Source organism: Sciurus vulgaris, assembly GCF_902686455.1.
Source record: "Sciurus vulgaris genome assembly, chromosome: 15".
NCBI lineage: Eukaryota > Metazoa > Chordata > Mammalia > Rodentia > Sciuridae > Sciurus > Sciurus vulgaris.
Window position 1 is genome coordinate 68721802 of NC_136476.1, and position 72089 is coordinate 68793890.

Here is a 72089-nt window from a genome sequence, read left to right on the forward strand (position 1 = left end):
GCATAGGAAATGCATTTTATGCCTCGTTGAGGCAAGAGAGAGAACATGAGATTAATCGATAAATTCAAACCCAAATAAAAGATTTTGAGTCAAAATGAAATTGTTAAAGTACATTTAAACTGGGCACAGTGGCACATATCTGTAATCTCAGTGACTTGGGAAGCTGAGGCAAGAGAATCGCAAGTCCAAAGCCAGCCTCTGCAACTTATCCAGATCCTAAGCAACTTTATGAGACCCTATCTCAGAATAAAAAATAAAAAGGACTGGAGATGTGGCTTAATAGTTGAGTGTCCTTGGGTTTAATCCCTGGTACCAAAAAAAATTTTTTTAAATATATAATTTTATGACTTCTGGTTTTGTTTTGTTTAGTCTTTAAACACTCTAATGATAGTCTTTATTTCATTGGATACAATGTTTCTATTTTGAGTATATGTGTGTTGATACGATGAATTTGGAAATAAAGAGTGGTAGTGTGTGTGAATGTACACATCCACTCACATGCACACTAATTTAGTGAATTGTGGGTAGAATGATATTCCAATATAATTTACTTCCTTTGCAATTCCATATATTTCACATTTAATACCTATTTTTGAGAAGGGTCAACTTCCTCAAACTTCTGTCCCTCACTTTGTTCAGGTTTTGGCTCAAATGTCATTTCTTTAGAGAAACCCTACTTATCACTACAGACCCTAAATTTACTCTATCCCTTCTTCCACAATATCCTAGGTATTTATTTTTCATTGCTTACCTGCTCCATTGGAATATGAGTCTTTGAGAAGAGGAACTTAGTTTTGTTTACTGCTATTTCCTCATCACTCAAAACAGTACCTGTGACATAACAGATGCTCAATAAATATTTGTTGAAGTAATGAACAAATAAACGGGCTTAGTCTGTGGGGTGCTCCAACACTGGGAGCCAAAAGAGTATGTTCAGTGAAGTCTTGGGGGCTCCTTTGGCTCAGTGTAGAATAGGAGTTCATTAACATTAGTCATGTAGTAATTCAATTTGCAAATCAAAGAAAGGCCTAAAAACTTCACGTTTACCTTTCATTCACTTTTGCCTAGTGATTTAATAACAGACCATCTTGGAGCAATTGTGAATTGTCAAACATATGGCAATGACTTGCTTTTTGTTCCTTCTTTAGAATGTTAGGTTACTTCCTATCTCTTTCTTGCATATACATTTTATAGCCCTCTGGTAAGAATCTAGTTTCATTGTTAAATGTATGTACCAAGTAAAGACTAGTGCTACAAATCATGGAGTAAATCAAGGCTCATGAACCAGATGAGCAGATCAAGGTGATGAATGAAAAGAGATTAGGAAAGGTACTGTAATATAGGAGCTTATAAATGCTAGTGAAAGTTTTCCTTTCCTTGTCAGTCTTAAGTTAGGACATTGATCAACTCCCATATTCCACGTATGCTAAGTGGTCAATAAAATACCTCAAATTATGGGCTGGGTTTGTAGCTCAGTGGTAGAGTGCTTGCCTAGCTCGCGTGAGGCACTGGGTTTGATTCTTAGTACCACTTAAAAGTAAATAAATAAAATAAAGTTCCATCGACAACTAAAAAATATTTTTAAAAAAATCTCAAATTAATATAAAGTTTAAATTTTAGGGGCTAGGGATGTAACAGTGATAGAGTACCTGTTTAGCATGTGTGAGGACCTAGGTTCAATCCCCAGCATGGAAAAAAGAAAAAGAACTTCTTTTTTCAATGTAAGGTACCTTAAATACAAAGAGATTGGGGGATGAAGAATGGGAGGAGAAACAAAAGAATAGGAATGAGGGGACATTGCTGGTAACTTTAAGGAAGTAAAACAAATAAAACAAATAAAAACAAATAAACAAATATCCCAAATAAACAACAACAACAACAAAAAAAATTTTGCAAAATTCTCCTAACTACCTGGAAGGCAGACCATTTAGAAACATCTTACTGTTAATCCAGAGGTGAATAATACAGATGACCAGATCCTCAATTCTTAAAGTAGGATTTATAGGCCAGTTTGGGCATTGCTTGGGTGTCTATTAAAAATGTAGAATCTCAGGCTCCACTCCAGATCCATGGGGCTGGAATTTGCCAAGGTCTCCAGCTGATTCCCATGCGTATTAAAGTCTGAGAACCTCTGGCCTAGAGCAGCAGTAATGAGGATTGAAGAGCCAAAATGAATTTCAAAACTCTCACAGTGGAAGAAGGGTCAAGTTGTTGAAACACGACCCTCTTTGATACGAAGTTATCACTTCACAGATTTAAAAAAGGCAAGCCTCACATCTACTTACTATCTGTTTGAACTTAGGTAAATTATTTAACACCCCTATGTCTCATTACTTGTCACTAAGCCACCCAAAAGCCTCTAGTTGCCAACTCTGTGGATTATTTGTAATTCTCCTTCTCTTGCATTGCCCTGTCAAATGGTCATACCGTTCACTTTAATTTTATCTATTTGATCTACCTCATTATAAAGTTAAGAACTTACAGAGGAATGACTACAAGGACTAATGATGGGTCCGGTGGGGCTCTGCTTTTAGCTGTGGGGAATGAGATTTCCTCCCTATGGACCACAACTCTAGGGATAGGCAACCTAAATAGAAAATTGCTTAACAAATTTATTAATTATGCCTAATGTGCACATAGAATAAATTTGGTAAAAAAATAACTGATCTATGTGCCAGAGGACAAGCAGGAAATCATCATCATCATTATCATTATCATCATCCTTTTTAACCCTTAGGATAATTTTCTAGACTTATTTACCCTTAGAGTAAAGGTAGGCAGGCTAAAGGGCTGAGAAAAAGTAAGATAAACAGAGTATACTTTAAACTTAATTAATAATGACTTCCAAGGACTTTTTTAAAAAATATATTTTTTAGTTGCCAGTGGACCTTTATTTTATTTACACGTGGTGCTGAGGATGGAACCCATTGCCTCACACGTGCTTGGCAAGTGCTTGAGCTGCACCCCCAGCCCCAACGTCCAAGGACTTTTGAAAACTCTAGTGCCTCAACAGAAAAGTTTGTGCTCATTTCTTATCAATGGATGATTAATAATTTTAAATTATTTTTTTAGTTTGGTTTATTTTTTAAAATTTTTATTGGTGTATTATAGTTATACATAATAGTGGGATTTGTTTAAACTATTTTTATTTAAACGGTTTTGAACTGTTTTTATCCACAATTGTCCCCACCTGTGCCTAGTTAAACAGAATTTCCAGTAAACTCTAGCCCCAGTATAAAAATACTGTTATAACTTGGATATGAAATGACTCCAAAGGCTCATGTGCTGAGAGCTTGGTCTCCAATGCAGCAGTGTTCCGAGGTGGGGCTCTTGGGAGGTAAGTGGATCACAAAGGCTCTGACCTTATCAATGGACCAATTCATTGATGGATTTGTAGCTGATAACATTGGGGGGTGAGGGAAGAGTAGGAGGTGGGGCCTAGTTGGAGAAAGCAGGTTACTGGGGGCATGTCCTGGAAGGGTATTTCCTATCCCCAGCTCCTTCCTCTCCCTCTCTCTCTCTCTGGCTATCTCTCTCTCCCTCTCACTCTGCTTTCTGGAAGTCATGAGGTAAGAGACTGCTCCGCCATGGCCTTCCACCATGATGTACTGCTTCACCCACAGGCCCGGAAACAACTGAAAAGAGCTGACAATTCACTGAAACTTGTGAAACTGTGAGCCAAAACAACTCTTTCCTTCCCAAAGTTGATTCTGTCAGGTATTTTGTCAGTGATGGAAACTGACTAATGCAATGCCAAAACTGGAGATGAGTTTTTATAATCATGGGCCAGATTTAATATTGTTAAGATACAATACTACCCAAATCGATCTACAGATCCAATGCAACCACTATAAAAAAAAAAAACTCAGCATTTTTGCAGAAATTGACAAGCCGACCCTAAAATTCATGTTGAAATGCAAGAGACACTAAAGAATTAAAATGATCCTGAAAAACAAGAACAAAGTTGGAGTACTAATACTTCACAATTTCAACTTATTACAAGTTGATGAAAATCAAGATCATGTGGTACTGGCATAAAGATAGATATGTAAACCAAGGAGGTAGAATTTCAAGTCAAAAAATAAATCTTTAGATCTATACTCAACTGATTTTTTAAATTTTTTTTTCTTTTTTAGTTGTCAATGGACCTTTATTTCACTTATTTATATGTGATGCTGAGACTCGAACCCAGTGCCTCACACATGCTAGGCAAGCACTCTATAACTGAGCCACAATCCCAGCCCCTAGTCAACTGATTTTTGACAAGGGTGCCAAGATCATTCAGTAGGGAAAGAACAGCACTAGGGACAATTGGACATCCACATGCAAAAGAATGAAGTTGGATCCGTATGTAACATTGTATATAAAAACCAACTGAAGTTGAATCAAAGATTTAAATATAGCAGCTAGAAATATAAAGTTGGTAGATGAAAACACAGGCATGAAACTTGTGATCCTGAATTAGGCAATGATTTCTTTGACATGACACTAAAGCACAGGTGACAAAAGAGAAAATAGATAAATTGGACTATCAATGCAGAAAGCTTTGTGCTCCCAATGACATCACCAAGCAAGGGAAAAGTCACCCCCAATGTGAGACAGTATTGACAAATCATATATGTGATAAGGAACTTGTATCTAGAATACAGAGAACAATTGCAATTCAATAATGAAAAGATAAAAATGCATGTGAAAATTCAACAAGGGATTTTAATAGACATTTTGCCATAAAATACATACAAATGGCAAATCAACACATAAAAATATGATCCATACCATCAACTATGAGGGAAATGAAATCAAAACAACAATGAGACACCATGTCACACTTACAACAATGACTATAACAATCTTTGATGAGGATGGGGAGAAATGAGAACTGACATGTATCGCTGCTGGTATTGTAAAGTGATGGAGCCACCTTAGAACTAGACTCTGGCAGTTCCTTAAAAGGTTATAAAGTTAACATACAACCCAGAACTCCTAGGTTTATAACCAAGATAAATAAAAATACATGTCTACACAAAAACCTGAATTCATCACAGCATTATCTCCAATAGCCAAAGAATGGAAACAACCCAATTCATCTTAACTGATGGATGGATAGACAAAATGTGGTATATCCATACAACAGAGTATTATTTGACTATAAAAAGGAATGAAGTACTGATAACATGTTTCAGAATGGATGACCTTGAAAACATTATGCTGTAAAAGAATATCACAAAAGTCACAAATGGCTACCTATTATATAATTCCATTTTTTTATGAATTTTCCCAAATAGGCAAATCTCCATAAAAATAAATTAGTGGTTTCCAGGGGTTGGGTGTAGTGGGAAATGAGAAATGACTGCTTTGAGGTGTGGGTTTCTTTTTTGCAGGATTGAAAATGTTCTGAAATTAAGTGGTATTATGGTTTGGAACTAGAATGTTCCCAAAAGCTCTTTTAAGCAATGATTAGGACTCTGACTACATCAGTGGATTAATCTATTCGCTGGAATAATCCATTGATGCCTGAATGGACTACTAGGAGGTGGACCTAGTTGGAGGAAGCAAGGGCATGACCATCCAAGTGGCATGGCCTTGCATGGCCTTGGACTCTATCTCTGGCCCCTTCTTCTTTCCCTTTCTCTCCTTCCTGGCTGCCACGTGGTGAACAGCTTTCCTCTACCATGCCCTTCTTCCATGATGTTCTTTCTGCCTCTCTCTGGCCCAGAGCAAAGGAATCAACCAACCATGAACTGAGGTCTTTGATATTGTGAGCTCCAAGTAAACGTTCCCACTTAAGTTGTGCTTTCAGTTATTTTGGTCACAATGACAAAAAGCTGGGTAATGTAAGTGGTGATGGTTGCAGAACTCTGCAAATATACTATAAAAATCACTGAGTTATGGACTTTGAAAGAGTAAATTTTATGCTGTCTCCATAAAGCTATTGTTTTCTTTTTTTAATTAATTAATTAATGTTTTGGTACTGGGGATTGAACCCAGGGCTGTTTTACTATGGAGCTGCAGCTCCAGCTCTTTTTAACATTTTGAGACATGGTCTTGCTAAATTGCCTAGGGTTTCACTAAGTTGCTGAGGCTGGCCTCAAACTTACAGTCCTGTTGCAACCTCCCAAGTCACTGGGATTACAGACGCGTGCCATCACACCCGGCAAACTGTTGTTTTAAAAGCAAAGCCAAAAAACTGCAAAGGTCACAAGTGGTTACCTAAGAGCTTTGTATTTAAGATGCCCTAGAAATTAATTCTCTGTTGTTTTGGGAAAACTCTGTGTTGTGGGCATGGCTGTTCACTCTCTAATGCTATTTATTCCTCACTCTTTACATACAGCCATGCTTCAGTGGATCCCAACTTGACCATTCTAAACTTGCTTGTCATAACTAAGCCTATTAGCAAATGATATTCAAGGGTATGCCATTTGTGAAAAAGAAAGTTAAGATTTCTGTTAGGTACTCATGAAGTGAAAACTGTGGAGTACATGTAATTGTTGGCAGCCATTTTCAACCACGAGAGAAGTCAGGTAGAAGACGAAGCTAATATATAGAGAAGGAGGGAGGCCAGACTACCCAAGAAAATGGAGCAAGAGCCCGGTTTGAGCCATGCCTGATTCCTGTGTCCTTTAAATAGAGTGTGACTGTGTGACTAGCTTGCCTGGGACAGTCTCAGTTTACAACCGTTCTGCTAACCTGATTGTTAGTAGTGCCCCCATCTTTCTCAAAAGTGTCCTGGTTTAGACAAATAATTTATAGGGTCATGCTCCCTCTAACTGGATTTGTAGCTACATATCAATTAACTTAGTAGTTAACCAAGGTCAACTGTTTCTCACATTGTGTCCATTCAGGCTATTTTCTGGCTGGCTCTCAACATGCTCCCTGGATTCTTCAGTTGTTTAAGTTACTTAGATTCAAAAAGTAACCACAGAAGACATCTTGCTTTCACTCTTTCTCTCTGCCTGGAAATCTGTCTTTCTTCTGGGACACAGGTGAACCTCTCCATAAACTCTTTCCAGCCTTTTCAAAATAAACACAATCATTCCAAAATCCAAAACAATTCTCCTCATACCTCTATATCAACACTTATTGCATTACAATCATATGTTTTTATTTATCTTCCACAGCAGACTGTAAACTTCTGGGGGAAAAAAGGATCATATTATTTTTAACTTTGTATGCAAGTCATGAGAACACTGTGTGCCTAAAATGTAATATATTTTAATTTTTTTGTCAATGAATAAAGGAAAAGAAATAACTGGATGGGAAATCCATTCATTTATTTGCCTCATCATTTTAATAGAATGTTTAAATAATTTTAATCAATATTTTTTATTTAATTTTTTTTTAGTTGTCCATGGGCCTTTATTTATATATTTATTTATATGCAGTGCTGAGAATCGAACCCAGGGCCTCATGCATGCCAGGCAAGCGCTCTATCACTGAGCCATATCCCCAGCCCCAATATTTTTCATTGTATAGTGACTGGCCATTAAAGTAGGCTCCCAAGCCCAAATGATCCCAAACTGTTCAGTTGAGCAATTGAATATAATGAACTTACATGATCCCCAAGGCCCCAATAATTGTTTCTGTTTCTTTGAATTGCAAAATGAATTGTTGCATGCCTTTTCATGTTGGAGATGCTACTACAATGCAATAAAGGCTTAAAATAATCAGACATGATTTCCGAACCATATAATTATTAGTCTTGAGTGGGGGCTCTATTCTTCACAAATTCATTGTTTGGTACCATTCATATAAATATTATAAATTGTTTTTTGCTATTTTGAACTAGAAAAGATTTTATGTAAACTTGACTCTGAAAACTTTGCCTTGTGTTGACTCTGATGTATTTTATTTTTAGTATTTCCTAAGGCATTTCTTACCAAAAATCACTTTAACATCTATTTGGTATTGCTGTTTCTTATAGTCAAAAAGTCTCTGTATACCTTTCTAATCTTATACTTCACTTATGTAGTATATTTTATTTCAAGGCCTGAAATTAATTTTTCCAATGGAATAAAAAGTATATTTGTTCCTTACTGTTTAATTATATTTCTCCTGTCTCATAGAATTGTCATCTAATTGCTTTTGTTTCTGATTGACCAAATCAGTTACATTAGCAGAAGGAAGAGATCTATAGGATATTCTGTGTGTAATAAGTAAGAGTTAGAAGTACTAGATGAGATGAGATTAGACCAAATGAATGAATCATCTCTATTAAGGAAAAATAAAGAAATTCATAGAATATACTTGAGCCTGGACTATTATCTTTAACTCGTGTAGTCCTTACAACTCATTTTACAGACAAGAACACTGGGGTAAGAAAAGTTAAGGATTTGCTCTGTTGCATAGCTAGTAAGTGGTGGAACTGAGATTCAGTTTTTGTTTATTTGTGGATAACGTCTCACTATATGCCTATTCTGGCTTTGAACTCCTGAACTCAAGGGATTCTCTTGCCTATCTCTGAGCAGCTGAGATTATAGGTGAAGCCCACCACAGAGCTGGAATTCAAACCCAGCCAGTCTTCCCTTCAAGGCATATGTGCTTAACCAAGAGCCTGCATGGTATCCTAAAACAAAACGTTCTTAAAATAGAAGGTATTTTGTAGAAATCCTAAATTCAGGCAGTCTAGTTTATCTCAACAGCTCTGTTCATTAGTAAAAGTTAAATTCACATTTTAACCATATTGTTGGTGATTCTTTGAAGTAATGTAATGAAAAACAGACTTAATTGGCATTTTCCTAAATAATTTTATGAAAAGAAAGCATTTGTGAAAAAAATCCTTCTTTTAAATTTTTCTATGAGCTGCTTACTCTTAAATGAATTTTTTGAAATAATATATTTCATGAAATTCCTTTTAATTGAAATAAATGATGTGATAAAAGGAAATAGCAAGATGCTTAAATTACCAGTGTATCTTAGAAGAAAAAAAAATTTAAAAATATACTTTCCTGATTCTCAGATGGTGAAATTGACTTATATATGACATTGCTTACCAAACTAATTAATGCTAGACAGCATTACTTTGCAAATGGAACTTTGAGGATTGAAAGATTCGAGATTGATATACCTACTGCATATCATTTAAATTAACTCAATATTGTTATATGTTTATTTATATGGCATTAACTTTGAAGTCTAACAGAACTGGGTCCAAACTCCATCTCTCTCACTTATCAGATATTTCAACTGGGTACTTTACTTAATCTTTTGGGCTTCTAATTATACATTTCATGACTGCTGTAAAAATCAAGTTAATATATTTTTTAAGTTACCTGGCACATAATTTTTCTTATATTTAATAAATATTTCTCTCTCTCTCCCCTCTCTGTTTCTCTCTCCACAGTAAATTTACCACTGGTTTTCATATTAACCCCCACGCCACATACACACATAACCAAAGTGACAATACTAACATTCTGAACTTCACTAAATAAACTGGAATGAGCCATAACAATCCATCTATCTAAAAAGAAACAATTTTTTAAAATTTTTTTTATTTCTTTTTTTATTATTCTTCATAAATACACATTAATTTCATTTGGGAACAGGAAAAATGTGAACATTTCAGAGTAATCTTAGTAAAGTAATATGTGGTATTGAAAAATTTTCATTTTTTTTGACAGTGATAAATATTTCTAAAAATTTTTTTCATACATGTATATAGGGTAATAGGATCTGTCTCATTCTATGGTCCTTCCCATCCCCACTGCCCCACCCCTCCCCTCACTGCCCTCTATCAAAGTTCCTTTATTTAAAAAGAAAGAATTTTTAAAAAAAAAATTTTAGCAAGAAAGTAGTTGATATTTATGTGGGTCATATTTGGAAATCTTTTAAATTTAGTTTCTTTTAAGAATGAACATTAGGGCTTTAACCTAATAAACTGTGGGGTAAAATGAAATCAAATATGATTAAAAAAATTTTTTTTGGTGATGCTGGGGATTGAACCCAGGGCTAGACAAACACTATCAATGAACTATATCCCTAGCCCTCATTTTTAAAAGAAAAATGAGAATGTGGGAAACAGATTTCAATCGAGCATTTGGATAAGAGTTGGGAAAGCAGCTGAGGATGACATGAACTGCAGTGACCTGCACCGCTGCCCAGGACCGCGCCCGCAATGTAAACACAACAGGCCAAGTGTTCATCAACAGGATCAGGCCCTGAACTGACAACCTGCCTGGAACCTTGGTAGCATCTGAAGGGTATCCAAGGCAGTCACTTATCTTTGGATCTGAAGGTTTTTACAAAGATACCACATCATGGATAACAAACCAATGTAAATTAATCACCTGAGCTGATATGTAGATAAAGTACTTCTCTACTGATTCCAAACATGCCCAGAAAAGAATGCAAGACAAGACTCATTGTTCCTCTTTGCATTAGCACCACAAATTTTAGGTCCATTGATTCTCATTTTGTTTTTGAAACTTCACATTTACTCACTTTGGAGGGATCACCTTTTTTTTCACCTTGGTTTAAAATGTTTTTATAGGGCTGAAATTTTACAACGCACCCTTTTAAAAACAACAGATTAAATATAAGAAGTTGAACTGTGACTTTTAAAATGTTTAGATGAAAGTTTCTTATAATAATGCCAAAGGTGGAAAATGGGCCCAAAACTGAAATGAAAACTGTGCTATTGATTCTGTTAGATCGGGCATGAGCTTTGTTGCAGGTCTTCAGGCTGTGATTAAGCGAACCAATGCAGTTTCTTTCCCTCCCTCCCTTCCTCCCTTCCTTCCTTCCTTCCTTTCTCTCTCTCTCTTTTGCTGAGGATGAAACCTAGAGCCTCCCAGCCCCTATACAGTTACTTGTATTCTAACTCTGTGACTTAATTCTATAGATGAAGGACAAGATATAGTAGTTATTGGGTATTTTTTTTTAACAAAGAAAAACTTTTAAAATGTTTACAAAAGGAGAAAGGGGAAATTTTTTTTCCATTGATTTTTGTTAATGTAGATTAGTTTATTTATTCAAGCATTCACCAAATATTTTGAGTGTCTACCAGGTGCAAAGCCTTGGGATCTCATGGCAAACTAGTTTATCTTGTTTATTCGGACACAGCACACACACACACACACACACACACACACACACACAAATTATTTCAAGTTAAATATTTGAATATGATAAATATTATTTATATAATGTAAGTGGAGCACTAATTTTTTTAAAATACCCTCTTTTATTTTTGTACTGGGGATTGAACACAGGAGCCCTTTGCCACTGAACTATATCCCCAGCCCCTTTTATTTTTTATTTTGAGACAGGGTTTCACCAAGTTGTTTACAGCCTTGCTAAATGGCTAAAGCTGGCCTTGAATTTGCAATCCTCCTGCCTCAGCTTCCTGAGCCACTGGGATTACAGGCTGGGGCCACCATGCCTGGCTTTAAAATAATTTTTTTTTTTAAGAGTAGATTTAAGGTTCCCAGAAAAACTGAATAGAAACTACAGCATTCCCATGTATACCTCCTTTCCCCACAGCCTCCTCCTCTGTCAACATCACCTACAGAGTGTTATATTTGTTACAATTGATAAACTTACATTAACGCATCATTATCACATGAAGTTTAGCATTTATATTAGGATTCACTCTTGACGTACTTTCTATGGGATCTGGGGCAACTGTATGACATGTATCCACTATCATAGACTCACACAAAATAATTTCACTACCCCCAAATCCCCTGTGCTATGCTATTCTTCCTTTCCTTCTTCCCCTTGGCAACTGCTAATTTTTCACTCTTTCCATACTTTTGCTTTTCCCAAAGAGCCATATAGTTGAAATCAAATGGTTTGTAGACTTTTCTTGCTGGTTTCTTCTAGAAACCTTATCACAGATCATAGTTTTGTTAGACACAACCCAAATCAAGAATCCTAAGTATTCAAAATGGCATAACTTAAAAAATATAACATGATAAGGGTACTTTGGGCAAAATGTAACAAAGTATCAAATGGACCAGGATCAATGGTTTTGATTCTCTGAAATAACCTATGTACCTGTGTTCTCCCAGGCCACTGCTCTCTTCTGGGATATTAAATGAGTACAATTTTCAGCTCAGTTACAATTTAGAATTAGTTATAATTAAATTATTTTGGTTTGGATTTGGTTCAAGCCAAAAATATTTTTCAACCACTTGGTTTGAACCAGACATTTTGAATTATTTTCTCATTAAGGTTTGATAAACTATCTACAGTCATTAAGAGTTGAACTTGGGTTTTGTTTGCTCCATAAAATACATCAATTCTAATATATATCAAATATTACTGAATCACCACTGGACAAAGTCAGAAGTCCTGAACTTGATGGAATTGTTTTTCTGAAGGAGTAGAAGCCCCTTTAAGCAAACAAACATAAAAAGTTAACTGCCCCAAGGGAGATCAGCAATCTGGGTCTTTGCTGCCTTACTACATGGAGGAAATTTAGGCTTTGGAAAAATATTAGGATTATTATTCTAAAGCTGTTGTTTAAAAGCCAGATTTGGTCAGACTTAATTTAACTAGGGTCAAGTATGATATAGCTGATTTTTAACTGATTATACTCAATTACAGCAATTCTGGTAACTTAATGTCTACTTTTAAGTTTTTTTGGTCTCACTTTCTGTATGATTGATCAATTCTGTGGTAAGGTTGCATGAAACATTTTGGAAAAATGCAGAATATAACAAAATGTTTAAATGGAGCAATCAATGTATTTCACCAAATCTAAGATAATATTAATTAACTATGCAGCATTATTATATATATCACTAAGATGTACAGAAGGGGAAAAAATATCCTGCCTGTTTTTTGTAAGATGTGAATGCACCTCACAGAATTTCAGAAAAGTTAAAATGTTGTTTTTTTTTAATTGTCTTAGAACTACTGATTAACTACAATAGTGACATTTTAAAATTTCTTTTTTTTTTTTTTTTTTTTTTTTTTTGGTACCAGAGATTGAACTCAGAGGCACTTAACCACTGAGCCACATCCCCATCCCTTTTGGGGAGGGGGTGCCAGGGATTGAACTTGGGAGCACTTGGTCACTGAGCCACATAAGCAGCCCTATTTTGTATTTTATTTAGAGATAGGGTCTCACTGGGTTGCTTAGCACCTCGCTTTTCCTGAGGCTGGCTTTGAACTGTGATCCTCCTGCCTCAGCCTCCAGAACCGCTGGGATTACAAGGCCTGGGCCACTGCACCCAGCTCCCAGCCCTTTTTATATTTTATTTTAGAGACAGGGTCTCTCCCTAAATTGCTGAGGCTGGTTTTGAACTGGCAATCCTTCCTCAGACTTCCTGGCCGCTGGGATTGTAGGCATGCACCACCACGCTGGGTTAAAATTTCCATTTGTAATGTTATTTCAATGTTAGGAGCTATTCTGCTATAACTTTATCAACCAGTAGCTCTCAACAATGAAAATTTAGTTTGCAAGCACGGGTCTCTCCTAACTTTACACTAGTAGAACAAAGGGCATCGAGAACTCAGCATTGGTTCTCAACACAGACTTTAAACTATTTTAAAAACTGTACTTATCATTTAATCATAGATTGCGGTAGCTCTATCATTATTATTATACTATTATTACAATAAGTAGTAATAATAAAATAAACAACTACTTTTCGAAACTGAATTCAGTTCTAAAATCTCTCAAGGGAGGTCATGGATTATTTAAAAGGAAATCACTTGAAATAATAAACATTGTTTAAATATAAAACAATCGGAAAACAACGTAAACTCATCTAGGCTAAAGAAACAAACGGAAACATTTAGTACTAGCACCTCCCTGGATTTAGGATAAACACTAAGTTACCTTATTTTCTAAAGTAACTTCTTTCCATCCTAAAGCAGTGTAATCCACAAGTGTAATTAAAATTTTCCAGTAGCTAGTCACATTTAAACGTTTTTTAAAAAGTGAAACTAACAACGCAGTATATCCAAAACTTACCATTTCAACGTGTAATCAATACAAAGTTTATTAATGAGATGATCTACATGCACGGAATATTATCAACACTAACAGCACGTCCGCATTCGAACTAGCTGCATTTCAAGCGCTCACTTAACCTCCTGTGGCTACCGTATTCAACAGCAGTTTCGGGAGATTTCAATTCCAACCTAATTCTTTATCCTCTTGAGTTTGAGAATTTTATTACACACTTCCCCTAAGATGCTTACAGATCTGTGAGGCACACGGAGATTTAACTCTTGGGTTCATTTTGAACCAAAATTCCTAGGCATTAAGAGCAAAGGGGGACGGGGGCGTAGGCTATGGGAAACCCTCGCGCCCAGGAACGTGGCCTGGAGGAGGGCCTAGCACAAGGAGCAATGCCGGGTGGGGAGGCAGCAGACACGGCGTTGGAAAATGAATTTCGAGACAATGTCGGGAAGCTAGCCGTGTCTTTTTTCTGGGGGAGCCCCGGAACTGCAGAGCTGGAGAGAGGAGGAACAGCCTTCGAACCAGGCACTGGGTCCCGAGTCACCGCCGCCGCCGTCACGGAACGAGCCCAGCTTGGGCTGCAAGGCTGCTTCTCCCCGGCGCCTTGGCGGCGAGGTGGGCGGCATCTGAAAAGAGGAGCCCGGGGAAAGCCCGGCGCGCGTCCAGCGCAAGCCGCCCAGGGGCGCGCTCGCGCCGGCGACGCAGCGGGCGCGCGGGCGGTGAGATAGGCGGGGAGGAGCGGGTGCACCGCCCCTCCGAGGGGCGGGAGCCGCGGTTCCGGAGGGCGGGGGCGGGGCGGGCAGCGCCGAGGAGTCGGGGCGCGATCCGCTGGTTTCGATTAGTGCGCGGAGCTGCGGCGGCGGAGCAGGACGGCGGAGCTGTACCGCCCGGAGCCCAGCGGCGAGGAAACAGGGCGGCGGCGGTGCGCACAGTCCGGCCAGCGGCAGCAAAGGTCTGGAGACACGAAGCCGAGCGCCGGGCGGCGGCAGCTCAGACCACGGAGCCCGGCCACCGCAGCGCCCGCAGCCGAGAGCGAGCCGAGGACAGCGCGCGGGCGAGCGCGCGCGGGCGGGGGCGCGCAGGCCCTGCCCGCCCCTTCCGTCCCCACCCCCCTCCGCCCCTTCCTCTCCCCACCTTCCTCTCGGTTCCCGCGCCCCCGCACCGGGCGCCCACCCTGTCCTCCTCCGGAGGGAGCGCTGTCCGCGGCGGCGGCCGGAGCGGGCCGGGCCGGGCCGGCGGGCCGGGGGATGGCGCTGCTGGACCTGGCCCTGGAGGGAATGGCCGTGTTCGGGTTCATCCTCTTCTTGGTGCTGTGGCTGATGCATTTCATGGCCATCATCTACACGTGAGTGAGGGGCAGCTGGAGGTGCTCGTGGCGAGGGTCTGGGCCTCGGGGAAAGGCGGGAGTGGGAGGTATTTGCGCTTTGGAGGAGACTGAACTTGGGAGGGGGGAAGAAGGCTAATTCTCAGACGGTCCCCTACATCTCCCCTCTTCCCTTATACCGGCTGGGGTGAGGAGTGAGGGTCCTTCAGAAGGAAAGTATTTGACCAGTGAAGGGGTTGCTGGGTTGCAGGCGATCGGAAAGCAAGGGGAAAGGAGGCTGTTCCTACGTGTCAGGCGGAAGGTTGATTGCTTGGTCTGATTGTGTTGGGGATTCGTGTGATTTTTCATCTGGGCCAAGATGTATGGTGTATTGTTTTTTTCTGTCGGCATGGACCACATTTCTGTTACGGTGATGATCGATTCCACTCTTCTGGGAGCTGCTCACAGCTACCTGGAGACCTCCCTGTGGATTTTCTTCTTCCTGGAAGAGCTCTATGCGCTCTGATAGGTGTGAAGCACCTGTCCACCTTGAAAAATGTCCACTAAACCTCCCATCTGGCGATTATAGCTTTGAGTTATTCTCAGTGTGTACATTTCAGTATGGTTTTCTTTTGGTTCCTCATTTGTCTTGTTCAGATTTGAACCTTTCCTCCTTATCTTTTAAGTATTTAACAAATACTTCTTGAGGCCCACAAGAAACCATCTGTGTCTCTTCTTGGCTGGGACACAGTGGTGAGCAAGACATAATTCTTGTCCTCATAGAGCTTACGTTCTAGAAGGAAGAGACAGATGACAAAATCCAAATAAGTTTATTGCAGGTAGTGATAAAGCCTCTGAATAAAATAGAATAGGGTGAAAGGATGGAGACACGAGATTTGTGGCTAGTTTTGATATTTCATTCAGTGTCTTTTAAGTGAAGTTTGCCTGTGTAAATAAATGAAAGAATTGTGTAGAGCACATTACTGATGTGGGTGCACTTGGCTTTTTAGCCTGGAGGGAAAAAACAAAAAATAAAGAATACTTTTTACTCTATCCTGATAGATGGATGTTAGGAGAGAACTTGAAGAAATTAGTTACTTCCAGGTTTTTCATTTTTTCATTTTTACTCAGAAAAAAGTGTGTTTTTCTTTTTGCAAACATTGCTTTTTATTAATATAGTGTAGCATTTCCTGATACTATAGAAAAATACTTCTTGTACCAGATACACTGATTCTTTGAAAGAAAACATGCCACTTCCATATTGTTTATCTTTGTTTTTGGAGTTTTTGAGTTGTAGTTACTGAACACTTACTGGAGTTCATTTTAAATATATGTATGGGTTCTTTTTTTTTTTTTTTAAAGTGTTACTTTTCCCAGTTATAAAAATAAAAAAAATGCTCACTGTGTAACAAATTTAGGCAATATGGAGGGGAATGCAGGAGAGAGTTAAAAACACACATACCCAAACATTACCTTGTTAACCTTTCCTGACTATCCTTCCAGTTATATCTCTGTGTGAGAGAGAGTGGGAGCAAGAGAAGGAGGAAACCTTTTCAGACTCATCTCTTAATAGATGGTTATGAGAGGCAGTTTGGTACAAAGCACTGTTCAAGGTGCTAGAAATAAGATGTCTGAGGTCATTGCTTAAGTGGAGCTGACACGCAAAATATGACCATTTCTTTTTATGTCAAAACATAATATGATCTCTGCAGTTTTTAAATTATTAATTTTTTGGTATTGGGGATTGAACCCAGGGGCACTCTATCACTGAGTTCCTGCTCTAGTTCCTTTTATTTTTTATTTTGGAACTGGGGCTCACCAAGTTGCCCAGGCTGGCCTGAAACTTGGTGATCCTCCTATCTCAGCCTCCTGAGTAGTTGGGTTCACAGTGTGTTAACACTGCAACCAGCTCTGCATCACTTTTTTAATAGATTTATGAGATTCTAATATTTGTTGTTATTGATGGCATTTAGGTCATTTGCAGTTTATAAGACAACACTTTTTGTTTGTTTTTTGTTTTTGTTGGTGGGCAGTGAACCCAAGGCCTCATGCATGCTAGGCAGAGCTTCTACCAATGAGCTACATCCCCAGACTTTTTTCAGTTTTTATTTTGAGATAGTGTCTCACCACGTTGCTGAGGCTGGCTTGGAACTTGTGGTCCTCAGCTTCCTGAGTAGCTGGCATTACAGGGGTACACCATCACACCCAGGAGAAGTGGTGTCTTTTTAAACTTTGATACAAATTGTTCTGTAAAAATGTTTTATCTATTCCTAGGCTTGGTAACAGTGTATGATGGTGCCTATTTCTCTTACAAAGTATCAGACTTTTCACTGTTTTTTGTTTTTGTTGTTATTCCATTAGTTACCAGTTCTGTCAACTTTTCATGTATTTATATACTGGTTATATTTAATTGTGATTGCATATTTGTAATCTTTTATGAACAGAAGATCATTAATCTTTTACCTTCATCTTTTTGATACAAAGGTAATTATTAGTGTGTTAGCTGTCATGTATTGCAAGTTTCTTCCTAGTCTTTTTTTCTTTTTCTTTTTCCTTTTTTTAGTGGTGTTGGGCATAGAACCCAGGAGCCCAACACCACTGAGCCACAGCCCTTTTTATTTTTTTATTTTGAGACAGAGTCTGGCTGTCCAGGCTGGCCTTGAATTTGTGATTTCTCCTGTCTCAGCGTCCTGAGTTACTGGGATTACAGTCCTGTGCCACCACAACTGGCTCCTCCTAGTTTGTCTTTTTTTTTGGGGGGGGGGGGGCGGTAACAGGGACAGAACCACAGGCACCTAATCACTGAACCACATCCCCAGCCCCTTGTACTTTTTTGTTTTAGAGATAGGGTCTCACCAAGTTGCTTAGGGTCTTGCTAAGTTGCTGCGACTGGCTTTGAACTTGCAGTCCTCGTGCCTCAGCCTCCCAAGCCATTGGGATTATAGGTGTGTGCCACCACACTTGGCCTCTTTCTTAAATTTTTAATTTTACTCTTTAATGCATCTAATATTTTGCTTTGTTATGAGATCTCGAGCCCTCATTCTAGTTTCATTTAAATAGTCATTTGTCCCAAAATCATTTTTCGAATTATTGATAATTCCAGTTTTGAAAATACTGCCTTTATATTTTCTTCTTTCTACTTGGGTATTTTGTGGGGCTTCCAGTGGCAATTCACAGATTTATTAATCCTTGTACCAGTTTTCTTTTATTAAACTAACAAAGTTTTATTAGCTGGTGAGGCAAACTTCTCCTGTTCTCTTGCAAAACTTTTTGATTTTGTGCACGTTTTTACTTAAAGATGAACTATAAAGTCTTAAGTTTCCGAGTCTTAAGTAATCCTTTTCTTACTGCTTTGGTTGAAATTAAATTTACAGCTTCATTTGGATAAAGACTGAATTTCCACATGAGACCATGATATTCTGCCCCCCCCCATTATATCTACATAATGATAAATATCATACTTCTTTAATTAAAATTAACCCTATTGAAGTATCCAGATATTTCAGATAGCCATTTGGAAATATTTTCAGACTTGAGACCACTCAAGAATTGTTTTACATTCTTATATTTAATGGTAAAGAGCAAATGTTTTCTTAAAATACTTTTAAGTTTTTTACTCTTGGGCAAATGTTTAGCTTAGTTGAGATAATGTAAAGAGGCTTTGCATTTTCTATAGCCCCACAAAACTACCTTTTTTTTTTTTTTACTGATAGTAACAGGTTCCTGAAAAGTATGTGAAAATCAAAGAAAACAATTAGATTGTAACAAGTTGGAGTGCCTTGTTAATTGCAGTAAACCTGTGACTATTTTTATGAAGTGAATAACTGATGGAAGGCAGATAATCAACAGATTAATTTGTGTATAAATTAAGTCTCACCTTTTTTGATAAGGACCTTTCTTCTGGTCTGATTCCACCATCAAAATTTTTGATTTGATACCCTTTTTTATTGAATTAAAAGATAACTCCCAGTTTAATGAGTTGTTTTCAAGCAGAGAGCTAAGCACTTTTTCATCTCCCTCTCCCAGCTGTATTTAGTAAAATTGCAATTGAATCTGAATATTTAACAAAGAAGGTTAATGAACTTTGGCAACAATATGTTGCTTAAAAATACTGTGCTACATAGTTTATATTTTATTAAAGGATATGTTTTCTGAATACGTGTTCTATATCCCTTCAAATCCTTTTTTGAAATAAGGCAATAATATATCAATTAGCAGGTACTTCTGAAAACATGGGCTTGCCGCTGGTAGAAATGGAACCAGTTCTCAAAAACTTATGGCTGTATATCTAGGTGTCAGATGAAGGAGCATTGTCTGTGGCTTCTCCTTTTAAACATGTTTAATATAAATAGTGTAAAGAGATTGCCGAGAAAAATTAAAACATTTAAAGTACTGGTTATTTTAGAAATATTAAACTCTGTGTATCAGTGTATAATGGCATCTACTTAATTTTGTCTTCATGTTTTATTGTATCTTCTTACAAACAAAGAGCTAAGTATTGGCCTTTATTATTATTTTTTTAATATTTTTTCAGTTGTCAATGGACCTTTATTTTTATTTATTTATATGTGGTGCTGAGAATTGAACCCAGGGCCACGCACATGCTAGGCAAGCGCTCTACCACTGAGCCACAGCTCCCACCCCCTGGCCTTTATTTTTAAAAATGGAGTTGAAGTTGATTAGAACAATAAACAACTCTTTTTTAATGAGGTTATTTGTTCTGATTTTACAGATGTCTTACAGTTTATTTAAGTCTGCAATTTAAAAACATTTTTTTGGTATCAGGGATTGAACCCAGGGGCACTTAACCACTGAGCCACATCCCCAGCCCTTTTTTATATTTTTATTTTGAGATAGGGTCTTGCTTTGTAGCTTAGAGTCTCGATACAGTGCTAAGGCTATAACCCTGCAATTTTGAAAGTCGCGATAACTTACAAACTAGAAAACAAGTATTTCCAGTGTTCAGAACCATCTTTACTCACCATTATCTCCACCAGCGGCTTCACTCCTTCCAATCATAATTCTGAACCAAGGCTTAGTCATTTCCTAACATTTTAGATGACAAGACACTTGTTGGAAGGGTCTTATTCCTAAGATTTTTGATTTCCTAAAAATAGTTGATGATAGTAGCCTCAACTGGCAGAGTTAGTTGGTGGACTCTGTGCTGTTTTTCCCTCCTTTTTGTGAGAGTGAGCGGGGTTGGATAGTTGGGGACAGAGGTGAAAGCATACATAGGTCTGAAACTAAGTGTTTTCTTCCCTCTCAACCCTTCAGAGCCGTCTTGCTGGATGATAAGGGTATCTAAACAGGACACCTTGCCTTTTTCTACTCCCCTTCATTCTTTTTCTCCTTTCTTTTCCCCACCCAACTCTGTCCCTCTGATTATCACTTTTCCCCTCCGTGTATAATGTCCTAATATTTAGCATTAGACTCTCTTTCCTGTTAAACTTGTTGACTTAGAGGTGCCAGGCTAGTGTGGAAGTAACTTCTTGTATCCATAGATATTAACTGTCCTCTAGTAAAGCAGAGGCCCTTTTCCTGGAGGTTTTTTCCGAGTGAATTCTGCTTCCTACAAATATGTTTCTCACGTTTCCAGTTATAGCAACTTTTATACCTGTTGTATAACTTCTGAATAGAGGTTACATGATCATTGTGGTGATAGTTGCAACAAACTATCTGTCAGAAGCTAGTTGTGTTTTTAATCTAAATTTTACTATTTAGAATATTTAGGCGGTATGATTTTGGGCTTAAATTCATGAATGTATTGGTGTTCTAAACGTTGATGGAATAAAAATTGAGAGCTTCATTTCTGGTTTAGTCCTGAAGATGAACTTGGACTTTGGTCAAATGTTGATCAGGGCCTGTGTGGTGGCATTTGCCTGTAATCCCCAGCAATTTAGGAGGCTGAGGCAGGAGGTTTACAAGTTTGAGACCAGCCTTGGCAACTTAGTGAGATCCTATCTCAAAATAATACATAAAAAGGAGTAGGGGAATAGCTCAGTGGTAGAGCAGTCCTGGGTTAAGTCCCTAGTACCTGAAAAAAAGTACTGATCGGTCAAATTTATTGCAGTGGGACCAGTTGGCGATGAATGAATGAAATATTTCAGTAGTTGAGCCTTTTTAACCTGAGCCTGAAAACAAACAATTAGACTAGAGTATGTTACCTTTAAGGATTAGAATGAAAACTATAATTGAGGTTTAATATTCAATGATAACTCTATTGATTCATTTTCCCCCTTTTACTTTGTAATCAGTTCTGCACACTTTCCTATCTGCCCTAGGTTATGGAAATTATTTCTGCTCACTGGTATCTTGCTCCCTTTCTAGTTTATCCTTCTGGAACACTAAGTTGGTTTATGTGCTTGAACACTTTCCATGACTCCCCATTGCCTTTAGGTAAAAATTCAAACTCCTTAACAAGACATGCACAACTCCTTAGCATACATACCATCTCTGTGTATCTGTTTCTTCAGCCTTATTGAGTTCCTGGGGTTTGTCTGAATGTGTAGTATACTTTCTGTAGAATTCTCTGTTCTTTCTCTCTCTCTCTCTTTCTCTTTTTCTTTTTATTTCCTTTTTGCATAACTAACTCCTGATCATTCAAGTCATTTAATTTATCTATTTATTTGGTACTGGAAATTGGACCTAAAGTGCTTTTTACCACTGAGCCATACTCCAGCCTTTTATTTATTTGTTTGTTTATTATTTTGAGACAAGATCTCACTGGATTCGCTTCAGGCCTCACCAAGTTGCTGAAGTTAGCCTCCGACTTGTGATCCTCCTGCCTCAGTCTCCTGAGTTGCTGAGATTACAGGTGTGGGCCACCCTACCCAGCTTCCTGGCTCATTTTAGACTTTAGTTCTCTACTGGGTTAGGTGCCCTCTCTATGTCTTTCCATAGTACTTTGGATTTACTTGTCTAAATTATAAGTGATTGTCTCTTTTCTCATTAGATTTTAAGTTTTTGAAGGTAGAGAGGGTGTCTTCTTTACTACTGTGTCTTCAGGGTCTACTAAGCACCCCATTACTACCTGTTGAATGAGTGATCTTTGAGGTTCCTCCAGTAGTAATGCTGGATTTTTATTTATTCACTAATTCAGTCTCTGATGGCCATTGTGGTTTGAGGTACATTGTAAAATTTGGAATGCTTTCAGTGATCATAGTTTTAATGAAACTAATTAGACCAAATGAAATCTTTATTTCACTATTTCTAACCAGTTACAAGTTAAAATAGAAACAGGACTACATCAATAACTTGTTTACTTTCAGATTCATTGTTAAATCTGAATTTTCCTCCAGAAGTTTTCCAAACAGAATGGCTGTCTTTCCTATAAATAATCTTTATACTCAAATCTGTCTTTGGGGCAGTGCGTAGCCCAGGACTATCCTGATTTGGATCACAAATGCAGATCATTAAGAGCGTCTCTACTTTTTCTCCATCCATGGAATTTTATTTTATACACAAAATGGTTTAATTTAAAAATAATAAAATGTAAGTTTACTTTAATGGGTAATTTTAGGGGATTTTGTAGAAGAGGATAGGGACAGTCTCATTAGTTTACTTTTGATGCAAACGGTGGCTTTTGGGCGTATGATATGGTTGCGGGTGTTATGTTTTTAGTGCTGTGTAGTGAGTGCAGATCTGCTGGGCATCTTTCTTAGTTGCTGTCAGCAAGACGCTGTGCTCTACATACACTGGCGCTAATTCTGTTGTCACCAAATGTTAGGTGAGTTGGGTTTTATGTTGCTGTTTGAGAACTTAATAAGGATCTTCTCTTCGTTTTCTATGGTGGTGGACTCCTTTATGTTTCATAATAATTGGTGTCCGTTGTCCAGTGGAAATAGTTTGTGTTTTCCTGTACAGCTAACTCACTGTTGACTCTTTTTCTTTCTTCCTTTTTTTTTTGGTGGTGCTGGGGATTGAACCCAGGGCCTTGTGCATGTGAGGCAAGCACTCTACCAGTTGAGCTATATCCCCAGACTGGTTATTTTTCTTTCTCTGGGGAAATCTTGTCCACAGACTCAAGACTGCACTGGAAGTTATGCTTTGTGGTACTGCTGAAGCCCATTTTGATGCAATGTCATTTTAAAATAAGTACTGTGGCAATAATATTAGTCATGACACATACCGATCATAAACACACAACAATCACCTTCCATAACAAAATCATAACAACAACAACAAAGGCCTTTAATCTTTAATCACTGGGAATTGCTGGCATGGACTATGTGAAGTACGGGGCCTGCTAGTATCACAGTCAACCTAATTTTATGTGAAATATTAACAAACTTGGTGGCATGGAGCAGAGGAGATAAGTTCCTGGAGTTAGATAAATTGTTGTAACTGAATTACAGAGCAGAACTATAAAATAGCAGTCTGGAGCTGTTAAGCAAGCTGGCCTTTGTCCTTGTGGAATCCACATTCTTTCTTGGAATTGTTAAATCCAAGTCTTGTGCCCCACGTCTGGCGTCTGGCAGAGAAGAGCTGTAAAGGTTGCTGCAGAGGCTGCTGCCAGCCACCTGAAGGGGAAGGAGCCACCGCCCACCACCACCCTCACTCACCTTGTCTTTCTCCAGGGACTTCCCTTCCTATCAGGCTTCCCTCTTGCAAAAGCTAAATTAGAATACAAAACTGTAAAAGAAACCAGTTTAAAATGGTACAAAGCATTAACCCAAAAACCACTGAGGTTGATGAGACTAAACCATGAGAAGACAAAACAATCAGCTAAAATGATGAAAAAGTAACAGTTTTAGAGACTTGGATGCTAGGAAATAACCAAGCTGGGCACCTGCCTGTTCTCATGTTTGCAGGAATGGGTGGGGTGGGGTGGAGAGGTCTGAATTTGAGAGTCACACTCAGGGGACCTACAAGGAGCCTTCTGCTGCCAGCCCCTTTTCAGACTGCTCAGATGGCAGCAGAATAACCACACTTTGTCCTGTCACCAAGTCCAAGTGCAGGCAGCTCCTGGTACTGACATAACAAAGTCCCACTCCTGAGCCTACCTGTCCCCTCCCTGGTACCACAGGGAGCCAGCCCCATTGGCTTCCCCCAACTGTTCAGGTGTGGCCTTATCTCAGAATCCTGCTGAGTGCTCCTTTTCACAACCTCCATTGGTACCTTCTCTTGCAAGAATAAAATTTCCTTTCTCCATGAAAAAAAGGTGGTGGGGCGGTGGAGGGAGAGGGAGAATCAACTAAGCTAACATAAAGCCATCCCATCAATTCAGAGGCAGTTAGGATCACCGCGCTAAAGCAGCTATAAAGCCAGCAGAACCCCTGAATATTTCTTACTGTCACTTGAAGTTCTTTGAAGTGTTTCCTGAATAGATAGATGTCCTCCTAGCTCACAATGGAAAAAGTAGGACCCTGAAGGTCTCTCTCTCTCTTGCAGCTGATTCATCCCTCAAGATGCTGGGTTATAAGAACCCTCATCCCAAAAGCTCAACCTTTGAATTGTAGGCAGCTCTAAGTTGCTCTGAGGAAGCACTGCAGAGCCTCTACTCTGTCCCCAGTTTGGCAGTTCCAGCCCCAAGCACTTCTCTGTCCCAGGCCTTGGGTGTGTTGATGCTTTTAAAACACCTGAATGCCCCCCCCCCTTTTTTTTATGGTGACTCCCAGCTCCCAATCCCATTTTAAAATTTAATTTAAAAATAATTCCTTGGGAAAATGACACATGTATTGAAGTTTTACTATGCTTTCTACCTCCCCAGAATTGTTCACCTGTATCAGGATCACTTTACTCTTGAAAAAATGAAATCAAATCATTAACAAGCTATATAGGAAAGCCACTCCCTTTATACCCACTGCATTTCGGAAAAGGTAATAAAATCAAATTTCTGACAATTAAATGGATATATGTGTTAGGAGGGCAGATTATATTTCAAGAGAACTAAGGATGTTGTTAAAATCACAAATGATTGTAAGATTCGTGATCCTGATGCCCAAGAGCTTGCTGTGCCACAGAGAGCTTTCTAGGTGTGTTAGGGGCTATAGGAAGGGGCTTTCTCTCCCACCCTGAGCAGGGTGGGAAAGCTGGTGGGTAGCTTCTCTGGGGACTGTGCTAGACATTGCAATATAATGGTCAACAGAGCAAATACAGTCTGTACAGTCTATTCTGGAATCTTTTCAACATCTTCATAGGAGAAGGCAGTAGCTTGGAATTACATAATAACTAGCAGTTACTTGATGCATTGTATCTGCTGCAGAGTGGAAACAGTTCTGCCTTGCTGGTCTTAGCTCTGTGGGTGCCACCTGCTACCTCTACTAGCCACAGGGCCAAGGGTTCTTGTAACCAGCATCTTGAGTCAGCCTCTGAGGATAGGGGCATTAAGAGAAGCCAGGACTATGCCCAACTGAGAACCCATTTCATGGTTTAAGAGGAGAGCACAGCTAAAAACCAAATGAACAAAACAGTAATGGACCATTTTTGATGGAAAATAATTTGTGATACTGAATGTTCCTTACTCTTATATTTGCCTCATTTTTATGCTTTGGGATGTCTGTAGAACTTTAAATTTTCTAAATATTTGCTGTAATTTTAGCTTTAAGTACAAGGTTAACCTAAATATTGGGCATACCTTAAACCGTACATTTGGTGTGTTTTATGCCTGATTTTGTTTTAACCATGATTGGAGACTTTCAATCATTCCTTTCTCCCTTTTAATCTTAGTACATACAAGTTGATAAAAGTTGATTTTATTTATTTTTTTTGAATTGTAAGTGCCTGATATATATGAATCTTTATAAAATATGCGAATTTCTAGTCTTTCCATTTTGGTATATGTCTCATCAATATTTGATATCTCTAAATCCCTAATCATAACTATGATAATTCAGAGACATTATATTTTGGTGGAAAAAGTCTTTGAAATTATAGCAGAGGTCTTATTTTAAAGTTACGGATGGTAATAGGTATCCTTGAATGTTTATTTTGTGGCTTAATCTCATGTATTGCTCACAGTTTCCGCATAAGATAGGTACTATTATGCACACTTTTAAAAACACTTTAAGAAGTAACTTGCCCAAGGGCACAGCTAGTAAGCTGGGATAGAAACCTAGGCCGTCTGCCACTGGCCCAGGCTTTTAAATGACTGTGCTATACACTGCCAGGGGTGACCTAAAAATAACCCCGGAAGTAATCCATAGGGATAGGGTGTCTGAATGAGGATTTCTCCACTTGCCCTGAGTCTTAATTTGTGACATTGGAATGCTTAGATTATGATGGAGAAGGCCCTTGCTCATTTTCTCAGTTTATCCCAAAACTGATTTTTCTAAGAGTTTCCACCTTGACCCTCCTCCGTTTTTACCGTAGTAACCTAGTCCTAGACCTGTGGTTCTCCACCTGGGCTGCACTTTGGAGTGCCGTGAATGGCTTAAAAAAGTACTGCTACGTGGGACCCACACCTGGAGATTCTAATTGGTCTTGGCATAAGGATTTAAGCAAACACTTCCCCAGGTGATTTTGATGTGCAGCCTGGACTGAGAATGCCTGCCCTGGACTGTTGATCCGCAGTTGTATTCTGCACGTGCTGCCTCTTGGCTTTATCTGGTTGTCCGAGTAGCTGGGAACCCACAGTGCATCATCACTCCATTATCTCGCTCCTTGCCTCGCTTCACCTTGCCTGGCCTTCTCTATCAGTCTGCTCTGCTGTCCTGAATCCATCCAATAATTTATAGCTTCTCAACTTTCAAAATCCTGCAGAGGGTAATCACACGCCATGTGGATTAGTACTACTACACATTCATGGTCTCAGATCTCAGCCAAGCCTACAGTGCTATCTGGCAGTATTTTGTTTCTTTATTTAGCTCTGTCATCCATTACCTCTTCTAAATCTTCACCGTTCTACCACATTCTTGGCAGATTTATCTTAATTCCTACTTCACACTGTGGGCCCTCTCATGCCATTAATTATTTTTTTCTTTTTTTTCTCTTTAACTAGCTCTTTCCCCTTAAACCGTATACTGAAGCATTCTTGCAAAACCAAACAGAAATCCTGTGCTCCATGTAGCCACTCTTTGGCCCTGTCCCTAACTGTGAGGTTTCAGGGAACTAGTGTTTATTCTTTATCATCATATCCCACTTCCCATTCATTTCCCTTGTAACCTGTCTACCCTGGGCTCCATCAACTACCCCATCCCTGCCAAAAGGGCTCAGAGATCAAGTACACAGACTAGTGAACATTTCAGTTCTTGTCTTGACCTCTTGGCAGCATTTAATGTTGTTCTTTCTTGATCCCTTGAAGAAGAAAACAGCCACCCACATAAATCTTTCTGTTACTTTACTTTCATCCCGGCTGTGTTTATACTTCTGATCACCTCTTACCCTGGGTCCTCTTCCTATCTTGCTGGTTCATTAATGTAAGTTACATTCATTCTTTATTTTTCATGTAATTTTTCCACTTTTTAAAATTCTAATTAGTGGTACATGACAATAGAATGCACTTTGACACATCATACGTAAATGGAGTATAATTTCTCATTCTTCTGGATGGCTCCCATATCGTTATCTCTAGACTGAGCTTACCTTTTGAGCTCTGTATCTGTTTACCTACCTGTCATCTATTCAGCAATCTAAAAAAAAAATACTAAGAATGTACTTCGGTATCATTGTTTTGCTGGGCCCTGGAGAATTTATAGTTTAGTGTTTCTCCTGTTCATTGTCAGCCTGCATTAGAGTCACTTGGCGATGTTTAAGAAAATGCACACCTTAGGCTCAGCCTGGTCCATTAAATTGTGTTCACGTCCTGTGGGCATTGTCCATACTCAGTGGCAAACTACTAGCCCCCTGAGAGAGAGATCACCACTCGATGTCTGAAGAGTAACTTTATCGTGTTCAAAATAATGTTCGTTACTTTCTCCCCTCTGTCATTGGGGCCAGATTTTGTGAATGGCACCACTAGTTACTTAGGCCCAAACCTGAGTGTCATTTATGTACACGCTCACCACCTCCTCCACCCGCTCCTTGAACATTGGCCAAACCCCAGGAATTCTGAATTTTCGTTTGCCCTTGACTCTTCATTTCCTGCTCTTCCCTCTGCTTCCTTTTTTTCCTTCTGGACCTTTAGAATAGTTCCCCCTGCCTTCCATCTCCCATTCTCTGAACTTCTATAAGTACAAGAATAATCCCGCTATCTTCCTTTTAGTCTTTTATGGTTATTTCTTGCCAAGAGACCGGGCTCCTTTTCAGCATTGTCTGTGAGGTGGAGGCAGAGGGTATAGCACAAAGGAATCTTAAAGTATTTCTTCCCAAGCTTCAGCATGCCCACAAATCAGCTGGAGATCTTGGAAAAGTTCGTCTGTTTCAATAGTTCTGAGGGGCAGGGGAGCTGAGACTGAAAATTTCACAAGCTCCAGGTGACACCAGGGCTGCTGGTCAGTGCACGGTACTTGGTGTGTGAAAGTCTTAAAGGAACACACCACCTGTTGAATATTAGATGTTTCCCTCTCTCTCCTCCCAGAGTATCCAAACATAACTTTAATGATAGTGTGTATCATGCATTCACAAAGGCTTGGGCAGAAGTTACTTTTGTGACAGGTGGACTGTGCACAGGTGACAACCACCAATCCTATTCTAACACATGGAGATGATGTGATGGTTCTTTGTACGTTTGGCAATTTTTTTATTAGATGCCACACATTTTGAATTTCACTTTGAGTGCTAGATGTTTTTCTGGACTCAGTTCCATCCCCTCTGTGTGGGGGAGTCTGCTGGATTCTGCCTGGGTTCCCCTTTCCTGCACCATGGCCCGAAGCACTGAACTGGGGCAATTGTAAATTCCCCCCCGCCTTTTTTTTTTTTTTTTCAGTCTCAAGAATCACTGTCCTCTTCTATCTAATGTCCAGTATCTTAAAGCCATCCTTGCGTATATCTTGCCTGATTTTTTTGGTTGCTTCAGGTGGGAGAGTAAATCTAGTTTGTTATTCTTCATCTTGTCCAAATGTTGAAGTCTAGAGGAAGGGGGGGACTTGTTTTTAATATTTGCACAGTACTTGTGTAGCAACAAGTCTACCTACTGTTTTGAATAGCCCCAAACTGCATATAATTAACCAAAAAGTAGATAAAGTATGGCATATCAATACAAGGAATACTACAGTGTACTGAGAGTGAATACATTTTAACTGAATGTAACAATGGCTAAATCTCAGGCATACTTTTAGACAAAAGAAGCCAGATACAAAAGGGTATATCTAAAGAGATTCCATTTGTATAAAATTTGAAACAGGCAATATTAACCTGATGTCAGTCAGAATAGCAATTACCCTTGAGAGGAGGGAGTATGTAGAGGTGGACATGCAGCAACTTGGGGGATTTGGTGATACGTTTGTTTCATGATCACGGAGATCACAGGTCACGGAGAGTTTGATCTTGGGAAATTCTTTGAACTGTATATTTATGTGTGTGTTATAGTGTGTGTGTTATACTTCAATAAGAAAGTCCCTTATAACAAAAAGGTCAAGGCTGTAAGCCACATGTACTTTAGGATAGTAGAACAGAATTCCCAGTATAGAACCTGGAACTAAGAAAGCGTAGAAATGGGTAACCAGAGAAAACCCTGTCAAATAAGTGCCTTAGGCTCAAGTTCATACTGTACCTAATGTGGAAGTCCTGACCTGAGATAGTGAAATAAAAACTGGTTTGAAACCAGTAAACCTTGTAGTGCCCTGTCAGAAACCTCATAAAACTGACTCAGGCAAGCCTGGCACAGTGGTGCATGCCTGTAATCTAGGCAACTCAGGAGGCTGAGACAGGAGGATCATTTTATTTATTTATTTAGTAATGTGGTGCTGAGGTTCAAACTCAGTGCCCCACATGTGCTAGGCAAGGGTTCTACCACTGAGCCACAACCCCAGCCCCATCCATAAGAATTTTACAAGAATTTGTGTAACTCCCCTCATTAAACCACAACCCAATGACAGTAGGTGATCTGCCTGTTCTTCGTTGTATCTCTAGTACAATAGGATAATGTTAAATGGGCTCAAAATACATTGTTCAGTAAGTGAACTCTAAATAGCATGGAGCTTCACTGTAAGCTAAACACCATGCATGTTTTGTGATTTAATGGATATTCTTTCATTGTTTAGGTAAACTTTCATGTAATTTGTAGTAAGGGCTTTTGTCAGTTTATTTCATGAGTCAAAACAGTATTCTCCAAAGTAGAGTTTTATATCCTAGAGGATATATGACAAGCTGACCCCTTGGACTATGGAAAGAAAATCCTAAAGAGTGAGCAAGGCAAAGGGGGTTGCAGAGATGAGAATTTTTGAGGGTCCTGCCATATATGAGTAGAAATTTCAAATATGCTCACTTGTCTTTTTTTTTTTTTTTTTTTTTTTTTTTTTTGGAACTGGGGGTCAAACCCAGGGCTTTGGGAATGCAAGACAAACACTTTGCCACTAAGCTCTGTCCTAGCCCTATCAATTGTCTTTATCCATAAGCCTTCACTGCTATTTGGAGAGTCAGAATGAGTTCATGATAAAATACTGCATTCTCAATATGAAAAGCTCTTCAAAGGATAGCAGGTGTATCTGTGTTCATATTTGAAGTAAAATATTTTGAGAAGGGGAAAAAGAGAAAAGTAGGATTCACTCTCAACTTTTTCACAATTTGAAAGCTGTGAGACTGTTGAGTACAGTTTAAATGGTCCTTGTTGCTCTTCTGTTTTTAATCTAAGGTCTGCCAAGTGCAGGGGAATTATTAGTGGGCTGGTTTCCCTGTAAATTGGTCGGCACTTCATATAAGTGTTTTGAGACAGTTTCTTATTATTTAATGATCACTTAATGGGGAAAATGGATAAAAATTAATGGGATTTTAGAGTTCTGTTGTCCACTCCTAAACTCTTTAATGATTTCTGCATCTTTGCTTCTTATTCTCTCTGTGATGCATTTTGGATGATTACTACAAATTTAGCTTCCAGTTCTCTCTACATTGGATGTGTGCAAACTTCTGTCTTAACCTGTCCACTGAATTCTTGTCAATGAGACATCTTTCCCTTTTAGATATTGTGTGATTCTTTTCATAGATTCGTGGACATAGTTGACAGTTTCTCTTATTCCTTCTCTTGGGTTTTGTTCAGGCAACACAGACACTTTGCATTCTGGTCCCCACACCCACATGATTGAGTGTTTTCCACAAAGACTTTTTCATTTTATTCCATAACACTTAGGACCGAATCTAAGATAAGCAGCATCCCCAGCTTCCTGTTAGGGCCAGGCCTTTTCTTCTTTGCCTTTCGGGGATGCCAGATTTATACCAGGCTTTTAGAACAGATCGCCTATCATTCTTGTGTCAGGTTTGTCTCTGTCTTTCGGTCACCCAGGACCAGCAGATGGCCCTGAGGCAAGCATTGGCCTCAGCACACATCACTGAACAGTTCTTGTTTCTGATATAGGAGGCCTTTTAAATATTTTCCTAACAGTTCAATCATGTATTTTAAAACATGCTTTATTTTTAACATGTTTGAATTTAAAGGGAGGGAGAAAATTATATTTTATACACACATATATGCATACATACACACACAGTTCGTGTGTTTTGGCTTTTGTACACATTTTTTAAATCTCTGGAAGGATGAGTAAGAAACGAGTAATCCTGGGGGAAATAATGATTGGAATGGGGCAGACAGGGGTAAGGGTGACAGGGAGACTTCTTTTATGAGAACTTTTAATATTTTTAGTGATTTCAACTCTATGAATATGTTACTGATTTAATCAATTAAAATGTGTGATACAGATTTTTTTTTATCCCTCAGCAATCCAGATATCTGTACCGGGTAGGTTTCTTCAGACAACTTGTCTGCTGTTTTGTTGGAAATGGGAGAAGGATCATTTTTGTGGCATTTCAGATTGTAGATCCTAGTTTTGCCTCTGTGTAGCCCTCTTGGTGGACTCTGTAAATCAAGTTTCCACACTCTGTGGCAAAGGATTCATTCTTATATTTTCCAGTCTACCATGGACTGATATTTTGCCAAACTACAGTAAAAATAAATTGCTCATCACATGGTTGGGTGTCATGGCAATGTCAGATTGCTTTAAGTTTCTTAAAGCTTTCTCTCAGTTTCTTCTCATTGCAGACCAGCAAAAAGCAGCTCGTGGACCAGAGTACACTTTGAGTAGCACTGCTATACATGGTGTTCCATTGTTTTCTGGTGTTTGGTGTTGTGGATCAGAAATTAACACCATCCTGTTCTATACATTTCTTATCGATTAAAAATTATTGCATTGTAGATAACCTGTTTTCTTCCTATAAAGATGTTTCTGTGGCCATTTCTAAAACGAAGTGTTTGTTGTAGCATATCCTTGCCTTAGATAACTGGGAGTGAGCTTGTAGCTGGCTGGTCTGGAAGGTGGTGCTGGTGTGCTTCCAGGTCATTCATAGGGTCATAGTGTAATTCTTTGATTAAAACATGCATTGATACTAGGTGTGTGTATGTGGGGGGGTAGTTGTTTTGTTTTACTAATCTTCTCAAACGTCTTATTGGTTGTGTTTCACAATTCTGTCAGGACTGCCATCTGGCTGGCAGCAATTGTAAGAGGCCATTAATTTCAGAGATGTTAAAATGTGTCTTAGAACATCTTGCAGAGGGAGCCATGATTGCCTTAGCATCTAGGTACTGTTGAATACTTGGATACTTGCTTTTGAGAAGTACTTGGCAATGTACTTATGAGAAGCAGGGAGAAAGTCTTCAGTGATCTGCTTTAGAATCGTCACCACTGTCTCATATGGCGCTCTTGTTTTGACAGCCTGAGGTACCATAGAACACTGATTGGTAGGGATTTCTTCATTCAGAGCCCTGAGCTATAGCACCATCAGTGAGAACCTTGGCCACCTGATGCTGGTATATCTTCAAGTGTCATTAATAGACATTTTTCTCATTGAGAATTTTTCCCCTTATTTCAACTTCCCTCTATTCTACTCCTGCCATTCTGAACTTATTAATATCACATCCCATTTTCTTCTTCCATGCAAGATATTTGATATTCCTTTCAATTGTATATCATCTGGACTGTTAATTATAAATTTTTCTCCAAACTTTATTTTGTTTTATATTTCTCTGGCATAGATAATTGATTTTATTTTACCTATTAGAGTTTTTTGTCCACCTGTTTTGTTTTTTTTTTTCCCAAAACAAAATCAAATTTAATGGTCTTAAATGCAAAAGTAAAAACAAACAAACAAAAAACACAAAAAAGCAAAAGAAAATTAGAGCAGAACAACCCAAAGTGTCAAAGCGCTTATGAAGAGAATTTTGAGGGTTAATCTTTAAAACTACAAATCAGAGTTTTTTGTGAATAGATAACTGGCAGGAAGTAAGTACTTTTCTGCCGAGTGTCCATATGAAAGCAAAATACCAAAACAAAGTTCGACTAAGAGAACAAAATCTTAGCACTCACAAGGAGGGATATAAGAAATACAATGCTCAAATGTTTATGTGTTGTTAAAAAATAGAGCTGTCTTAGGTATTCAAGCTGTGTTAAGTACTCTTGGGAACTGCAGAAATTGTTGTGAACATAGTTGCTGATGTATGGGGCACCATGCGCACAGGGCATGGACAGAAATTCAGGACATCAGAGCAGCAGCACGTTTGCAGGCGTGCTTGGAGCTCAGGTCTGGCTCTAGAATATCCTGGAGTTTCCCTGAAACTCTGATCCATTCTCATTGGTGCCCAGGCTTATGAAACACCCCTTTTTTTTTTTTTTTTTTTTTTTGCGGTACTGGGGATTTGAACCCAGGGCCTTGTGCTTGCGAGGCAAGCACCCAACCAACTGAGCTATATCCCCAGCCCTATGAAACACCTTTGTCTTTCTCTGTAGTGCCCAGTCTGGCCTGACATGTGGGACCCTCCCCTCCCTGGTGGTGGCCCACATTGGACTGACCCACTGCCACTCCCAGGACCACTTAGCAGAACCCAAAACTGAGTGAGCAGGAGGTGACAGAAGGACCCGCTTGGGAAACAATTTTTTGTCAACCAAAGCATACATTACTTAAAATGTTGAAGTGGTTGAGAAAACGTACACTGAGCATCTGACTAATATCTTTAGATTAAAAACTAAAAGTAAAAGGTCATGTTTTTTAATCCAGTTTGTGGAGACATCAGATGAAACAAGTGTTAGCTTTGTCCACCTTGATGGCAGTTCAAGAGGAAAAGCAATAATATGTGGGCTACCACCGTCATTCATTTCTTCACCATGTCATTCCTCGATGCCCAGCCTAATTTTTGAGCACTGAGAGCACAACAATAAACAGAGTCATTTAAGTTCTTCATTGGAACATTTGTTCTGCTTAGTTCTAAACTTTGTCCTAAACCAAAAGCTTAATTGGTTCCCATTTCCTTTGTTTTCAGGTCTCCTTTTTAGAAAGATGTCCACTTTAAAAAAAAAAAATCTCGGTGTAGGATTTAGTAATTGATTGATAGTTTGTTATGTGCTTTATTTTGATTTGACACTAATACATTCCCTAGAAATAAATTCTGTGTCACTTGCTTTTTAGCCGATTACACCTCAACAAGAAGGCAACAGACAAACAGCCATATAGCAAGCTCCCAGGTGTCTCTCTTCTGAAACCACTGAAAGGGGTAGATCCTAACCTCATCAACAACTTGGAAACATTCTTTGAATTGGATTATCCCAAAGTAAGTATGACACTGTACTGACTAGAAGTGGGCTGGGCCACATGTTAATCCTCCATCATAAACACTTAGGAATGTCCACACTGCATAAAGTGAAAGATTTGAAAATTCACCGTGATGTTGGACTCACAACATTTAAGCTTCAGTGCTAGTCATCACAAGACAGCGGTGGGGCTGGCAAAGGGGCGTAAAGTCCTTGTCTGAGCACCTGTATATCCATCTGAAGTCACAAGCCCCTGGAACTCAAGACATGGTCTGGTGCTGGTGATATGAGTATAGAAATCTTGTTCTGTGAGAGTCATGTGGAAACAGAAGGAAGAGGAGATTGTGAGTGAGAAAGGGTTCTGTGGTCTGAAGAGGAATGCGAGATGCTAGGACCAACCAGGAATGCCCTTGAGACACTGGCTCTGGGCCTAGAGGGGTTCTGATTAGTGGCAAGCAGAGGCCTCATCTTACCTAATTTTTAATTTCTTTATTCTGATTTTTAATGCTTAGTTGTATTGCTCATGCCACTTACCTATACAGTCGGCATCTACAACTCAGTGTGTCCCTTCATTGTATAACTTCCAGATTTTTAAAGATAGATCTGTGTTATTTTTATAGCTTCCTTTTAGTATTCACTTTGAGTTTCTTGGGAGAACTTAATTCATGTTGATTTTTGTATTTAACTTTACTGCAGGTTTACTGCATTGCCTATTTGAGCTAAGAGAAATAAGCCAATCCCAAAAAACCAAAGGCAGAACGTTCTCTCTGATATGTGGATGCTAATACACAATAAGAAGGGAGAGAGTAGAAGTTCATTGGATTAGACAAAGGGGAATGAAGGGAAGGATGTGGGATGGGAATAGAAAAGATTAGAGTGAATCGGACATAACTCTCCTATGTTCATATATGAACGTATGACCAGACTAACTCCACGTCATGTACAACTACAAGAATGGGAAGTTATACTCCATGTATGTATAACATGTCAAAATATATTCTGCTGTCATGTATAACTAAAAAAAAAATAATAAAAAATAATAAATTGCCTATTTGAGACACTGCTTTTCAAAGGGCATCGATTACTTGTAAGAAGAACATGTCTTTGAATTTCTGCCTGCTTGATTTTCAGTATAGCTTTACTTTCCCTTTGTCTCTACTCGTCTCAGTTTTTACCCTGTTTCCTCAGTTTTTTTTTTAATAGCTATTTTTGCTACTTGGAGACTCTTTCCTCCTATTTCTTTAGTACTGTGTAACCTACATTGTCAGAAAGATCATGATAAACATACCACACTTCTCCTGGGGATCAGTGTTTGTTCTTTTTTTTAGCCCTTATTTTCCTTGGTAGCACCAATGAAAAGAATAGCAAAGACATAGCTGTGACAACCTTAATATAATTCTTATTAGGTATGGGGACGTGAGTATCATTCAGGTTTTTTTTAGTGTTATTTTTATATTATCACTCTGTGAGTGTGAGATTTAGATATTTAAAACTAAAACAAAATGTTTCTTCTGACCTGTATGTGTTTATATTTAAAAATTTTAGAGACCCGAATTATACATGTGTTATGTAATCAAATAAATATTTCAAAAAAATAAGGTAATTGTATATACTTGATCCCCCCCCCCCCATAAAAGATGCAAAACACAGCCTTTTACAATTTGGAAAGAATGATAAAAATAAGATTAATTGTAAAGTAAGTTCTGCAAGAAGAAAAATGGAAGTTTTCTAAGACCCATATTATGCAAGTAAATGCAAAGGAAAATTTATTTTTATGAATGAAATAATATTTTCATTCATTATGAACACATCTTAGGGCGTAACATAGACTTAGAATCATATACATTTATGGATGTGGAATGCAATCTCACATTTCACTTTCTTAACCACCCAGCTATCCTTTCCCCAATCACCCCACCCTCCTCCACATTCACTCACTTTTTTTTCATGCATTGCCATTTTTTAATTGGTGCATAATTATACATAAGAGTGGAATATGTTGTGATACAGCATTTTCATTCTTTTCTCACTTTACTTCCTAGAAATTGTTGGTTTTTGAAAAAGGTCTTGACCAAATATAGTACTACCTTGCCTTCACATGGCATTACACTTTTCAAATCTCTTTTCCAACCATTATTACGTATGATACAAACCTGTGAACAAATGACAATATTATTTGACGGATTAGCAAACCAAGGCACAAAGAGGATAAGTGGTTTGCTCCAATTCACCCAGTCATAAAGTGCCCAGAATAAATACTAAGTTTGTTAAATTACTGTAGTTCTCTCCCTACAGGTTACTTAATAACTAAGACAATGCTCAAGTGTAAATAAATGAGTTTGAACCCTAGAATTCTAGCAACCTTTCAATTCCAGGTTTAAAAGCAAGATTTATCTTTTGTGCAAAATCACCTCTGATCTATACATGAAATGTTACCTCAACCAACATTGACTTGTCTCCTTTGCTTCAATCACTTTTAAGCCTTGGTTATTTAATTTATATGTTGCAGCCTTTCTGAGCTGATAAGTCATGGGATTTAAATAGTTGAGGAAGTTTGTGCAGCCTTTAGTTATAGAAAGAGTTCTTAAAAATAACCCTGGGAACATATGTTCCATTAATTATGAACATTTGGGGTGAATCTGTAATTGATTTCTTCTTCTGAATGAAGTTTTTTAAAAAGATTATAATTCAAGATTATTGCAAGCTCCAGTTTCAATTAGGTCTTTTACCATTTGTGAAGAGAAATCTATTTTGGTGCTCCTTATGAAAAGAGAACAGCATATGCAGGAGACTATTCTTTTAAGACAAACAATTTTATTTTATAATTATAATAGCTGTTTATATAGAAAATTTGGAAACCAGACAAAAAGTACAAAGTATCTGCGAATTAGGGAAAAATTTTTTATCACATGACATTTTATTTGTTCTTTTAAAAACCAAATGCAGTAGCAAGGGTTTCACTAGAGACTGAAGTTAGACCATCGAAATCACAAATCTGAGTGTGAACTGATGCAATGTTTGTGTCACCACGGAGGCAAGTTGTCACAAAATCAACAGTAACATGACTGCCAGGCCCAGCACACTTTAGTGTTTGCTTTTTGTTGAGTGTGAAGGTCATTTTACAAAAGTATGGAAATATCTCCATTCTGGACATAAGTTTTTCCTCTGCTATTTGATTTGGACATCATGGGCCATTTTGGGGAAAAGGGTAGAACATATGTTGAAGTTTTAATTTTTTATTTAATTTTGGGGATGTGCGAGAATACTTATTAGTGACACTTGTTCAGAATTTCTAGGTTTCATTTTGGTAAGATTACACTAATAGCCCTGAAAGATGTCTGTGCTTTAAATGTCTTATAAATCCACCTTTATGTTGATGCATATTCTTTAGGAGAAGATACAAGAGTGAAAAAAATGATGCAATTCATTTTCTACAAAATTGAGTGCTCATTTGGCATCAGCATAGGACAGATTTGGGGGAGATCCAGCAGTAGCAGAAGGATTCAGCATTCTGCATATAAAGTGTCTTGCTAGCTTCACTTCAGCCATATGAACACTTTAAATTAATGGTCAGTTTTTAACAGTACAGCTATGGTAATTGGAATTTTTTTTTTCTCTCCTGCAACATAGAATTGGTTTAAAATGTTATAAGTTCAGAGCCATATTTTGAATTCCTCATTGTCAGTGGTGTAGCTATCCTTATGATATTTTTCTAACCAAGTAGTCATCTAACAAAGAAAGGCTGAAAAATAGGATCCAATTAAAAGATCAAGTACAAGTGTTGTTAATACAGGTAGTAAAATGAAGTCTGAAAGATTCGGAATTTATCGAATTAGTTTGAAAAACTGTATCAACAATCTGGTTCTTGAGAATAGATAACAAATATTCAGCCTTACCTGTCAAAACTTAGAATTCGGAGTAGTTTTCTCATAAAACATCTTCTTCCTGGCATCTTTCTTTCACTCAGAAGTTACACAGGACGAATGTTTTAACAAACATATTCACTACTGGCTCTGTGCCAGCAAATGTTCTAGGCATTCGGGGGTCAAAGTACCTTCTGTGATAGGTTTTGTATTCTGTTGTAATTCAAATATTATTAAATTATCTATAAATATGTGAAAAGTAGTTATCTATAAATAATAACTCAAGCTATTTCAAGGTATTCTTACCTGATAATGCAATATAATTGATCCAAGCATGAAAACATTTTTCAGGAGGAGGTGGAGCTTGGTGGTAGAGCATGTGCTGTACAGGTTAACCTGTACTAGGTCCTGGGTTTAATCCCCAGCACCAAAAAAAAAAAAAAAAAAAAACCCCAAAACGTCTATTTTAAAGAGAAATTTTATTGTTTATTATAATAAAAAGTTTACTTTCCTAATGCCTACGAGATTGAATCAATGGGATTTTAAAAAATGTTTGTGCATTTAAATCTGTTACTTATGCAGCTTATCTTATTCATAAGTGCAAAAAGTAATAGTCATCATTATTGCAATTTCAGATATTCAGTTCCTAAATATTAAAGGACTGAATGTTCTTGCTTGTGGATTTTTTTAAATACCTATCTTGTTCCTTTTAGTCATGTCATTGTTTTAAAAGAAAAAGGAGAAAGTTACTTTGTTTGGCTATTTGCATTGCAATCTTGCTTAAGATTTAATGGAAGCTAATCTTACGCCTAGTTTAGAGGTTATGTCTAGAGTTCATGTATTCAAACAGTATCTATTTAGAGTAGAATTTACTTTCTCTTATATCCCTTGCAGATTTATAAAGTAAATGTTTTCTTGAAATATCTTAAAAGTGTTTTTTAATAGATAGTTTTTAACATACATATTTATACCTAATCCTAAAGAGTATAAAAATACCTGAAAAGTTACTTTTGTATGAACTAAAAGCCTCTCACCAGTTTAGTGTCTTGTGTCAGTTACAGTGTAGTTGGAATGCTTTAACTATTTTAATACAGAGATTTCTAGCAAATAAAATGAGCAAACTGTGAAGACAAAGAGGTGATTATGATAGCTGAAAAGCAGAGTCCTCATTAAAATTTGATACCTTAGGAAACACTTGGAATGCTTCCTCCAATTGGGTGTGATTTTTAATATCAGAAACATTTTTATAAAGGTTACGTGTTTTAAGAGCCTACATTTCTTTTAAGGGTAATGTGAGCTGAGTTTCATTTGCACTCTGGCTAATCCGAAGGTATTTGTTTATATTCTGTAATTAAGTTTAAGAAGCGTAATCAATAAAAATTAAAATTTTAAACCTTGCATCTGAATACAGGTCAGCTGTACCTCCCTTACTTATAACCTCCCAAATTATCACCATAGAACTCTTAAAATATTTGTGCTATACTCCAGTTTTTCAGGTTAGCTCTTTGTTTCCCATTGAGTACATTTTCAGTACTATGTTTTACAAAATTTTCTTTTGCCGTTGTGGAATTACATTGCTTAGAAACATTTTCTTTTAATGTATTTACTCATCATACCTACAGAATAGCATGAATTATAAAAACATTAAGGAAACTAAGCTATGTCTGGGAAAACAAGGAATTCTTTAACGCAAGCCTGGCTGAACAGTTTACTAGAGTAGAAAAACTGTTACTTTTACCCTTTAGAAAGTCAAACGCTTAACCTTTCCAATCTTCATGATGAAGGCCACTGCCTTTTGGTGGATGGACTGAGCATTTTGAGAGTCAGGACAGGAGGATGACTGACACTTTATAGAACTGAGACTCAACTCCGGGAAACTTCAGGGGTGTGGAGAAATGGTGTCCTTGCCATTGGCAGATTTTTATCTGGCCTCTGAAGAGCACGTAGCTGTAGAGTTGGTTTTAATCCTTCTTGAATGACAGTGTTAGTCATCATTAAAGGTAGATATCAGGATGTATAACAGTAGGCAGAAAGTGTGAAGAAAGAATAAATCGTTTTCACCATTGATTTAATTATTGAGAAAGCTTCTTTTTAATTTTTATTTTTACAGACTGCATTTTGATTCATTGTACACAAATGGGGTACAGCTTTTCATTTCTGTGATTGTACACAGTGTAGATTCACACCATTCAGGTAATCATACATATACATAGGGTAATACTGTCTGTCTCCATCTACTCTTTCCTTCCCCACCCTCTCCTCCCGCCCCATGAGAAAGTTTTTTTTTTTTTTTTTTTTTTTTTTAAAAGCTAAAAGCTTCACTGACCTTGGTCCTGGTGTTTCTGGACTTAAGCCCCACAGTGCTGGGAATTAAACCCAAAGTGCTGTGCTTACTAGGGAAGCACTACTCTGAGCCACATCCCCAGCCCTACAAATTTCTTTATTGCTAACCCTTGGTGAAATAAGTTGTATTTGGCAAGTGGTGATTAATTATTATGCTCAACAATACTATAAACATTTCATTTCTACTTTTTACTTGTGCATGCTTACCAATAGACATAAATAAAACAGCCCTTCCTATTACCCAAGTTAGTTCCTGTGTGTTAGACACATAAAATGTCATGTCCATAGCTCTTTTTATTTTTTAGAACACATAGCTTTGTTATTTTTTCATGGACATAATTAACTTCCTTTCTGTGCTTAAATGCTCAACCAGTTTTAGAAAGGGGATTTGGTAGGAAATTTGTCGTTGAGTCAGCGTGAATTCATCACCACTTCTGGAAAAATTACTACTTACAATATATAACCCACAAAATAATACATCTTCGTATGTGAGAGCAAGCACTTTTTAACATTTAGTAATGGTAACTGAGAATTTCAGCTCAAGATTTTATGAACCTGGCTGTGTATCAGAATCACCCTCAGAGCTTCTGATTCAGAAGTCTAAGAATAGGACCCAATTCTCTTTTTAAAATAAATGTCCTAGGGTAATTTTGACACAGCCATTCAAGTGTTAAGAAATGAGTTTCTGACTAAACGTAGCCCTGAGCAAAATGAAATCCTGAGTATTTTCATAGTTATAAAGCTAGCAAAGCATGCTTTTCAAGATAGTGAATGTTAAATCAAATAAAAGTTTATTTTATTTTAAAAATTATATAAAAAGATCTGATCTCATTTTGTCCTTTAAGTATATCATAATGGGATTTTATTTGTAATTTATAGCACCTTCATGAAATAATACTGAGTTTCAAGACAAAGCTCCTAGAAGATAGAGGATGTATTTATATTGCTTCCTTTCATTGTTGCTTTTTATTCTGCTGGGTGCCCTGTGAGCATTTAGTCTTCAATGACGAAGGCCCTGGGCAAGCTCCAGATCTAGTTTACTCACTAGAGCCTGCTTGTCTGGGAATGGGCGAGACCTCAAGCTTGGGCGCTCCCAGCCTCTGCCCTATTCCTCCAGCTTGCAAACAGGTCCCTGTCTTGGAGGATCTTCCCTCCATTTAAGCAACACTTGTTACCATCAGTGTTTGCACCCATTATGAATACTCTCTTAACTTGTAAACTTTATACATATGATTGCTTGTTTTTCTTATGCTTTTGATTAGTTGTAAATGCTATCAATAACTGCTTATTTTTGAAGAGGCTAATTTACATAAAACATCTTCTTTGACTAGTATGAAGTACTCCTTTGTGTGCAAGATCACGATGATCCAGCCATTGACGTATGTAAGAAGCTACTTGGAAAATATCCAAATGTCGATGCTAGATTATTTATAGGTAAGCAACAAATTAATTCTTCACCAACCATTTTGTTTTGTTACTATTAATTCTCAGTCTTTTCTGCTTTGAACCATAGATTAGGTGTTTGCCACCCATTGACATTATTAGCATGTTTGCTCTAAATGTAGTGTTTAGAGAAGTGAAAGATGTTTACATTCCTTTGAGAAAAGTTATCAAAACAAAGGTTTTTGGCTTTTCCCCCCCAAATCTGTGATTTGCAAAATACACCAAAAAAGTATTTTACTCACCAATCAGACCCAAGCATGTTCTTTTGGTAATATTTTCATTGTGTAAGCGGGTATACCATTTTCTGGGTATCATTGACTATAATTGGAAGTAAGCAATAGAAATCACTTTTATTATATTGCAAAATGAGTATTTTTCCAAAAGCCTATAGACTAAGGCTTATAGAAGTATATTTACCATTAAATGTTAGGGGTTTTTTTGTTTGTTTGTTTGTTTTTTAACTGTTAAACATAGGTCTGATTCCATCTGATTCCACCGTTTCACCCTAATGGTCAATTTCTGTGTGCTGTTTTAATAGCTTCAAAATGAGCCCTATAGCTTTTGTTTCTTACTATCACTTTTTAAATGACAGGATTTATGTGTATTTGTAGTGTCTAACATGATGTTTTGAAGTATGTACGCTTTGGGGAATGGCTAGATCAAACTAATCAGCCTGTGCACGACCTCACATTCTTGTTTATTTGTGGTGAGAAATCTACTCCCAGTAACTTTGCAGTATTCAGCACTTTGTTGTTGTAACCGTAGTCATCATGTTGTACAGTTGTTACTAAATATTGATTCCTACTACTAAGGTAAGAATTTAAGAATTAAACTAAACCAGTGGGTTTTCAAAGCTAAATGCTATAATTTTCCTTTTGAAAATGAAACATTTCTTCTCAATATTATAAGTAATAGAAAATGTAAAAATTGTAGATGTATGTTTACATTTTTAAATATAAAAATACTCTAACTTCTCTCTACCATCTTTCTTTATAAGAAAAGTATTTTCATTATTATAATTCTTTTTTTACTGTTGTATCTTTACATTCTTAGGTGGCAAAAAGGTTGGCATTAATCCTAAAATTAATAATTTAATGCCAGGATATGAAGTTGCAAAGTATGATCTTATATGGATTTGTGATAGTGGAATAAGAGGTGAGGTTTTTCTTACTTATTTTATAAAACTATTTAATGATAAAACACAATCCAAAACTAAATTTATCAGTCCTTTTTGTTTGCCTAATAATTTATTTCATCATTATCTCATGGTAGTATGTTCTATTATACTTACTAATATTTTGATTTTTTTTCTTTTCCTAACCCAGAATATTATACATATTAAAATGTTTTCATTTTGAAGAGAAAATTCTAACCATTAAAAAAAGTAGTCACAGTCCATTATACAATTAAGGAGTTTTCTCATGTGTGTAATTTTCCCTTGTTTGTGTGATGCGTATCTTCTGCTTGAATCTGCCGTGACTTACATAATACACTATCTCAAAGGGACAGAAATCACTAAGTGCATGTTGTACTAGAATACATACAGTTATTAGGGTATATCTGTGTGTTCTTAGATGGTTTTAGCAAGAAGCCTTTTATATACTGAAATTATAATTTGCACTTTTAAACACTCATTCTTACGTTAGATACTGTAATATCTTGCTGTGCTCTGATGACCTTACATTTCTTTTTTTTTTTTTTTAATTTTTTTAGTTGTTGATGGACCTTTATTTTATTGATTGATTGATGTATATATGGTGCTGAGAATAGAACCCAGCACCTCACACATGCTAGGCAAGTGCTCTACCACTGAGCCACAACCCCAGCCCTACCTTACATTTCTCAACCTCAACATTAGTGACATTTTGGGCCTCATAATTTTTTGTTATGGGGTCTGTCCATGAGATGTTTTATCAGCATACCTGGCCTCTACCCACTAGATGCCACTCTGAGCCCCCTGCTCAGTTGGAAAAACCTAAGTTGTCTACAGACATTGGCAAGTGTCCCCTGTGGAGAAGAATTGCTCTTGGTAGAGAACCACTGACCTAGAATACGAGTGTTTAAGGGCCAAACACAACTTTGTTTCATACAGCAGGTTTAGTTCTTGAACACTAGAAGGAAATACATAAGGTCATGAAAAATTAGATGTTTGCTATTTGAAAATAGGGCAAAGAGTTACATTTCTTTATTAACTTAAATGCAAATTTGAAAATTTACACGAGTGGTACTCCTACAAATGAATCAGGACCATTACAAATCCATCAGCTCCTGGTCAAGTCCTTATGTTCATTCTGTCAACTTCCACTCATTCTTCACATTTGCTATCTGTTATAAATTCATTTTTGTTATGCCTTTCAGGGTACAAATCTTGGTTAAATATGGTTTTACTCCATTTCTCATTAGCAGTTCTAAGGGATCAGGTACAAATAACACTGAGAAAGCAGGGTCAGGTTGGAGAGTAGAGACAAGAACTAAGGTCCTTTGACCTGCTCCAGAATCTTTGTCATAGAACATGTTGCCCTTATTCCATTTGGGCCAGGGAATATTTGCAAAGTATTCCTAGTGTGTGATATGTATTAGATGTATACTAGACTGAATATGTGTAGAGTAAAATTATCATAAAGTATGCCTTTATGAAATTTTGTGTCCTACTCAGAAAAGTGTTTGATTCATCTTAAGTCCAAATGTTTAAAATAAGTTTTATTTTAATTTAATAACAATTCATAAGATATTTTACATTAGCATTTTACTAAAAAGTAACCTTTTTTCTCCCTTCTCCTCATCTTTATTTATTTTATTTTTTTTAATTTTAGTAATTCCAGACACACTAACTGACATGGTTAATCAAATGACAGAAAAAGTAGGCTTGGTTCATGGGCTGCCTTATGTAGCTGACAGACAGGGCTTTGCCGCCACATTAGAACAGGTAAGTATGGTGGTTATAAATAATATTGGTTATCAGATCACTAATCTTCTAGAAGCTTGAGATTGTTCTGAGAGTTGGTATTGACTACTTGAGGTTATATCTACATGGGAACCTGTTGGGAACTAAAATCCTCAAGGTGAGAGTAGCTGTTTCCTTAGTGAGGACATACTCTGGCCCCTGGGGTGACCTACTGCTGAACTGACCATACACTGGCACCAGGAGCTGCACCTGGGAAATGCCTAGACTGTTGACTTACATAAAAGAGCATAGCAGTGTTCTTTCTAAAATTCAAACTGAAAAAAACCTTTGTTAATATATCATGAAGTATTTCATATTTACAAGAAAGGTGTTTGTATGAGTTCTCATACAGTCCATTTGATTTCCTGTTTCACTTCAACTTTGTGTTTGCCTGCGGTGCTGAGCATCGCACCCAGGACTCTGCACTATGCAAGTGCTCTACCAGTGAGCCAAATTCCCAGCCCTTTTAACATTTTGGTACTTTGGATTCTAATTTTTTTTCCATGTGCCTTTTAAACAACATAGTTGAGGTAGTATTCTAAAAGTAATTTTCATTTTGTCATTTAAACTTTTTCCATGTTAATAACTTAATTACCTTTCATAAAGGTACTTTTATTGCCTATATCATAGTCTATCATGTAAATTCCTATACCATTAAACATTTAGGAAAACTTACCTTCATGTTATAAGGGAAGGATTCATGGTTTCAATTTTTAAATATATCTGCATTTATATTCTTTTGAATTACAGTGTTATGATAGCTGCAGATATGAAGGGGTAAAGATACATTATGAGAACTTGCATTTGACCTTTGACAATTTGAGCCATGGTCTCTTTCTTAATATTGCCTATGAATATGTGTCTCCTACTACAAGAGCTTATTAGTCCTAAATTACTGAGCTTTTTTGGTTAGTAAGAGAAACTCTGGGTAGCTGTGTTAAGTTAAAATACTATATATTCTTTTATGCCATATTGTCCTTTTGTTTAAGAAATATCCAAGTTGATGTATATGTCAGTGATAAACATTTCCCAGAATACATCCACTTCCTAGGTAGGTTTAATCCACGAAAGTCACTCTGTCATAGAGTGAGTGGAGATCAGTCAGAGAAGTCTTTATAGGCTGTAAAAGAAATCTTCAACACAATCCCCAGTCCCCTTAGTCCTAAAACCTCACTGCTTAAGGGATTAAGATATGTGCTTGTGATCTCAGAAGTTAGGTTTGATTCAGTCTCACACCATGACTTCAGTGTGCTCTGAGTGTGTAGCAAGAAAGCCTATCTAGAGAAGGGGCAGTAAGATGGAAGACAGAATGTTAGTATCCACCAATGTAAAAAGTACATTGAAAAACAAAATTGTAGAAATTAGGAAGAATCTCATTGATCCAGGACAGAGAGCACCTAGCAATGAAAGGTTGCAAGAAAAGGAATTAAGAAATAGTACTGGGTTCAATCCCCAGCACCACAAAAAGAAAAAAAAAAAAAGAAATAGTACTATGCTGAAGGTTTATACTGCTATGGATGACGTGTGTATACGTGCAAGTCTGCATGTATATGTAAACATATACCTGTACATATGTGCATGCAACTATATGTGTATATAGATACACTGATCAAATAAAACAAGTAGATGTGTAAGTTTTTTTACATGTGCATCCTAAAAACATGATACCTTGAATAATTGTTAATACTTTATATGCCAGTTAATAACATTTTATCTGTCTGATTTAATATCCAGGTTTTTACTTGGGTAAATCTTTGAGTTTACAGTTTTAGAAGATAGTATTTGAGATATGCTTTTCCTTCTAGAAGTAAAGATTTATTTGTAATGGTGGTTACAAAAGTAATGAACCAAATAAAATACTTATCATCTACTAAATGTAAGTACTCGTGTCCTGCTTTTTATTCAGGTAGTTTAAGAATAATAGGATATTCACTCAATCAGAGAAACTCATAAGGAAAAACTTATAAACATCATATTTTAAACATCAAGTTCTAATTGTATACATTTGTGTTTTTCTGGGCAGGTATATTTTGGTACTTCACATCCAAGGTCCTATATCTCTGCCAATGTAACTGGTTTCAAGTGCGTGACAGGAATGTCTTGTTTAATGAGAAAGGATGTGTTAGATCAAGCAGGAGGACTCATAGCTTTTGCTCAGTACATTGCTGAAGATTACTTTATGGCCAAAGCAATAGCTGACCGGTAAGAAAACTAAATTAAACTGTAGTACTTTTGGTACCTAACTTCTATTGGTTTACTCTTTCTGTTCAAATCATGGATTAGGGCTATTTTATTTTTTGCTATTGAGTACAAAGTAGATTAATAATTTTGGAAAAGCAGTTCATATTGGTTATAGGTATGTACTAATGAAGCCAAGTACATGTTCTAATTTCCCTATTTTCTTCAAATTATTGTGGTTTGAAGTGGTGAAAAGGAAGCTTCTCTGTGATTGTGCATTTTCACTAGTATAGATAGGAATTTCAATTAAATTTCTTTTAAAAGAATTTAAGCTATCAGTGCAATCATAAGCCATTAGGCTTAAAGTATCAGTTCAGCATTTGAAATTTCTTTTTTTTTTTTAATTAGGTTTTATTTATTGCAAACAATTCAACCCAGGTTTTGTTTAATATATATACATATATATATATATAATATATGTTTTGTTTTATATTTTATTTAGAGACAGGGTCTCCGTGAGCTTTAAAATATTTATTTATTTATTTATTTATTTATTTATTTATTTATTTATTTATTTATTTATTGTTCTGGGGATTGAACCTAGGACCTAGCACTCTGTGAATGGAGCTATATCCCCAGCCCCCTTTATTTTATTTTTATCTGGTGCAGAGGATTGAACCCAGGGCCTCACATGTGCTAGGGAAGTGCTCTGCCACTGAGCCACAACCTCAGCCCCCATTTGAAATTTCTTGGCAGATTATTTGATGATTTCCTAAGAAGCCCTCTATTGGTTCATATGATTGACAGCATTTCTCTGTCACAAAAGACTTGTTTGTTTAAAGGACATCACTGCCTTGCTTGATAGTTTATTTAAAATATGGTTTTAAAAATTGAAGTGTTATTTTAAAAATTCTCTCTCAATGGTGTTCATGTGGTTCATAGTCTCCTAATGTCTCCCATGAGACACATAACACCACTTTTTGTTTATATTTTTTCTTGAATTACAGACATGCCTTTTTGGGGAAGGCAGGAAGTAGTGATCAGAGACTCAACTATTCAATACAGCACCTTCTCCATTAAGTACTTTCAGAGTGACTGCCTTTTATATTACCTTATACTGTGAAATAAGAGGGCTGTAGTTCCTTCTAGTTTGTAGATGGTGCTCTCTTGGGCCAACATAATTGCTCAAACATCCGTGAGTAGTGTGTTAATCCTGAGGGCTGGGCTCACCCTGAATGCCAGCAGTTGCTCACTCTTACAGTGATTAAGCATAACCAGTCAAGCTTGCGTGTGCTCATCATCCTGGTTCATCTTATAATCATCTTCATTTTCAGAGGTTGGAGGTTTGCAATGTCCACTCAAGTTGCAATGCAAAACTCTGGTTCATATTCAATTTCTCAGTTTCAATCCAGAATGATAAGGTAAATCAAGTGTTTCTTCTCATACTTTGTTAAAAGAATGGCAGGGATGGATGATTTTCACATGGACTAAAATGTATTTTAAAAATATCTAAAAGTGAGAGATTTTTGTTTGCTTCCAGAAAATAGGCTTAGGTGTTCTGTATTAATTTTGTTTTTTGTTTGTTTGATTTGAATTTGGTACAGGGGATCACACATCCCCAGCTCTTTTTTATATTTTATTTAGAGACAGGGTCTCCATGAGCTCTATGAGTTGCCTAGTGCATTGCTAAACTGATGAGGCTGGCTTTGAACTCAAGATCTCCTGCCTCAGCCTCCTGAGCTGCTAGGATTACAGGCGTGCACTACCGTACCCAGTATAGCACTGAAATATTTTTGAGACTTTGAATTTTTTTATATGCTGATTTCTGTTGTCTACCTTTTCTGCACTTCAATTAAACTTTATAATCTGTAGTCATCAGAGTTTAGGCCATGCAAATAGATTTATACTTTCCTTTTGATATACTAAACACAAAACAATTAAAAAAAATCCCACAAAACTTTTTAAAGAGGTAAAAAGTTGATTATTTTGAGAAATAAATTTTTTGGGGAAATAGACCAGCCTGTTGTCTTAGAGAAAATTCCTTTTATTTTTTTAGGTGGACCAAATTGCGAATTAACATGCTTCCTGCTACAATCATTTGTGAGCCAATTTCAGAATGCTTTGTTGCCAGTTTAATTATTGGATGGGCCGCCCACCATGTATTCAGATGGGACATTATGGTATTTTTCATGTGTCATTGCCTGGCATGGTTTATATTTGACTACATTCAACTCAGGGGTGTCCAGGTATGTGGATAGGCATGAAAAAGTTAGGACTCATTTGGTGGAACTAAAACTATTTCAATCTAGGGAAGGTTGAAGAAAATCTATGTAAGCCATTCTTCAGTTTCCCAGTGAAGGTTAATAACAGGTTTAAACATTTTCCCTAGTGGAATGTTTTGACGCAAAATTTAACTTGATTTGCAACTTTCCGTTGGTTATGCAGTTACTTTTATTAAGGCTCCAGAAAAAAAATCATGTTATAGAAATCAGCAAATATTGAGCTAAGCATATGGTAGTATAGCAATTATTTAAATGCTGCTTTTACTAATAATCAGCATTTTCTTAAATGGTATTGCATGGCAGTTAAATTACCTAAGGAAGCAGACTTGATTTTATGTAATATACTTAGAAATTTCCTCTTTTAAAACTGGGTCTTTAGTCTGACAATGAGGAAATTAGTTTGTTTTGATTTTTCTTTTTTTCTAATCCCTAGGGTGGCACACTGTGTTTTTCAAAACTTGATTATGCAGTTGCTTGGTTCATCCGAGAATCCATGACGATATACATTTTTTTGTCGGCATTATGGGACCCTACTATAAGCTGGAGAACTGGTCGCTATAGGTTGCGCTGTGGAGGTACAGCAGAGGAAATCCTAGATGTATAACTATGACTTCGTGACTGTATATAAAAGAAAAAAAAAGAAGTATTATAAATTATGTTTATATAAATGCTTTTAAAGATCTACCTTCAGTAGTTTTATCACATGTATGTTTTGGTATCTGTTCTTTAATTTATTTTGCATGGCACTTGCATCTGTGAAAAAAAAAAAAAAAAAAACACATCTGTAGTCTTGGCCAAATGGTACTCTTTATTTTGTGGAAGTAGAGAATCAAGAGAATTGGTTCTAGGAACCTTGGTTTGTTTTTTGTTGTTTGTTTATTTTTTTAAACAAATAAATATATATATACACATATATATATATGAATGCTCTGCAACAGACACTATGACAGTATCCTTCAGTAGAGAAAGTTTCTTATTTGAGTCCTCTCTCTCAGATCATGGATGAGTGGGATGGTAACATCATTGAGGGTTTAGAAAAGACCAGAAGGCCATGAGCTTTCACGTCTAAAGTGAGTGGTAATCACACAGTGGACAAGCCACAGTGAGGTCCTAACTGAGAAACTTTTTCATGCTTTACGCCTACCTCTTGTAGTTGTTGCAGAGCAAATATAAATTGTAATAAGGTAGCTAGGCCTTACAGAAACAAACGGGAAAACTTTTAAAAATAATTATAATAAAAGAGCTGGAGTCTAGTATTTATATGAATCTGTGAGAGATTTTTTCTTCTTTTTTTCTTGGTCTCACTGCAATGAACCAAAAGGGGCTGAGTTTGGTTTTTAATTGTAGCCATGTATTGAAGGCATCTTTTTGACCAACTCTTGTTGGTTCTGTCTTGAACCATTGTTAATCACTGTGCTGTAATTACTATAGCTGAATCTTTCCTTCCCTGCTCCTTGCTGGGCCCACCCCATCTTTCCTTAACTTTTTTTTGGGGGGCGGGGGTTGGGTGATATCATTTTAGTGTGAGTGGATCTTTTGATAGTTGTAAGGAAAAATGCATTTCAGACACATTTCACACATGAGCTATTTTCTTACACAGTATGTCTTATTGTTAATAAGAATGTAATTTCATGATACAGGTATTTAATATCTTTTTTAAGTAAGTAAATATTCTAGCCATCAATAAATAAATTGCAGTAGAGTATTAAGAGGGGACAGGATGAGTTTTACTCTTAAAATCAATCAGTATCAAACTAAGTCTACTGTGTGTGTTTTTTTTTTTTTTTACTATGGTAGTCTAGTCTTATTTAAATTGGATTTTTGTATTCCAGTTTGTATGACAAAATAGACTAGATCAGCGCTTGTTGTAAATGCATGCCGTACTTCACTCTTCTCTCCCAATCATGCAGCTAAACTTGCTTGTCAGGTTGTTCTTAACTTGTGGTGAACTGGACTTGTTTTTGTTTAAAAATATAAGCAAAAATGTAAGGGACAGTGCATAAGCCTTTTTTTCTTTTTTTCTTTTTTTCTTGGTAGTAGTGTTCCGCTTTTCTTCAGGATTGGGTGGCATGTTGTCCATATGATGCCTACTGCAGGGCTAACACTGGCAATGTGGCAGCTTCGAATTCTAAGTTACTACAGTTTCCACGTCAAAGCTAATGAGTAGCATATTAGCAATAACTACATATTTATAGAAACTTCACTCTACTGAGCCAACTCATTCAATTGTCTAATAACTATATACATGGTTTAAATTGCAATATATCTATAAATGTGTATATTCTATATACACGTTTTATTTAAGTTTTTCTCTGGGCCAAACTGCTTTTTTTTTTTTTTTTTTTTGCCTTATGATGAGTTTGTTTGAAGGGCATTTTCTTTGTGAACAAAGGCTTGGATGCATTTTCCTTTCTTTATGTGAAATGGGTAATTTTGTCCCCTAAGGAAAGTTGCACAGTAAAAACCAGTCTAGTTGTGACCCACTACTTTATTATTATTTTTTTCAATCACTCTTAGATGAGTTTTGCCTGACCATGTTTGTAATTCGTTGGTGTGTTTTATGAAGTTTGGTTGATGCCATCCTTTGCACTGCTGAAGTGAAATCTTGCTTATTACATAGCTTTTTTGCTGATCTCAGTATGGGCAAAGTAATAACAAAACCAAAATGGCTGGACAGACTTCTTGTGTCTTGTAAATATAAAAATGACTGTTCTGTCAATGCATCGTGTGGCAGTTACTTAAAGTGAGGCTTCACAAAAGCAGTGTGATTCTTTGTTTAGCAATTTTGGAGTGCAGATGAAATGGCAAGAAATAATATAAATGTTGAAGAAAGCATCACAACAGAACTGTAGGAGTCCAAATTTAATAAACTGTCTTTAAAAAAAATCCAGTGTCTAGAATATACATGTTTTATTATTTAAAATCATTGTCTTAAGTTTTTTGTTCAAAAAATAAAAATTTGAATACAATCAAAACATTTGGAAGTGTGTTTTTTTGCTTATTCTTTCCTTTTACATTTTTATAAATAATCTAACATGGTCCACCATTCACAGCAGAATTACTAGAAGAATTCTGTCAAGTATTGATTTTGAAATCTTCCTTTTACTTATACCGTAGGCTTACTGTGACTTAAAGTAGGACTTTTCTACATTGATTGCATGTTCGAATCACCTTGAGAACATCTTTAAAAATACAGATGCCTGGGCCCTGCCCATAGAGTCATTCTGGGTGGGGCCTGAACTTCTGGGTCTACTGTAAAAATCACGAGCACTTAAGAAAAACCCAGTGGTCCCTTTGGCCCCTCTCCCCTGGGCTTATAACTTCAACTCAGCCTTTTAGATCATACCACTCCTGGGGCTAGGAAAGATAAATCCAAGAGGACTGGGATGGTGTTGCTGTTTGAGACCTAACTGGAAGACCAACTAAGCTGTACCCCACACATTGTCAGGGGCAGGCTTCTCCAGAGCTGGTGGCATTCCCAGGCCTGTTTTACCACTAGCAGGTGAGAAACAATACTCTTCACTGGAAAGCAAATCCCAGGGGAGGAAGATTATGCTACAGACTAAATGCTATACCTCCCTCCCAAATTCTCTTCAAACCTAATCCCCAGTGGGTGCAGCTTTTGGGAAGTAGTCAAGTCATGAGGGATGTACCCTTATGGTGGGTTTGTGCCCTTGTCAAAGACCCCAGATAGCTCCTTTGCCATTTCTACCATATGAGGACACAGCAAGGCAGGATATGGGCCCTTACCAAATACCAACTCCACCAGCACCCTGACTGGCAGAGCAGTCAAATTGGTTTATAGCCAAACTGCTGGAGGCTACACTCTAGCACCTGGACCCAGAAAACAAGCTCATTCCTCCCAGTTTGTGTACCTCTAAAGTTTAATGATGGAAAGTTGAATATAGCTAGACAAATCTTGAAGTTGCCGCACCCTTACTCTAGAGTGACGAAGCCCAGGTATCCATTGAGAGTTGTGGTCATGAGGGCTCAGTAACCATGAGCTTGGCAGAACTGAGAACAGCCCTGTATTTAACATCAGGCCTCAGTAGTGTACATTCCTCCACCGGATCATTTAAAGTTCTGCCTCAAGTGGGTTTAAAAATTATCTAAACCTTAAAATTTAAAATAATCCATAATTTTAGTAACCATAATTTTAGTAACCATCTGTTTCTAACTCTTCTTTTTTGTTTGTTTGTTATAGGGATTTAACCCAGGGGTGCTTTACCACTGAGCCACATCCTCAGCCCTTTTTTATTTTGAGAAAGGGCTTCACTAAATTGCTGAGGCTGGCCTTGAACTTGCGCCCCTCCTGCCTCAGTCTCCTCAGCTGCTGGGATTACAGGCGTGAGCCACTGTGCCCAGCTTGTATTCTCACTCTTAAAAACTTGCAGAGCAAGAATGTAAATTACTATAAAGCTGTTTAAGGTAAACACTTTATGTACATTATCAATAGAGAAGGTAAGTGCATACTACAAGAGTAAGTTGATGTGAATGAAATAGTTCAGGCCTTTCCTTCTGAAGTTTATCAGGCGCTGGTGCTTGATTGATTATTCACTTCAAGTTATGGTTGCCCATGCCAACTTCATTTTGGTGGCAAGAGAACAAACATTACAAAAGGGTGAGCAACTACGCCTCAGAACTGTAGGGACATGTATTTAACTGAAGAATTTGCTTTACAAATTATTGGTGTCTGCAGGAGAGTTTAAAATCACTTTCAGCACTTCCAAAAAACAGAAATGTCTTTTATAGAACCAAAATGTGCTAAACCTTCACACAGTCACTTCCCAGTTCTGGGAGAGATTGGCAGAGACTGGTGTCTGGGGTGGTTTCACATGGTGGTCCTATTTAGACAGTTAATCCTGGGGACACCCATGCTCATAGATGAACTGTATCTAATATCCGATTGAATCGATGTGGGGATATCATTTGTTTTTCTACAGGATTGAGCGTCTCCACCCTCCCCTGCTGCCTACACTCCTCCTGTTGCAATTATGTTATCTTTGTCCTTTGTCCCCAGCCCTTTGAGTTCTATCATGGCTGACATCAGGCAGAGAAACACAGGAGGATATTGGAGAAGCCCAGCAAGCTGGTGCTTCTGCAGCATGGGAGAGGATTAGGGTTGAAACTGGGGACTCGGGAACCATTTCCACAGAGCTGATGCCCGGAAACAGAGAGCATGATCATCAAAGTGTCAACTGATGAGAGCGAAGGACAGAGTCTTGGGGACTTATGCAGATGTGCAGTGGGAGAAATACTGGCTGCCAGACCTTGGGTTAGACTGGAATTTTGGTGGCTGTGGAACTTTGGGCAGCTTGCTTAATTTCACTGAGCCTGAGTTTATTGCATCTAGAATGGTGGGTATTAAAGTACCTACTGATTAAATGAAATAGAGCATAGAGCCAGTCAGTTGCATTCTACCTCCAAGAAAGAAAGAAATGTTCAAAGGAGTGCCAAAGGGGTGCCTTGGAAAGAGATTTCAAGTAGGAAATGCTCAAGAGAAGGCTCATGGAGGAGTAGGACAAGCCGGTGAGTTCTGGAGCAGGCTTACTCCCTGCCGCATCCCCAGCACAGCTGGATCTCAAGTGCATTGTGAGTTGTCTCACGACAGGTGAAATCTTCACATGGGAATAATGCAGCTTCTTTACAAATGCTTTTTAACAATAATACATTTTATTCTGTGAGTGAGAAAGGAGTGGAACTTTCAGAGCTAGAAATTGTTCCTGCCCATCTCCCCCTTGTGCCAAAGAAACCTTTCAAAAATGGCTGCTCCTCTTCAGTAGGGTAGGGATTGATTGTTGGGTTTGGGATCCTGGGAAGAAGAAACAAGGCTGTGGGCACGTGTTTCTGGGAACTCTGACAGTGATGCATTTCCCACCCAAGGTCCCAGGAATACTAAGCTAAAAAAAGAATTCTGATTTGAACTTTTTTAAAAAGAGAATTTCTCAAGGGCTCCCGTGCCCTGGGCACAGGGCACATTCTCACTTCGTTTTTAGTCTCAGTTTTTGCTTATGTTGCTTGTTTTATTTCCTGCTTTGTTTCTATGTTGACCTACAGCTTAACCTCAGACTGGCTTCTTTTTTCTGAACTCACTGTTTACATATATGAATTTCTTTTTTCTTTTTCTTTTCTCTCTCTCTTTTTCTCCCCCCAGTACTGGTTATTAAACCCAGTACCTACTACCGAGCTAGCTACATTCCTAGCCCTTTTTATTTTGAGACAGTATTTTCCTAAATTACCAAGCCTGGCCTTGAACTTACAATCCTCCTGCCTCAGCCTCTCGAGTAACTTGGATTTTAGGTGTGCGCCCTGAATTTTTTTTTTTTTTTTTTTTGGATAAGGGTAAGATGTAATATTTTTGTATGCATAATCATTAGCCATTAGAATTTCTTCCATTGCTTAATCTTATTTAAGCCAGAATCTAATTTATTATTATTTATTCCATATCTCTTTTCATTTTAACCATATTAAAAAATTCATGTAGCTGGGTGTTGTGGCGCATGCCTGTAACCCCAGCAGCTTGGGAGCCTATTGCAGAAAAATTTCAAGTTCATAGCCAGCCTCAGCAAAAGTGAGGTGCTAAGCAACTCAGTGAGACCCTGTCTCTAAATAAAATACAAAGTAGGGTTGGGGATGTGACTCATTGTCAAGTGCTCCTGCGTTCAATCCCCAGCACCCGTCCCCAACAAAAAAATTTATGTGATCAAACAGAACCCTTCACTCATGGAAACACTTTGTATTTAGGGGAATCCTCAAGGCAAGATGGGGTAGGTACGGAAATAATTAATCAGCATTTGTGCAATTCAACAGTCCACAGAAGTTTTCCATATCAAAGATCAGTTCTCCCAAATGTGATTTCCCTTCCTCTTTTCCAAAGATAAATATTTTCAGTTTTTAAGTAACAGTATTTTCAGAGCTATGTATTTGCTGTTCTGAAATAAAGCATATTTAGTCTTTGGTACTTTTTTTTTTCCCCCCCCAATACATTTCTGAATTCTGTTATCTGTTTTTCTAACTTAACTATGAAGTTAAAAAAAAAAAAAAAAAAAAAAACCTTTTCCCTATGCTCTAAAAATCTTTATATTTAGGAAATCTCTGTTCCTTGAAAGTTTGAAAGACTTTATCTGTAAAACATTTTGGGCCTGGCACATAACACTTCCAGTTTATTTGATGGGTGATAATTGGTTCATATTTTCAAAAGTCAGTTTTAGCCACTCGACCCTAACGGTGCACATGGCATTCTCATAATTCTTTCCAAACTGGTCACATGTGCTGTCTGGCGGAGGTCTGCAGCCCCTGTGCAGATGGAACCTTGGCCTCCATCTGCACAGAGTTGAAGGCGAGGCCTTCTGTCCCTTACCTGTCTTGGAACTATCAAGAAATCCAGGCCCCCTTGCTCCTCCTCTTAAAACCCCTTCCTGCCCTCAGGATAAAGCCCAAGCCTTTCTTTCTCAGGGCATCAGGCTATTTTAGGTTAAGTCCCAGCCAACCTCCAGCTGACTCTCCTGCCACTTCATCTGAGCCACTCATATAAACTCTCCTTGTAATGAACTTCCTGCAGTTTCTGACATCTGGCCTTTCCTGCTCTGGACTTTGGTGTGGGTTGCTTCTTCAACAGGACCCTCCTGTTCCTCGGACTAACCCCCACTCGTCCCTCGGTGCTCCACTCAGATGCCAGCTCCTCCGAGAGGGTTTTCCTGACTTAGGCAGGGGAAGCCAGAATGAACGACAGGCAGTTAGGATGGACAGGTGATCAGGGTCAAATGGAGAAAATGGAGGCCTGTCAGGATCCAGGAAGTTGGAAACCGCCCCTGGGAGGTTGGAACGTTCCTGTCTCCAGAGCCCTTGGACACCACCCCTCCCAATAAGGTTGCTAATGAAGCAACTCCTGAGCAGACAGGGAGCTACTAATCATCACCCCCTGGGCTGCTACCTGCCTGGATCACTCCATTTGGCCCTTCCCCCTGCCCATCTGCTTCCCACCTTTTGGCCATTCCACCAGCATCTCCTGGGCCTAGTCACCAAGGCAGGAAGGAGAGAGAGAAGTGGGGAAGGAGCAGGAGAACAAAGGGAACCTTAGCCTATAAAAGGGGCAGGGCGCTCTTGCTTCTGGGGATACCAGAATACCAGCCATGGCCCCCTTCTCCCTCCTGGGAGAAGTCTGTGTTACTACCTTTAAATAAAACCTGTTTCATATGCTTGCCTCGGCGTGCTTCTCTAATGTTCAGACTTCAACATGAGGAAGAATTCACCACCGATAACAGGTGGTATCATGGGTATAGCCCAGTGTCCATGCCTCCACTGCCCTGCCCTTAGCTTCTGCTTAACACATGAATTATTTTAATTGTGTTCATCTTAGATTGGAAACGTCAAGGGCAGGGAGGGTCAGCAACTCACTTGACTTTGCACATACCAAACACCCAACTTAGGAGCTGACACAAAGTCCTTTTGATTGAACAAATTAATGAACAAATAGAGATAAGCACATCGCTATCACCAATATGCCTCCAACTAATCACGTAGTATGGAGGAGTACAGACTGTGCAGTCGTCTTGTGTTCCTTTTCCAACATCACCTTCTGCGTCCTGTACAAACTCTGTGCCTCAGTGGGTACCAATGTTATCAGTTTCTCAGGGTTGATATGAAGATTAGGAGCTAATGCACATGAAAAGTCACATTTTCTAGAAAAGTTTTGTGTTGCTCTCATATGGATGGCAAGTACTAGGTCCTGGTCGCTAAGTGAGAACAAAAGCCCGATTGCCCAGCAGACACAGTAGCTCTCCTTCCTCTAGGACTTGAGGGAAAGAACCGTTCATGATCTGAAGCAGAGGGTTACATGAGCTTTTCTAAAGGGACAGGCTCTAAGCCCTTGATAATTCAGAGGAAATACTCTAACATTCAAAGAGAAAATCAGAGTTCTTGGAAGGATTACAAATAGCATAAAAATATTCTACTCTAGCCAACATAATATGTCCTGAATGTTTGAACTAATGGATGAAGCTGCAAGACCTGACAAGAAACTGCAAGACCTGTATTTTTACAAAAATAGTCCACAAAATCTGAAAGCTACCTTGTTCCCAGCAAAGCATTGCATGTACAACCTTGAATAAGATGCATGCAGAACTTTTAAGGATTTTACCTGGCTAAGGTATTTCCAGTTGTTACTCTTTTATTTTTTTAATTAACATTTTTGGTTTTAGTACCAGTGATTGAACCCAGGGGTGCTTAACCACTGTGCCACATCCCCAGCCCTTTTTAGTTTTTATTTTGAGACAGGGTCTCACTAAGTTGCTGAGGCTGCCCTTGAACTTTTGATCCTCCTCCCTCAGGCTCCTGAGTAGCTGGAATTACAGGTGTGTGCCACCATACCCTGTTCTTGTTACTCTTTTAAAGGACAACTGGGTTCTAGAAAATTCAAAGACAATTTTCAGGTGTTCTTCAACTCTGAGCACTGAGAGTAATAAGCCCTGGGGTGCTGAGTCTTTTCTAGAACTGGCCATCAAAAGGTCACTTGGCTTTGTAGCTTTGATGGTTGTCAGTTTGTAGTATAGGAGTCATTTTACATTCCAAGAGCAGTGCCTATTCCCATGTGATGAAACCAAGGACTCTGCACCTTTACAAGCTTCCCTGAGATTCAGATGCAGGCGCCTCCAGCAGCTCTTTGAGGAACATGTCAATAGAGGTAGATCAACAGGATGATGTATTTTATGTAAGTCAAGAACAGGGAGGTGAGGGTGGGGTGGAGTTTAGTGTCTGGAGGGCTAAGGCTCAGATCCTAGCGCATCATTTTGTCGATCGCTAGGTACAGTGACCCAGGAGGAATGTAATCACCAGAGATTCCCACAACACACAGGAATCTGCAAGCCAGGCCATATGGAATAGCAGATGTTGATTGGCCAACAAGCAGTCTGGTACCAGACAGGGAAAGTAGAGGCAGAGGAAAATTCATTGAAAAGATAACAGAAGATTTTCTTTTCAAAAAACATTTTTTTTTTTTTCCTTAGAGACTGCAATTTTGAACTTGGTCACTGGGGTAATGGGAACTTAAAATTTTGGCTTTGTTTTCATGTATTGTCCCAAGACAACCATTGTTCTGTTTAATAAGAATGAACCAAAGCTGCCAAATGAAGATAGGAAGCACTTTCTATCCTTCAGAGTTCCTCCAACTCAGGCCAGTAGTGCTGCACTTGCCCAGCCTTGGGGAATTCTGGTTCCATATAGTCACTAGGACTACAGAGGTAGAGTCAGTTACAGGAGTACAGCTACAACAACCCAAGCACCAAATGAAGAGTTCAGACATAGCTAGGAGCCCATTAGCATCTAGGGATAAGGATCTAAATCTCTCTGCCTTGCCCCTTGCTGTGACCATCTCTGGGAGACTTTGATCAATTCCACTGATGTCAATGGCACCAGAAAAAGGGTTTAGCTTTCTTGCATTTGAAAAGAAAGACCCCACCTCCAAAATCTCAACAGAAAAGTCCCAGCTTCCTGTCCCAGCTATTGATGGTCCATATTTCAGTGTCAGGCAGTCTCACTGCTTGAGGGATTCCAACAGCTGGCTTGACTAATTATGAGGCAAAATAAAGATTACAAACAAAGGGAGCATGTAATTTTCTGAAAAGAGACTAAATCGCATGACCAAAAAGTTGTGGCTAACCTAGAGGCAGAATTAATGGGAGAAACAAGTGAATTTCAATTTGGACATAATGAGGGGGAAAAACATAATGAGGACTTTTAAGGAGATACAATTGGAGCATAAAAAATGAAATTATGGAATGAAAAAGTATGGTTTCTAAATTTAGAATTCAATGTAGAAATTAAAGAAAATGATCAATGCTTCTGAGAACCAGATGAGTGTTTGGTGGGATTCCGATAACCTCTAGCAGAACCAAACCAAATGGTAGTAAACATACTGAGTACTAACAGAAACCATCCTCACAAGACATGGAGGAGACTCAGTAGTCTAATAATAGGATTTCCAGAAACAGAAAGCACAAGATAGAAAAAAAAAAAACTAAAGAAAGACTTGCTGCTTTAGATTTAAATGACTGCCCCACTTCCACGTGAGCTTAATTAAAAGATACACTCTTAAGTGTCCTGTGAAATTTCTTAGCTCCAGAGATAAACTTACCATCCATCAGGTAGAAAGAACAACTTGTTGACAAAGGAACAAGAGTTGGACCAGTGATGCTGTTATGATGTAACTATGAGGCATCCCTCACAGCACATCGATGTTTACAGCAGCTTAACTCACAACAGCTAAGCTATGGAACTCACATAGGTGCTCTGCAGCAAATGAATAGACACAAAACATGTGGTCTATATACACAACGGAATAGTACTCAGTCATAAAAAATGAAATTATGGCATTTGCCAGTAAATGGATGAAACTGGAGACTGTCTTGCTAGGTGAAATAAGCCAATTCCCCAAAACCAAAGCCTGAATGTGCTCTCTGATATGAGGCTGCTGACTCACATTAGGCCGGGGATTGGGCAGGATGGAGTGCGGTGAAGGGCAGGAAGATGGGAATGGCAAAGACAGTAGAATGCATCAGAATAGCTTTCCTATGTTCATATCTGAATACATGACCAGTAACTCCACATCCACAACAACATGTACAACCACAACAAATGGGAAGTTATACTCCATGTATATTTGATATGTCAAAATACATTCTACTGTCATGTATAACTAAAAAGAACAAATTTTAAAAATTGCAATGAAAAAAAATGAGTTGTCCCCAAAAGTTCACGTGATTCAATGCGAGAAAGCTTAGAGGTGAATTGATTGGGTTATGAGAACCTTAACCCAATCAGTGAATTAATCCTCTGATAGGGATTAACTGAGTGGTAACTGTAGGCAGATTGGATGTGGCTGGAGGAAGTGGGTCATTGGGGGGTGCCTTTGGGGTTTTGTCTGTGGTGAGAATTCTCTCTCTCCCTCTCTCTCTCTCTCTCTCTCTCTCTCTCTCTCTCTCTCTCTCTCTCTCTCTCTCTCTCTCTCTCTGCTTCCTGGTGTGATGTCCTGAGCCACTTTCCTCCACACACAATTCCTCCATGATGTTCAGCCTCATCTAGAGAACCAAGGAATGGAATCAGCTGTCTATGGACTGAGACCTCTGAAACCTTGAGTCCCAAACTTTTCCTCCTTAAAATCTTCCTTGTCAGGTCTTTTAGTCATAGCAGTAAAAAAGCTGACTAAAACAGATGAACTATCAGCAAAAATGAAGGCTCCTGGGAAAGAAGGAAACGAGAGTTGCAGATCTGTGCATCAGGGGAATGAGTTGTGATCTGAAAATTCTATATCTAGACAAATTGTATTATATTAGGGCAAAAAGAAGGTATTTGGGGGCAGGTAGGACCTCAGAAAGTACACTACCCATGTACACAAACTGAAGAAATAGATCAAGGAAGTACTCAAGAAGTCCCAGTATAGCCAAAGCAATCTTTAGCAAAAAAAAGTGAAGCAGGAGGTATCACAATACCAGAACTTAAACTATACTACAGAGTTACAGTAACAAAAATGGCATGATATTGGCACCAAAATAGACATGAAAACCAATGGCACAGAATAGAAGACAAGCCCACATACATAGTTATTTCATACTACACAAAGGTACCATAAACATATATTGGAGAAAAGATAGCCTCCTCAGCAAATGGTGCTGGGAAAACTAGAAATCCATATGTAGCAAAATGAAATTAAACCCCTCTCTCTCATCCTGCACAACTCAAAGTGGATCAAGGACCTAGGCATTAGTCCAGAAACCCTGCATCTACTAGAAGAAAATGTAGGCCCGAATCTCCCTCATGTCATCTTAGGAACTGAATTCTTTAACAAGACTTCTAAAACACAAAAGTAAAATCAAGAATCAATAAATCAATAAAATCAAAAGCTGCTTCACAGCAAAGGAAATAATCAAGAATGTGAAGAGAGAGCCTACAGAGTAGGAGAAAATCTTTGCAAACTGCACCTCAGAGCATTAATCTCCAGGATATATAAAGAACTAAAAAACCCAAATAACCCAATTAAAAAAAAAATAAATGGGCTAAGGAACTGAACAGGCATGTCACAGAAGAAATACGAATGGTCAAAAATATATGAAAAAATGTTCAACATCTCTAGCAATTAGAGAAATGGAAATCAAAACTACACTGAAATTCCATCTCACTCCATTCAGAATGGCAATTATCAAGAATACAAGTAACAAAAAATGTTGGGGAGGATGCAGGGAAAAAATACATTCAAACATTGCTGGTGGGACTGCAAACTGGTGTAACTGCTCTGGAAAGCAGTATGGAGATTCCTCAGAAAACCTGGAATGGAACCACCATATGACCCAGCTATCCCACTCCTCAGTTTATACCCAAAGGACTTAACCCTTAACCCCAAATCATCATACTATAGTGACATGGCCACATCAATGTTTAATGCAGCTCAACTCACAATAGCTAAGCTATGGAAACAACCTATGTGCCCTGCAACAGATGAATGGATAAAGAAAATGTGGTATATAGACACAACAGAGTATTACTCAGTCATAAAGAAGAATGAAAGCATGGCATTTGCCAGTAACTGGATGGAAATGGAGACTGTTGTACTAAGTGAAATAAGCCAGTCCCAGAAAACCAAAGGCCAAATGTTCTCTCTGATGTGTAGATGCCAACACACAATGAGGGGAGGGGAAGAATAGCAGTTGTTTAGATTTGACAAAGGAGAATGAAGGGAAGGGGGGGATGGGAATAGGAAAGACAGTACAATGAATCAGACACAACTTTCCTATGCGCACATATGAACACACGACCAGTATAACTGCACACCTCGTACAACCAGATCCTACACATATGTATAATATGTCAAAATACACTCTACTGTCATGTATATCTAAAAAGAACAAATAAAAAAATTTTGATCTATAGTCATGGAAAAAAAAAAAAGGCACTCAAGATAATAACCCCCAATATAAACAGCACCAGGGGAAGAGAAAGAGTACAAGAGAAAAAGGGGGATAACAAATCTTAATGATAGTCACAATTGAAACAGTTGCCAGCCTGACGTGGGACAGGGAGAATTTTTGAATTGGATGAAACAGACTATAGGGGAATTTCTAAGAGCCTTACCTAAGATTCTAAGTTATTTCAAAATAAATAACAGGGGTTATTTATTTTGGGAGCAGGGGTGGGAAAGAACCTGGGGAGGTGGAAGTAGTTTCAGGCTTTGTTGAGCTTTATGACCTGGGAGGAAGGGGTGCACAGTCTGTTAGCAGCGCACTGCAAACAGCTTGAAACTCCTCAGACATGGCTGTTCTGAGACTCTTATCTGTTCTTACATCAAGGACTTCTTACTGGCAAGAGTTTCTCTCTCTCTCTCTCTCCCTCACCTTTTCTTTTTTACTATCTATATTCTTCTCTCTCTCTTTATACAGGACAAATTAACTACAGAAGGCAAATTTAGCTCCCAGGCTTCTCCAAAACTCATCAAAATGCTCGGTTGAACAAAAAACATTCTCCCTTAGTAATGATACAAAGGACCAGCAGAAAGTTTAAGACCACGTTCTTTCCTGTTACAAAATCTGCCCTCTTTTGGAAGACTGCACTTTTCAAGAACACTTCTTGACTGTTGTTACCGTCTCCTCAGTTCAGTGTCCCTGAAAAGCTCTCAGCCTGAGAATGGGGCATTTGGGAATGGAGGTGGAGCTAGAGATGAGGATGGAGAGATTGGCAGGGCTGAGGCATAAAAAGTCTTAAAGGGCCAGTTTAGGAATTTGGCAGTAAGGAGTCACTGAACATTTTGTGTGTTAGATTTATCTGGCTGCTATGTGGAGGATGAATTAGAGAAAATGAGCCTGAAGGCAGAGAGACCTATAGGAAGGTTGTTGCTCTAATTCTAGTGAGGAATCCTGTTTATTCCCAGTCCCTCTGACGTAGGTGTGGCTACAATTTTTTTTTTTTTTTCCTTTTGTACTAGTCAAACAGGAATGTACTTTTTTACAAAGTGCTCACTCGTCTACAGTGGCAATTCTTCCTTGTTTCGTACCAACCCTACAGCAGCCTTATGAGAATCTGACCTCCCCAAATAAAAGTCCACATCAGGACCACTTATTGGACTCCCTGCCTTCACTAGACCTCCCAGGAGGTCACTTTCCAACCTATTCCTGCATATGACCCTAATGGCTTTGTCTTCTCGTTCTAGTCTCCTACAACCTCTTGAACTTGATGAACAACTTGGCTTTCCCCCACCGTTCTCTAATACTGAAAAGTTTGAGTCTGTAGCACGTTGGATTAAAATGTTAGTTGAATTCACAGTCTCAATTGTCCTATTGTAAAAGTTATGGCATGAATCAGAGAGAAGTACATCCAAAAGAACTGATTTTTTTTTTAATGTGACTCAGAATACCCCAAATCCCACTGTGCCTCTCTTGTCAACAATGCAGCTTCCCCCTCCTCTTTTGTCAGAGAGCCACGATGATCTTGCTAAAGGGAGTTATTTACCTTGAAAGAGGAAGGCATTTCTTTCAGACCCCTCATTCTTACCATCTCTGATCGCCTCTGGTCTTATAACCAGCATTCTATCCCATCATGCCCTCCAAGACCCAGAACCAGAAAGAAGACTAAAATATCAAAAGAACATTAAGTCTTTGCTCATATTTATGAGCAAAACCCTGGAGACCATGTGTGAGAGTGCGGACTTAGCCAAGAAATGAGGGACATAAATAAAGCTGAATTTTTCAATATGGTGTTCTTTTCAGAAATTTTGGATGGAAATGCTAACTCCAGCAGCTGGAAGTGATTCTAATTGTTTTTCCTCAGTTTGCTGACTAACAACTGTGGCTCGAAGATAGACCACACCAAAGGAGGCTCACAGGCCAGAAATTCCAGGGTAGAATGTACCGGGTTCAATACAATGATTTAGGAAGAGATTTTAGAGTGGATTTATCATATACAATTCATTCACCTCAGAACCATGCTCCCCTTAATAAATACTAACAATATACAATCAATAAAACACTATAATCAACCTTACACAGGGTCCTAGGAGATCCAAACTCATTTTGTGGTTCAGTGTATACTGGAATAGATAAATTCAGCAATTTGCATAATTTCCAAATTGATGGCCTAGCCCCTTTCATGAGGACTATTATGGCAAGAAAAGCAAATTAGGATTTTAGAAAGCTTTGAGAAACGCATTGGTTCAAGGAGTGCCAGAGTCTTTCTTCATAAGCACTTGAAGGCCAAGGATGCAAATTGTCACAGGAATCATTTGACTCTTGGTGGTATCTAATTAACTAAACAGAAGATCCAAAATTGAACCAGATGGGCATCCCACCCCAAGATTTATTTGATTTATGGAACCCAAAACTCTAAGTCTGGTAAAAAGAGGACTTACCCAAGTCACAACAGAACGCTGCCGCCTCACTCAATTCCCCGGTCTCGTTCATTTCAGAAGCTCCAAGCCCCTCCAACGAAAGGAGAGGCGCATAGCCTTGGAAAAAAGACCGAAATGTCATGACAGGTACGTACTTGCCTCTTCCTCCTCATCTTCTCCAAAGGAAACAACTCTTTATCAGGGTAAATGTATAGTTAGGGAAAGAAAGTATCCAAACCTTCAGTTTTGAAATACGGGAGTCCAGAATCCCACTGTGGACTGCCAGTCAGGGCCAGCTTCTGACAATCACATTGCTAAAGCTTTGACTCTGATCAGCTCCACACCAGGTCTTGTGGGACTTGAACTCATCTTGTGGCTGAGGGGATAGTTGGGATACATAAATTCAGCAATTTGTTTAATTTCCAAGTTGATCTCCTAACCCTTGTCTTGAGGGCTATTGTGGCTTCAAGAAAAGCAAATTCGGCCTTAAGAGTCACACTGTCCAATAGAAGCATAATGTGGGCCACACAGCCAACTTTAAATTTCTGTAACCACATCTTTAAAAATAAAAAAGGAACAGGTGAAAACTAATTTTAACAATACATTTTATTTCACATAACATATGCAAAATAGGATCATTTCAACATGCAATCAATATAAAACTTAGCATTGGGTCTATGTTTGTACTGTCTTCAAATAGTAGTGTGTCTTTTTATACTTATGGAACATCTTCATGTTGACAAAACAAATTTCAAGTGCCCAAGAGCCACATGGGACTAGTAGCAGCAGCACAGCTTCATAATCTCCCCTCTTTGCCTTGAAAACAAGCCCAAAGCAAAGCCACCTTGTTCCTGAAAAAGTCTCAGAAATATATGTGCAATCACAAGACAGTTGAAAGCTGCAGGGCTTGTGGTGCCTCGTACAACACCTTAATAGACAGGCCTCAAAGAAATACAGAGGCCTAATAGGAACATAATTAGGTACCAGCTCAAATTGTATCTGCTGCTCCAGATGTGGTATTTTAATAAGGGAACAAGGCACAGTTTCCAACACCTGGTTGTGGTAGCTCTATGGTCTTTTCAAATAACAAGAAAACATTACTTGTAATTTGCTCCACTTGGCAGGTGGGACTGTACACTTCCTTGACTTGCCTGGAAATCTCATCACCTCTGCCACTGTGTCACATATTAGGCCATGCTTGTCTTTCTCCCTTTTCCACATGACATCAAGCTAATAGGTTTTGGGAACCAGTACATAGCTAGTATCATGGATGCTTTGGAAAAGATACACATGTGCCTGAAGTAAGAGAGGCATCCCATAAAAATGTGGGGCTACCACTTCAATGAAGAGTAAATCCCTCATAAAGTCCAGGGACTGAGTTATCACCTGCAGAGGAAGAAGTATGTGTACCTTGCAAAGTCCAGCACTAAGAAACATATTGTTGGGTAACCCTCTTCAGGCTTTGAAGCAATGCGTGCTACCTTTAAGCATGGTCGGCTTTGATCATTTTGCTGAGTCATCTCAAAGCCTTGCAGAATGGAGAGAAGAACCCAAAGTTGATTTTAACAGTTGACACTCAGGACACTTGAAGATCCAGTGGTGTTAGACATATCTGTGCAGGTACAAGATGCTGAAGAGCTGCTGTGGCAGCTCTTAACAAGAGAGTCACAGCTGAGTCCCCAAGGCTTTAGAGAAAAGATGGGCACTGTTTGGCAAGTAACTGTTGTCAAGAGGCAATTGCTATTGGTGGATTGAAGATGGACCCCTGTCCATGGACATCAAGAATCCATGCAATACAGACTGTCCATGATGTTATTTGCCTTCCAAACCACGAAGTTAAGCATGCTTGGCAGTATGACATCTAAAGGTCCTAGAGTTCCTAGCAAGTTATATGAGCAGGTCACTCAGAGCCTCAGTGTGTCTACTCTGTCACACTGCCACCTCTTCATTCACACACACCTACATTCTCATGATGAGTTCCTTATAAGTCGTCAGTCTCATGTAGATGACTTTGCACACAACTTTGTAGATGATGTGGTAGCACCAAAAGGAAGTAGAATGCTAACTGTAGACTTCCATAAAGAAGGTCCCGAAAGACAGCAAGAAACCTCCCAATAGGCAGGAAGGGTATACTGCAGAGTCTGCTTGGCCTATAAAGGAATGTGGCTTCCTGTGGGGACTCATGGCAAATGTGCAATGTAGACTTACGGGAACTGGCTAATGGTTTGACAGAAGTTTGAGTTGCAACAAAGTAAATTGGTGACAGAAGGTTTGGAGAAGAAGTTTGTTGAAAAACCTGTCAAAATGCATGAAAGCATGAGACCGTCTACCATGTGCATGCTCACCCAAAGCCCCCACAGCAGGAAGGAGAGAAGGTTTTGTATAAGCTCAAGAGCTCATGTTTCCCCTTGTAAAGGCCGAGGTGACCATTGCCGTGACCTGAATGCCCACTTCCCCAGCAGTATAACCAAACCGAAGCCTCTGAAGGGACACCGTAATGCAGGGAATCAAACAGCTACTTGGTGGCAGATTATTCACATTGATTCCTTACATTATACAAGACAGTCCTCCCTGGAAGAGACATTTTTTCTAATTTTGAATTTGTCTTCTCTGCCCTCTATGGTTTTTTCAGGTATCACATGCTCCTCAGGTTCTGATCAAGAGCTCAATTTATAATTTAAGAAGAAAATAAGCTGACATTTATGGAATCCAGTTGTCTCACCATGTATGCTGACCACGCCAGGCTTAAAGATGGTGGAATTGTTGGTTAAAGATTTAGTTTTGAAAAGGACTAGGAGACAAAACCTTGAAAGTATGTGCTGAAGTATGTACTCTGAACCAGAAATACTGTTTCTTCTCTAACCCAAATACATGGGTCCAAATAAATGGGTTAGAAATAGTTTAGCATTTTTCAAGACCACATCTAAGGAACCATTAGATCATGTTTGATTCTTGTTTCCATGACTGTGAGCTCTGGTGGTTTAGAGGTCTTAGAAGCCAATCAAGGAATGTTTCCATCCAGGAACACAAAAATGATGATGCTAACATCTGGACAGATTTGAATTTAATGAGTCTTTTGGTCGCACCCCAGAAAAACTAGTGGTAGCAAGAATTATTGGCATCCACAGAAGAGAAAGAGGAATGGAGCATCTTTCTGGATAGTGTCAGGGCTTGGCACTCCTTCATAGAAGGCCAGTATCCCTGCAGGGTATCTTCCTTCTTTCCTCAGTTTGCTCCCTTAGAGCAAATCACTCTATTCTGTACTCAAATTAGGTGCTTCCTCAAGTATCCAGGCCAAGGGATGACGTATTGGAAAATGAAGTGGTACTAATTATCCACGCTCTTTCTTCCTAGGCCAACTGTCAAACCAACTCTGAGATACACTCATGAGTTATACAGCTCGAGATCAAAATACTTACCTCTCTGACTGATAAAGAAGATCATGATCTGACTGGTTTAGACTTCCACTGTTGACCATCAAACTGCAGTCCTTCCCTACTGAGGATCAGAACATGTTCTGGTAAGTTCATTGCATGGAGGAGCAGAGAACCTGAATTTGCTGAGAGTAGAATGCTCCAAAAAAGAATATTCTCATCCTCTCCAGTTAGCCACTCTTCCTCTCTTGGGAAGTCTGTGTGAAGGACAGAGGGGTGGAACATGCGGCCTGTCCTTCCTCCACTGCTCATTGACAGTGTGAGGAATGTGAGCAGGCCGTCTTCCCTTAACACTGTACCTCCCACACTGCAACACCCCCTGAGTCTAGGGACCACCAGTAGATCTAACATGTCATCCATTCTGATGCTGAAAGAATTCCCCTATAAATATCCTCTGATATCTTATGTGAGAAACAACCATTTTTGCTGTCTTTTTGTAGGTCAACATGGCAATCATATTGGAGGGAAGACTAGCAGTCCGAAAGAGCAGATGTAGTATTTGGGAATTGGCAGTACCACCAGATTTAGTTGTCAGAGCTATAAAGACCACTAGAAGTCATTGAGGATTTTTTGGATGAGATATTGGGCATTGAGCAATCAGTAAGAAGGGGCAAAAGCTGAAAGACACAGACCTGAGGCTATGAATTAATCAGTAGGGTGAGATCAGCTGGAGAGTTGACAACCTTCCATGGGTAAAGATGTGGACAGTAGAAGGAAAGATGGAGGAGTGGACCTGCAATGATGTTAAAGCTCTAGAGCGGCACTCAGGTCCTGCTGCCACCGAGGGAATAGTAGCTATTGCCCCGTTGAAGGACCCACATGGAATGCTGTTCTATCTTCTAATTTCCAAACTGTGTTTGGGGAGGTCAACTATTGAGTTGTAACAGGTTTGCCATGGACCTGTCCGTATGGCCACCTTTAACTCTTCATTACACAGGTAGCTTTGTAAATCACCAACACTCAGGGTAATCTGGATCAGTCCATTTGTTACCTTAGACTCAAAGGGGCTGATAGACCAGCTTTCCCATTGGCAGGTGTGCTATTTGCAACCATACAAATTAGTATTAAAATTTCTGATCCAGTAGTTTTAATCCTGCTGATAGTTAGACTTAAGGTCCTAGCCCCGTGTGGTGGTTTGTGTGTGTAATCCCAGCAATTTAGGAGGCTGAGGCAGGAGAATCACAATTCAAAGCCAGCCTCAGCAACTTAGTGAAGCCCTAAGCAACTTAGTGAGAACCTGTCTCAAAAAATAGAAAGGGTTGTCGATGTGGCTCAGTGACTGAGCGTCCCTGGGTTGAGTACCCAACACAGGCGGAACCACAGCCACAGCCCGTTTCATGTATTTTTAAAAATTTTGATACAGGGTTTCATAAATTGCTTGGGGCCTTGCAAAACTGCTGAGGCTGACTTAAACTTTCGTTCCTCGATTGCTGGGATTACACGCGTGCGTGAGGCCCTGAGGTCTTTTTGATCAGAGTTTGCTGCGGTCATTTGCCGCATCCTAAATCATCAGCGGTGCAGCTTCAGAAACCTCACTGTTGACCCTAAACAACCTCTTTTTCTTGACATTTGTAGCAGGGGAGTAGGTACATGCATATCTAGTACTGTCCTGAGGTCTGAGCATGGCATGAGCAATCAAGTGCCCACAGCACAAATCCTTGCCACAGGAAGTGAAGCACCTGCGTGGAAATGTCTGCACGGGTTGTGGGGAGCTAAGCTAACTGGGGGGAGCTGCATTCTCTAGCCATGCTCTCATTTGTCCAGCGAACCGCTACCCCACTTCTTACCTCGTCATCCTTTTTTTTACCATCTGCTACTCTCTCTCGCTCTCTCTTTTCCCTGTCTCTGTCCTGTCCCCTTCTCTCTCAGGATCCTGAGTGGTATAGGTAAAGATAAGACAGAAGTTACAGAATCCAAGTCACCTTCTCCAAAGTCTCCAGTGATAAAAGGATGGATTTTTTTTTTTTCAAAACGAGTTTAAATTTTTATTTTATTTTTTCACCCCTAAAAATTGCAAAGTGTAAAAGCCATTTTATTTACAAAGGTATGGGCGAACGGGTCCTCTTATACCTTGCTGGTAGATATATAAATTTACAACCTCTGTTTGAAAATTACATACACATATGCCTTTCAACGTGACGTTTCTACTTTTAGGAATTTATTCTGTGAGTATATTCATACATGCAGCAAACTTTACTTTTAATCTTTTTTCCCTAGGGGGTATCCATTAAGAATGGCTCTAGTGAGGAAGTGGCGTTCTTTAGAGTTCTCTGCAGCCTAAGATATGAGGTGACTCAGGTGGAAGCCAGCAAATCTGTGTGGATGGAGAACAAGTAGGTAGCTGGCATCTTCCCCATCAAACCTTCTTCTGATTTTTTTCCATACTATAGAGATACTGTAGGGATTCTATA

At 38.5% G+C, this 72089-nt stretch overlaps 1 protein-coding gene across 1 annotated transcript; it reads left to right on the forward strand.

Moving 5' to 3' along the window:
• The first annotated feature begins 15024 nt into the window (after positions 1-15024).
• On the forward strand, positions 15025-51737 carry UGCG (UDP-glucose ceramide glucosyltransferase). The gene is made up of 9 exons (XM_079112618.1): positions 15025-15260; positions 34704-34845; positions 42363-42465; positions 43528-43629; positions 45288-45400; positions 47442-47620; positions 48931-49017; positions 49653-49842; positions 50312-51737. Exons 1-9 carry the CDS (start codon positions 15163-15165, stop codon positions 50480-50482), a joined length of 1185 nt encoding a protein of 394 aa, XP_078968744.1. The 5' UTR covers positions 15025-15162; the 3' UTR covers positions 50483-51737.
• The last annotated feature ends 20352 nt before the right edge of the window (positions 51738-72089 follow it).

Bases quoted from the DNA above. Each gene is read 5' to 3' on its own strand.
- UGCG (XM_079112618.1), top strand. From the start codon at position 15,163: ATGGCGCTGCTGGACCTGGCCCTGGAGGGAATGGCCGTGTTCGGGTTC. The intron at 15,261-34,703 runs GTGAGTGAGGGG...CTTGCTTTTTAG, and splicing joins TTCATGGCCATCATCTACAC to CCGATTACACCTCAACAAGA. The intron at 49,018-49,652 runs GTAAATCAAGTG...TTATTTTTTTAG, and splicing joins TTTCAATCCAGAATGATAAG to GTGGACCAAATTGCGAATTA.